This window comes from Geotrypetes seraphini, chromosome 8, assembly GCF_902459505.1.
Source record: "Geotrypetes seraphini chromosome 8, aGeoSer1.1, whole genome shotgun sequence".
NCBI classification, from domain to species: Eukaryota; Metazoa; Chordata; class Amphibia; order Gymnophiona; family Dermophiidae; genus Geotrypetes; species Geotrypetes seraphini.
Window position 1 is genome coordinate 58,778,609 of NC_047091.1, and position 72,089 is coordinate 58,850,697.

The window sequence follows — 72,089 nt, forward strand, 5'->3', positions numbered from 1 at the left end:
ACTTTCCTAATTACACGATAACTTTTTTTTTGTTTTTTTCATATACAGCGACCAGAATTGTGCATAATTAATATTCTTGGTCTTATTTACCATACCTTTCCTAATAATTCCTAGCATCCTGTTTACATTTTTTTTTTGCCACACACTGGGCAGAAGATTTCAGCATAGTGTCTACAATGATACCCAGATCTTTTTCTTGGGTGCTAACTCCTAAGGTGAAGCTAGCATTACAGGTACTTTGCATTTATGCATATTAAATTTCATCTGCTATTTAGATGCCCAGTCTTCCAATTTCCTAAGGTCTTTCTGCATTTCCCCCCCCCCCCCCCCAGTCCTCATATGTTTTGACACTTTGAATAATTTTGTGTCATCTGTAAATTTAATCACATCACTTGTTGGTCCAATTTCCTGCTCATTTATATATATGTAGGTTAAGTAACACTGATCCCAATCCAGAACCCTCCTCCTCCATTTAACCCTACCCTCTGCTTTCTGTCCAGTAAAATCCACATATATGTCCCCAGGTACCTGACTTCCAAATGACAGAGACAGAGAAAGTATGGGGCAGGAATTGGGACCTAAATCCTTTTCAATGACTTTTAATTTTTTCAAGAGTCTCTCACACACACCTCTTCTCTCCCTCTCCTAGTTCATTTTTTTCAGGTACACCCCTATACACAATTTCTCTCTTCCTTTCCTTTACACACACATCCCTTCTATCTCTCTCTCCTCCTCCTCTTGTCCCCTCTCTCTCATTGTCACATACCTCCTATACACCGCTTATCTCCCCCTTCTCTTGTCCCACTTTCACACATAAACACTTCATGCACAACTCTCTCTCTCTCACACACACACACACACACCTATACACGCTTATCTGCCCTCCCCCTCTTCTTGTCCCTCTTTCACACATATAAACTGCACAGAAAATCTCACACACACACACCTATACACGCTTATCTCCCCTCCCCCTCCTCTTGTCCCTCTTTCACACATATACACTGCACACAAAATCTCACACACACACACATACATGCTTATCTCCCCCCCTCCTCTTGTCCCTCTTTCACACATATACACTGCACACAAAACTCTCTCTCACACACACACACACACACACCTATACACGCTTATCTCCCCTCCCCCTCCTCTTGTCCCTCTTTCACACATATACACTGCACACAAAACTCTCTCTCACACACACACACACCTATACACACTTATCTCCCCTCCCCCTCCTCTTGTCCCTCTTTCACACATATACACTGCACACAAAACTCTCTCACACACACACACACACACACACACCTATACACGCTTATCTCCCCTCCCCCTCCTCTTGTCCCTCTTTCACACATATACACTGCACACAAAACTCTCTCTCACACACACATACACACTTATCTCCCCTCCCCCTCCTCTTGTCCCTCTTTCACACATATACACTGCACACAAAACTCTCTCTCACACACACACACCTATACACGCTTATCTCCCCTCCCCTCCTCTTGTCCCTCTTTCACACATATACACTGCACACAAAATCTCTCACACACACACAAACTATACACGCTTATCTCCCCTCCCCCTCCTCTTGTCCCTCTTTCACACATATACACTGTACACAAAATCTCTCACACACACACAAACTATACACGCTTATCTCCCCCCCTCCTCTTGTCCCTCTTTCACACATATACACTGCACACAAAATCTCTCACACACACAAACTATACACGCTTATCTCCCCTTCCCCTCCTCTTGTCCCTCTTTCACACATATACACTGCACACAAAATCTCACACACACACCTATATACGCTTATCTCCCCTCTCCCTCCTCTTGTCCCTCTTTCACACATATACACTGCACACAAAACTCTCTCTCTCACACACACAAACTATACACTCTTATCTCTCCTCCCCCTCCTCTTGTCCTTCTTTCACACATATACACTGCACACAAAATCTCTCTCACACACACACCTATACACGCTTATCTCCCCTCTCCCTCCTCTTGTCCCTCTTTCACACATGTACACTGCACACAAAACTCTCTCTCACACACACACAAACTATACACGCTTATCTCCCCTCTCCCTCCTCTTGTCCCTCTTTCACACATGTACACTGCACACAAAACTCTCTCTCACACACACACAAACTATACACGCTTATCTCCCCTCTCCCTCCTCTTGTCCCTCTTTCACACATATACACTGCACACAAAACTCTCTCTCTCACACACACAAACTATACACTCTTATCTCTCCTCCCCCTCCTCTTGTCCCTCTTTCACACATATACACTGCACACAAAATCTCTCTCACACACACACCTATACACGCTTATCTCCCCTCTCCCTCCTCTTGTCCCTCTTTCACACATGTACACTGCACACAAAACTCTCTCTCACACACACACAAACTATACACGCTTATCTCCCCTCCCCCTCCTCTCGTCCCTCTTTCACACATATACACTGCACACAAAATCTCTCACACACACACAAACTATACACGCTTATCTCCCCCCTCCTCTTGTCCCTCTTTCACACATATACACTGCACACAAAACTCTCTCTCTCACACACACAAACTATACACTCTTATCTCTCCTCCCCCTCCTCTTGTCCCTCTTTCACACATATACACTGCACACAAAATCTCTCACACACACACACCTATACACGCTTATCTCCCCTCCCCTCCTCTTGTCCCTCTTTCACACATGTACACTGCACACAAAACTCTCTCTCACACACACAAACTATACACGCTTATCTCCCCTCCCCCTCCTCTTGTCCCGCTTTCACACATATACACTGCACACAAAACTCTCTCTCACACACACAAACTATACACGCTTATCTCCCCTCCCTCTCCTCTTGTCCCGCTTTCACACATATACACTGCACACAAAATCTCTCTCACACACACAAACTATACACACTTATCTCCCCTCCCCCTCCTCTTGTCCCTCTTTCACACATATACACTGCACACAAAATCTCACACACACACCTATATACGCTTATCTCCCCTCCCCCTCCTCTTGTCCCTCTTTCACACATATACACTGCACACAAAACTCTCTCTCTCACACACACAAACTATACACACTTATCTCCCCTCCCCCTCCTCTTGTCCCTCTTTCACACATATACACTGCACACAAAATCTCTCACACACACACCTATACACGCTTATCTCCCCTCTCCCTCCTCTTGTCCCTCTTTCACATATGTACACTGCACACAAAACTCTCTCTCACACACACACAAACTATACACGCTTATCTCCCCTCCCCCTCCTCTTGTCCCTCTTTCACACATATACACTGCACACAAAATCTCTCACACACACACAAACTATACATGCTTATCTCCCCTCCCCCTCCTCTTGTCCCTCTTTCACACATATACACTGCACACAAAATCTCTCACACACACACAAACTATACACGCTTATCTCCCCCCTCCTCTTGTCCCTCTTTCACACATATACACTGCACACAAAACTCTCTCTCTCACACACACAAACTATACACGCTTATCTCCCCTCCCCCTCCTCTTGTCCCTCTTTCACACATATACACTGCACACAAAATCTCTCACACACACACACCTATACACGCTTATCTCCCCTCCCCCTCCTCTTGTCCCTCTTTCACACATATACACTGCACACAAAATCTCTCACACACACACCTATACACGCTTATCTCCCCTCTCCCTCCTCTTGTCCCTCTTTCACATATGTACACTGCACACAAAACTCTCTCTCACACACACACAAACTATACACGCTTATCTCCCCTCCCCCTCCTCTTGTCCCTCTTTCACACATATACACTGCACACAAAATCTCTCACACACACACAAACTATACATGCTTATCTCCCCTCCCCCTCCTCTTGTCCCTCTTTCACACATATACACTGCACACAAAATCTCTCACACACACACAAACTATACACGCTTATCTCCCCCCTCCTCTTGTCCCTCTTTCACACATATACACTGCACACAAAATCTCTCACACACACACACCTATACACGCTTATCTCCCCTCCCCCTCCTCTTGTCCCTCTTTCACACATATACACTGCACACAAAACTCTCACTCACACACACACACATACACACTTATCTCCCCTCCCCCTCCTCTTGTCCCTCTTTCACACATTTGCACTGCACACACAACTTCTCTCTCACTCACACTCACACTCACTCTGTCTCTCTCAAAGCCAGCCACCTTTTCTTTTAAAGTGACACTTAAAGAGAGGGTCTGCGTGTATGTAGTTTCTCTTCAAAACACTCAAAGGCTGTCTAAATCACATTCAGCCTCTCTTTGTCACACACCCACTTTCTCTCTCCGCCTCCCCGATGCACACACTTTGTGTCACTCCGGAGTCAGTGCATCACTGTGGGCACCGCTCCGCAAGAGGAAGGCTGCGGGCAAAAGGCTGGCACGGCACCCCAGCCCGGATCCCGGGCACCAGCCAGTCCCGGGCGAGGAAAGTGTGGTCAGCACTTGCCGGAGAGCAAGAGCCGCCTCACTCCCTCACTTCGGTCTGGGTTAGGAGGGACTGCGCTTCCGCCCTCCCAAGCCAAACTTTCTGCACAGCGCCTGTCTCTTTTCTGCGGGGTGGGGGAGGGGGGGGGGATCGTGGAAGCTGCAAGATTTCCAAGGTCTCCCAAGAGGGACAGAGGACAAGAGGTGAGCAGTCTTCAATTTGGGTTGGAGGCGGGAGGGGGAAGGCAAATGCATTTGGTCTTCTACCTCCCTACCAACCTGACACATTCTTTGTCTCTCCGCTTTCTCCCCTCGCTCTCTAGTCCTTTCTGACTGTCTCTAGTAAGAGGTTAATGTCATTTGTCCTGGCTCGTCATCCTTTCATTTCAGTCTTTTCTCTGCTCTCAGAAGACTTTTCTTCCTCTCCCTCGCCCCTAGTTAGGATTCTGGAGGAGAGAAGTCCTTGGGGGGGGGGGGGGGGGTATATAAAGGACCGCTGCGAAAACAGGACAGGCTCATGCAATCAGAGTGAGACTGTAGGGTAGGAGAGCTGAGAGCAGTAAAAGGCAGAAGGCAAGGAGATCGTCCAAGCAGTAGCTATTCATTTCCAGAACCTAAGGCAGCAAACACCAAACAGTCCAGTGCTTTAGGTGAGCGAGGTCCCTTCCCAGGGGAGCTGATGATCCTACTCCGTTAGCTGAAAAGCGGAAGAGATGTCCCTCAATAAAAAAAAGTATGCGTGTTTTTCGAGAGGAACCTGGGCAGAGATTAAACTGGGAAGGGATGGTTGTCATTGATATGTCTAGGAGGGCACCCTTACGAGGGACACTAGCCCTTGGATTCTGAGGCTATGAGCTTGGTATCTCCTTAGAGCTGCCCTTCTTTGCACGTAAAAGGCAGGGTGCAGGAGTCTCTGGCTGTCGGGAACACGAATGAGGTCTACAAAACACAGGAGCCAGCTCTGTGGATAGCACCCCTAATCATTTTGGTGTCTATGCTACAGTATAACCTCTTCATGTCAGATTACATTTGAATAGGGAAAAGAAAATCTCATCCCCAGCTGTCTCACTCTCTCTCTTCCATTCACTCACACCTCCTTTCTTTTCCTCTCGCTTCCTGACAGCCTTTCCCCCCATATTCCTCTTTTTCTCTGCTTCTCTCTCTGCCATTTGTCATCTCTTCCTCACTAGAGACCTTTTCTGCATTTCTCACCCTCCCTCCCCTTGTCTTTCTTCCCCCTCCCCTTGCTTCATTATTCTTTACTATTCTCTTCCCTGTGTTTTTTATGGGAGGGGGGGTCCTGAGTTAACACTGAGCAGGGGGTCTCGTTTATATTTGGGGAGGGAGATATCCAGAGACAAAACTTGAAAGGTATCCCAAGACTTGGTGTCTAGTAAACATCTCTGAATGTGCAGTGTTGGTAGGTGTAGGGATGAAGTAGGATGGGGGGGGGGGTGGATAAGAGAAAGTCAGTATTAAATGAAGAGCTCTTGTTGTAGGCATAGGTGAGAACAGTATAGGCAAGCCTAAAGGAAATATTATCCAAACAACCCGGGAGGTAAAATAAGCTTTGCAGCTGATAAGGGGCATTTAAACTGAGTTCCTGGATCTGTCACTGCCCTTTCTCCTGGCCTAGAATGCTCTATTGTCTACCTTTGGCCAGAGATCATTTTTCTACAGATCGCAGGGAAACAAGGGCACAATGAGGTTTGTCAGATGCTATGTCAATGTTATGCGGAGAATGCTGTTATTGCTTAGAAAGGGTCTCAACACAAGTCACTGACAGAGAGATTGCCTGTACATCTTATTTGTAAGGCAATAATTCCTTCAGCGCTGTTAGCCAATTTCTGTGATTTTCAGCTTCTTTCCTCCAAGGTACATAAATTGTTCAAGGTGTCCCCAGCACTCACTTAGCATTAGAAGAGTTGTCACTCCCTTGGGTTTTGCTTTAAAGAGCAACCAGTCCCCTTCTCAGGGTGTTTCTCACTAGGAAGCCTTATCGGCAAAAGAGTGTCTGAAGTTAGGTTAATTTGTTAAAGTGTAGTTACTTACCTGTAACCTACGTTACAGGTAAGTAACTACATTTTCTTCTAGGACAGGGGTGTCCAATGTCGGTCCTCGAGGGCCGCAATCCAGTCGGGTTTTCAGGATTTCCCCAATGAATATGTATGAGATCTATGTGCATGCACTGCTTTCAATGCATATTCATTGGGGAAATCCTGAAAACCCGACTGGATTGCGGCCCTCGAGGACCGACATTGGACACCCCTGTTCTAGGACAAGCAGGATAAGTCAGCCACATCTGGATGACTCCCTAGCTGAGGGATGCGCAGATTAGCCTTGCTACGCTTTTGCACCCTGTGTGTTCCTCGCCTGGCTGTGGAAGCCGAGCCGGGCAAGATTAAATGAAGACCAGAATGAGTTGTGGGAATATGGCTTCAATGAAGCACAATAAACTGGGCAACTACTAGCAGGCACCATTAACTCCTCCTCTAAAAAAGAGGGAGAGAGTGCCTGGTGACCCACTAAAATAACATCCAATAGGAACTGAGGGAATATGGGTAGTGCTCGGGCATGCCCGGGGGAGGCCCTGGGCACCACATATGCTCAGAGAGGGGAAAAAAAAAATCTCTCTGAGCTATTGGAGAGCTTATCTGGCAAATGGGAGCTGTTGGAGCATCACCCATATGTGGCTGACTCATCCTGCTTGTCCTAGGAGAAAGTGTAGTTACTTACCTGTAATGTAGGTTCTCCGTGGACAGCAGGATAAATCAGCCACAGAGCCCTCCCACCTCCCCTCAGAGCCGATCCGGCCATAGCTAGGAACTTCCTGAAGGAATATGGGAGAGCAGGGGGGAATGGGTAGTGCTCGGGCATGCCCGGTGGGGCCCTGGGCACAACACATGCTCAAAGAACAAAAAAAAAAAAATCTCTCTGAGCTATTGGAGAGCTTATCCAGCAAATGGGAGCTGTTGGAACATCACCCATATGTGACTGACTAATCCTGCTTGTCCTAGGAGAACAGGTTTTAACACAGATATCCATTTTTTTTTTTCTTATCTGGGGTGGGGGACAATTTCTTGGGATTTCCTCACTATAAGAGTCCCCCTCCTCTCCCCCTTGTGGTAACCGAGTAATGCCAGTGACACAGAACTTCTGGGCAGCTGGCACTAGATTCTGTACCGGACCCTAGTATGTCAAGTGCCAGCCAGATGGAAAGTTTCATTCCAGACTGGTACGGAGCAAGAAAGGGATGATATTGCTTTTCTTGATTCATACGAAACCTTTAGAGAAAAACACAATGTCTGTAGGCATGCTTTGTAAAAGGGAAGAAAGTGTAGTTACTTACCTGTAACGTAGGTTCTCCGTGGACAGCAGGATAGTCAGCCACATATGGGTGTTGTCCCAACACCTCCCAATTTGCGGATAAGCTCTCCAATAGCTCAGAGAGATTTTTTTTTTTTTTTTTCTCTGAGCACGTGCAGTGCCCGGGACCCACTGGGCATGCCCGAGCCCTACCCATTTCCCCCTGCTTCCCCCTAATCCCCAGGATGTTCCTAGCTGTGGCCGGGTCGGCCGTATGGGGAGGCGGGTGGGTTGTGTGGCTGACTATCCTGCTGTCCACGGAGAACCTACGTTACAGGTAAGTAACTACACTTTCTCCTAGGACAAGCAGGATGAGTCAGCCACATATGGGTGACTCCCTAGCCGAGGGATGTACCGACTGGACCTGCGCCTTAGCGCTTTGTGCATCCCTCGCCTGGCTGTGGAGGCCGAGCCGGGCAGGGTAATCAGGCAAAGCAGGTAAAGTTGTGGAAACAAGGTTTTAGATAAAGTGATGTGTTAACTGAGCAATAATACTCACAGAACAGTGAACTGGTCAATGACAATCAATGAACAGTGAGAAACCAACTGGTCAACAGTGACCATTCGTACTTGCATGTGAGAATTCATACTTGCCTATTCCACATTCAGTCTAGACAGGAGTGCTGGAAGACCTACTTAACTCACAGAACAGCGAAACTGGTCAATGACAATCAATGAACAGTGAGAAAACCAACTGGTCAACAGTGACAATTCTTAACTGGTCAACAGTGACAATTCGTACTTGCATATGAGAATTCATACTTGCCTATTCCACATTCAGACTAGACAGGAGTGCTGGAAGACCTGCTTAACTCACAGAACGGCGAAAACTGGTCAATGACAATCAATGAACAGTGAGAAAACCAACTGGTCAACGGTGACAATTCATAACTGGTCAATAGTGACAATTCGTACTTGCATATTAGAATTCATACTTGCCTATTCCACATTCAGACTAGACAGGATTGCTGGAAGACCTACTTAACTCACAGAACAGTGAAATTGGTCAATGACAATCAATGAACAGTGAGAAACCAACTGGTCAACAGTGACAAATCGTACTTGCATGTGAGAATTCATACTTGCCTATTCCACATTCAGTCTAGAAGGAGTGCTGGAAGACCTACTTAATCAATATCTATAACACCCTTCTTGAACAGTGTTTGTCGATATTTATAACACCCTACTTGATCAGTGTTTGTCAAGGCTGTGCTAGTGGTTGCTGTCCCTCCCGGGAGGGAAACTGTGCTTGGTGAAGGTGTGCATGGAGGACCAAGTGGCTGCATCGCAGATGTCCCCTATTGGTGTGTGGTGCAGATGTGCCGTTGTGTTGGCTATGGTTCTGCGCTGGTGGGCGTTGGCTCCCACCTGCGGTTGATGCTGCGCTTTTCTATAGGTGAAGGGGATGCACTCTTATATCCAGCGCGCGCGCCTGCGTTTGGGGCCGGAAGTCCTGGTCTGTTTTGGTCGTAGGAGACGAACAATTGAGGCTTGTCTAATCTGCTGCATAGTCAGGGCCCGCACACAGTCCAGGTGTTGCTGAGGTGGCAGTGTGCCTCCCTGTGGGGAGATGTAGAGTGCCGGGAGGCACGCTGAAGCCGCCTTCGGCAAGAATCGGGGGTGGGTTCTGGGTACCACCCTGTTCTCATGAGGGAGTGTGTCGGTAGACACGATGGTCAGGGTTTTCCCAGCCAGGAATACGGGATCTGCCTCCCCCAAAGGTTTGAAGGGGTCGAGGTGAGATGATACGGCACCAAGTTGAGGTCCCATCCGGGCGGTGGTGGTCTGACCGGTGGGTGCAGATTGGACAGTCCCTTCATGAAATTTTGTGATTACTGGATGCCTCGACACTGGTTTGCTGTCTAGGCCAGCGTGGTATGCCGTGATTGCACTTAGGTGGACCTTGATGGAAGTGGGTTTTAGGTCCCCCTGAGATAAGCTCAGTATGTACTGCAGGGTGTCCGGTATGGGGCAGTTGTAGGGGTCTCGCTGCGTGTCTGTGCACTGGTAGCGGAACCTTCTCCCTTTCAACCCATAGCGTTTTCTGGTTGAAGGTCTTCTGGCTGCCATAAGAGTGTGCTCCACGTCTTGTGATAGGTTCATCCTCTCATCATCCATGCGGTCAGGGCTAAGGAGCGCAGGTCATGGTGGAGGGGGTAATGAGAACTGCACTGATCTGGAGCGGGGAGAGGTGGGTGAACCGCTATCCCTTGCCGGAACGGGAACCCTGGTTGCAGGAGCCCGATCAGGGCAATCATGATCACCATTGCTCTGTCCTGAAGAATCTTCTGCAGGACTTAGGGTGTTCCAACTCACAGACAGACCGTCGGGGCTGAGATGGCGATGGGTTGATCTCTTTGCGCAGAAGGTCGAGTATTTTGAGTTCGTTTGGGTTGCAAACAGGTCGATGCTCGGTGTGCCCCAGGTGCTGAAGATCTTCTTCATCGCCGCTGGGTTGAGACACCACTCATCGGGATCCAGCTGGTGGCTGAGTCTTTCTGCCAGGTCGTTCTGCTCCCACAGGAGGTAAGTTGCCTGGATGGTGCATTGAATGGAGTTGGAGAACTCCCACATGTGGCAAGCTTCCTTGCATAGCGAGGTTGACCCTGTCCCTCCCTGTTTGCTGATATAGTGCGAGGCCACCTGGTTTTCTGTTTGGGTGAGGACTGCCCTGCCTGTTTGAAGGTTTCGAGGGCATTCTCTAAGGCCCTGAGCTCCAGTGGGTGGGTGGTCAGAGGTTGGGTACACTGGTCCCAGTGACGTCTGAGGTGCCCTTTCAGGGATCACCTGAGTAGTCTGGTGTGCTGCACAACAAAGACCGGAGCGTGCTGACGATGAGCTGCTGGCAGGGATGCACTGGGCCAGGGATGTCATGGCGTCGATCTGGTAGTCCCGTAGGACGGCCTTGGTCTGCGTGGAGTTAATGACTGCCCAGATGAACGATATCCCCTGGGTGGGTTTCAGGTGGGGTTTCATGTAGTTGATGAGGAACCCCAGTTCTTGGAGGAGGGTTATGGTGGTTGACGGGGCTGCCAGCTGTCGAGATAAGATAGGACGCGCACCCCTTGAAGGCGAGGATGTGCCACTGCCACGCACTTTGTGAACGCTCTTGGAGCCGTTGAGAGTCCAAGGGGCAGGACCTTGTACTGGAGGCGTCTGTCTTGGCTTTAGAAGCGACGATGCCTCCTGTGGGCTGGGTGCATGGGATACTAGCCAATACTTGGGCTGTAACAGGGCCAAGACTGTACCCAGAGAGTGCATCTGGACCTTGTGTATGCATCTGTTGAGCTTACAGAGATCCAGGGACGAGCGTTGTCCTTGTCCATGGTGACGCGGGGGTTCCTGTAGTAGAAACCCCTAGGTGATCTCCTCTGTTTGTCACCGCCTCTATTGATTCTGCCGAAGCAGGTCCTCTCCTTGCTGCAGGAAAGTTGGGTCGTCAGATGGAGGGTGCCCCGCCCACTCGGGGGGGGGGGGGCGGGAGTGGAGACGAATTCGGAATCCCTGCTTGATGATGCTGAGGGCCCACTGGTCGATGGTGATCCTGGGCCAAGCCTTCGCAGACAATCTGATCCTGCTGGGCCGGAGGGTGGTCAAGGTTCTGTTTTTGTCTTGGGGAGAGGGCTGCCCTTGGATGCCCCTGCCCCTCGGGCGGTGCTTGTTTGCGTAGCAGTTATGTTACTGTTGCGAGCACTGGGGCACAGACTGCTGCCAGTGTGGACTGGCTCAGTTGTGAGCTGGAGTCTCTATTTTATTTTATTTATTTATTTCCTCTCACTGGCCTCCTGATAAAGCCGCATCTGGAACTGGAGCGCAGCAATTCGTGCGCTCAACATTGCGCCCTCGAAGGTCTTTTTCCCCGTGGAAACCAGGGTTTTTCAGGTCCTTCCCTGACGGGGGTTGGAGGGGGGGGTCGTGCTGCCCTGTTTCTCTTAAGCTACCGCAATGTCCATGTATGGCCGCTGTGGGTTGTCGAATCCCTGGGCTGGAAAGATCTGGTACTTCAATCCCAGTCTCCTTGATGTTGGTTGCCCTGAGGAGGGAGTCAGCCAAATCTCGTCTCTGCAGTCCAGGAGGTTCTTGTGGACTGGAATCGCCACTGCCTGCATGAAGTACTGGTACTGGTAGTTCAGGCCTTGTAGTACTCTGTCTTGGGTACTTGTTGTCCACCCACGTGGATCTTGAGAAAGGCTGTGAGTTTCTGGAGGGACTTGGGGTGAGTCCTCGTTTGTGGGGGGGTTTTTTTGTTTTTTGTTTTTTTAGTAAATATTTATTTATTTTTGTGGGTGGTGACTCGGGGCGTGGCTAGAGGCTGGTGTGTAGCTTGTTTCTCCGTTGCTTGGGTGCATGGCATGCCGCTGAACCGTGCCATGTTGTTGTGCGTGGCTCCGTCTAAAGGGGGGTATTGTGGGGAGTGTAGCCCGCTGAGAGAGGAGTGGGTCAGCAGGAGGATTAACTGTGGCTGCTGGTCCCACCCCTGGTGGTTCGCAGGTTCATGTGCTGCTCCACTTGACTGGTTGGGTGGCTCCATGTACCCCACCGCCCTTCTCTGTCCTTCTTGAGAGGGGGGGAGAGCCTGCAGAGAGGGGGCAGGATGCACCCCTTCATCTGTGCCAGTGCTCCTGGCTGCGTTTCCCACTGTGCCTGGAGGCAGAGAAAGAGGAGTGATAATGCCTCTTGAGTGGGCTTCTCCTGCTGTACTGCCTATTGTATATTAAACTGTACAGCGCTGCATATGCCTTTCAGTGCTATAGAAATCATGAATAGCACAGAGTCCCTCATGCTAGCTGGAAAAGCACTCTGCCTAGGTTTTATGAAGAGCAAACAGCTTTTTAGACTGAGGAGTTTCAAACCCCCACCCTTGGAGAGGCATGGTCTGGCATGCCGCATCTCTGAAGATATCAGCACCCTGCTGAGAAAGGCAGACTCCTCGTTCCCAACCTGAGAGGGGGAGGGGGGCGGGGTAGGAAAGGTGTGAATTGTAGACTCTGCAGGACCCCAAGAGGGAAAGAAACATTGAGTTGGGTTTTTTGGGGGGGTTTTTTTTTTTTAGCATGTCCTTTATAAGCTGAACTCTGGGGCAGCATGTCTCCTACTGGGGGGAGAGGTCTGCAGGTCCCCTCAAAGGGAAAGAAGCATGGGAGATTCTTTCTCCTTAAATTCAGATTAGGAGGAGGGTGGGGCAGAGCCCTCGGGGCTGCAACAGATTATCAGAGGTTTTCCCAAAAACAAGCAGATAGGACTTACCTTTGAACCCCAATCGGCTCCCTTCAGAGGCTGGCTTTAAGAGGCAGCATGCCGTCTGGAGAGTGAAAGCCCCGATCTGTTGCTTGCAGAGGCTGTGGATTTACGCAGCAGCATGCAAGACTCCTATCGGCTGCCCTGCAGAGGATGGCTGTGCGTGGCAACATGCAGGGATTCCTGGAGAGATCTCTCGGTCTGGCGAGACTCCTATCGGCTTCCCTGCAGAGGCTGGTTCTAAGCGGCAACATGCAGGGACTCCGGGAGATATTTCTCTACCGGGCCAAGTGCAGGCGGGGGGATTAGTGAGCCAGGGCATCCTGGAGGCTCCTTGCCACTGTAGCTTGTGGATCCCCCGCTGCTGCATTCTGATGAGGATGGCTGCTGGAGGAAGATTCTCGGGCCTCACTTCTCTTCATGCCCTGCGGAGGCTGGCTGTAAGCAGCAACATGCAGGAACTCCTGGAGAGATCTCTCGGTCTGGTGAGACTCCTATCGGCTTCCTGCAGGGGCCGACGCCTAGCGACAGCATGCAGGACCTCCGGGAGAGATTTCTCGATCGGGCAAGTTGCAGTCGGGGGGGTTGACTGAGCCAGGATGTCCTGGAGGCTCCTCACTGGATTCTTCTGTGGATCCCCCGCTGCTGCGCTCCGATGAGGATTGCTGCTGAAGGAAGATTCTCGGGCCTCACTTCTCTTCATGAAGTCTCTCAGTGCCCTCTTCCTTAGCTTGCGTGCACGTGGTGACATGTGCGCACAATGCAAGCCACACGGAAACCTCGAGCGCCAGATCCAATCAGTGGGCGCACAATTCATGAGGATCCAGTGTGTTCATCCTCCTCCTGCATCCCAGTTGTTTCTTTACATGATTCAGGCATCTTCAAGTTGATGAGTAGAAAAGTTGTAATGGAGAGCTGTAGAAAAATCCGACCGATGGGAACGGGCGGAAACTAAAGACTGGGGATTAGGGGGAAGCAGGGGGAAATGGGTAGGGCTCGGGCATGCCCAGTGGGGCCCGGGCACTGCACATGCTCAGAGAAAAAAAAAAAATCTCTCTGAGCTATTGGAGAGCTTATCCGCAAATTGGGAGGTGTTGGGACAACACCCATATGTGGCTGACTCATCCTGCTTGTCCTAGGAGAATGTAAGATATCAGAGATGCACATTTTCCTAAGCTGACACATTACAAGTAATAAATTTAAAAAAAAATACTTTTTTATACCTTTATTTTCTGAACATTACTTTGGTCTCAGTATCTCTTTTCTGCTTTTTTGGGGGAGGGAGGGGGAAGATTCTTAAATATTTTCAGGGTCTCATGTTCTTTTGACATCTTTCTCTATGTCCACTATCCATCTTCTCTCTGTGTCTCTTATCTGTCCTGTCCAGCATCTCATCCCTCTGATGTATATAGCATATGCCTTCTCGGTGTCCCTAATCTTCTCAACATATTCAGCTTCACTCCTCTCATCATACTTTGTCCTGGATCTCTTCTCTGTGTCCCTGTCATGTTCCATGTCCAGCGTCTTCACCCCAGGGCTAGCATCTCTACCTCTCTCACCCTGACCATATTGTTTCTTATACTCTGCAAATGTCAACTGGGAATCATTGCGGCTTACATAAGATTAATCAGGTTAGCAACATAAACATTATAGTCCAGATAGGGTTGCCATATGGCTCCAGAAAAAGGAGAACGGATTGAGACATCCGGGTTTTACTTTCATTGGTTTCATCAGAAGTAAAGCCCAGATGTCTCTATCTGTCCTCCTTACTTCCCATTGCTTTCAGCAGAATTAAAACCCGAATGTCTCAATCCATCTTCCTTTTTTTGGAGTCATATGGTAACCCATTCTATTCATGACATATGGGACAGGAAGAAAGGAGGGAGAAGTGGTATTTATATCTAAAATATAATATTAAAGCAACAAACTATAGGGCTTATAAGATAAGGAGGAGGTACTGTGGGCTAATCTGGAAAGAGGGAATAGAACATCTATTAATACTGGTGTGATACACAGACCTCCCTCGCAGGCAGAAGAAATAGATAGGGATTTAATTGGCGATATTCACAAAAGTGCTATAGCTAAGTGATTTCTGTGTGCTAGCAGTTAATTAGGACATTCTGGCTGCAGTGTCATCTAGGTATGAATCTCCTGGATTTTCTGTAGTGTTGCTCTAACTGGTAATAGAACCTACATGAGGAAAGGGATTCTGGGCCTGGTACTTGCAAATGGGTTAAAGTGTTTCTGATGTCGTGCTGTGACTCTAGCTCACATTTTTTTTTTTTTTTTCAGTTAGAGCTCAAGGCAAGTTATATTTAGGCACTGTCGTTATTTTCCTGTATTTGGAAGACTTATAATCCACGTTTGTACAGACTTGCTTCTGCCCGTGCTGGTTCCAATCTTAACATGGCTGCCAGGACCTCCCGCGGCAGTCTCGTGAGGCTGCCATGGAAAGTCTCAGCAGCTATTTCTACAAAGCAATGGCACCCGATAGGAATGAATGGGGTCTGATCCTGCCTCAAAGAGGTGGACCTGGGGAGGGCCTGCAGGTGGGAGGGGGAGGGGGTGCCGAGTGATCGCAAGAGTAGAAGGAGAGTTGCAGTTTCGGCAGAATTTCAGGCCAGTTTAGGTGCCAAATCCAAAACCCAAACTGAAATTTGGTCAGCCTCCAAATCCTTGTATGCTGTCCTCGACCTGCCGAAAAAATTTTCACCATAACCATGATGCATCTAAAGCCCCAGTTTATCTCTCTGCATTGCCACAGAATACTCGACGGCCATATTGGCATTTATTTTAATGCAACGTGCAGCCATATACTCTGTGAAAATTAACATATGTGTTCAGTTCCCCTCTGCAGCTTAGTATTATTATTTATATTCTGCATATCCTACAATTCTATGCGGATTACAAATTATTCAGGTACTCAAGCATTTTCCCTATCTGTGCTGGCAGGCTCACACTCTTTCTAATGTACCTGGGGCACTGGGGGACTAAGTGACTTGCACAGGGTCACAAAGAGCAGTGCAGGATTTGAACCAACAACCCCAGGGTGCTGGGACTGTAGCTCTAACCACACACTCCCCACACAACCTGCTGTAACTACGTGGATAGGCTCAAAGTAGCTTTTAGCATCAGCCCCCAAATAGCCCAGAATCTAGATATCTATCCACTATACTTGAATATTCAGAGTTAATATCCATACATCAGCTGTCACTGAATATTTGGGTATATTTTCAAAAGCTGCAACCCACATTTAAATATTAACCCTGTATAAGAAAAAAGCATTCATAAACTACAAGAGATCACAAAAAGAGGAAAACAAACAATAATATCTGGAAAGACGATGAGAAGCTGAGAATGGATGGAGGAGAGCAAGGATGCGAATGAAAGAAACAAAGGGTAAAGGGGGAGATCTTTCTTTCTTTATGTTAGTCATGGGAAGATATGCAAAAGTGATAGAAATCTGAAGAGGCTGGTGAAGAAAATGTGGAAATGCTTAACAAATATTTCTGTTCAATGTTCACAGAGGAAAGGCCAAAACCCCTCAGACAAATAGCATTAGAAGTACAGTACTCCCCTGAAATTCATGGGGATTCCGTTCCAGGAACACCCACAAATTTTGAAAAACCGTAAATACGGTTTTTCAGCTGATCAAAGGCAGAAGAAGGCAGCTGGCCCATCATGCCCAGAAGTCCGCTCACGTGGCGGCCCTCCGGTCAAAGACCAGCGCCCTAACTGAGACCAGCCCTACCTACGCACGTTCTTGTTCAGCAGGAACTTGTCTAACTTTGTCTCGAATCCCTGGAGGGTGTTTTCCCCTATGAGAGATTCTGGAAGAGCGTGTCCATGGTTACACCAATCAGGAGCTGCTTTGACACGCTTTCTGGCATATCAAAGCAGCTCCTGATTGGTGTAACCATGACTTTAGTACTAGGAAGAGGTGATTGGAAAATACTGCGAATTACTGAGTCCGCGATTTGCGAACCGCAAATTTGCGGGAGTTGACTGTAAAGTAAACTTTGAACAGTTTTCAGAAGACTGTGTTGTGAGTTGCAAGCCAAACTACTACTACTGTCCATTCAGTTGTATTCGACCCTTGGATGCTCTTTAGGCCTGTCCTCGCCATGCTTTCCTATTTGCTACGGCTTCTTTCAATTGCTTGATGTTCATTCCCGTGTCATTCTTAATGGTAGGGTTACAAGATGTCGGGATTTACCAGGACATGTCCGGGCATCCGGACAGCTTTTCAAAATCCGGGAGGGCATTTGCGCATGCATGGATGCAACGCGGTGACATCACGCGAATGCACTTCCCTCCAGGCATCCACCATCCTCACCGTGAAAAAGAATTTCCTAACATTACTCCTACGTCTTCCTCCCTGCAACCTCAAGTTATGCCCTCTAGTTTTACCATTTTCCCTTCTCTGGAAAAGATTTGGTTCTCTATTTAAAACTCCTTCCAGAAGGTTAACATTTTCAGGTATATCAGACCATAAAAATCCAGGTCTTCAACATTCTCCAGCCTGATTTCCTCAGGAAGACAATTTCACAACATAGATACCATCACCAAGAACATTTTTCATCTGAACCTCTCACCCGTAACTTCATTTATTAGATGGGATTTCTAACAGCAAGTCCTGACTCATTTGATCCTTTGCTTCTTTTTAATGTATTTTTAATTGTTTTTTATTCACTATATTTAATTCTTTACAGCCTCCTCCCCAAGTCCCAGCCAATGGCAGTCCCAGGTATCGCATATCTTCTTCTGCCCTCTCCACCACGTTTCTGTTCCTGTGCCAGCCCACCGATCAGCTGTTCCTGTCATTAGCAATTAAAAACAGTAAGACCTTGCATGAAAAGCTGAGAGTAAGACTGGCAGACGGAGGCAGCGAGAAGGCAGGAAGAGGCATATGGCATTGGAAATGCTGTGGGTCAGGGCACAAAAGGCTTTTGAGGACTTGAGAGCTGTAGTTTGCCCAATCCTTTTCTAGAGTTTTAATAGCTAAGACCTACAGTCCTCCATGTTATTTACCTTGCGATATAGTTTGGTGTTATCCACAAATTTAATAACCTCACATTTTGTTCCTGCCTCCACTTCACTCGTTATAGGATTCTCAGAACGCCCCCCCCCCCCCAAAGCAACAGCTGAGGTGTGGCCGCACTCCTCATTGATCCATTTTTAACATGTGATCCAAACTCTATTTATTTTTTTATCTTATTTTAATTTTAGTTTTTATGAATGCTTCATACTAGACATATTTATTTATTTATTTAAAAAATTTATATACAGTTTAAAACTAAGCGGTCTACATAATTTACCTACATAATGTAAAAATAAACACATGATAAAATAGACATGTGATAAAATAAACATGCAAACAATCCTCAGAAAGATATCATCATTTGGATACTAAAGATCGTGAATAGTTCATAAATATTTACTACAGATAGCTAGAAAAAGGCATCTACAAATAACTACGTCTTAAGTAGTTTTCTGAACCTGCCCTTTTCACAGCAATTTTGTATCTAACCCACCAAAGAGTTCCATAACTTAACTCCTGCACAACAGAAAGTCATTTTACCAGCCTTGACAAGTCTTGGATTAACATAAGAACAAAAGCAGTGCCTCTGCTTGGTCAGACCTGAGGTCCATCATGCCCAGCAGTCCACTCACGCGGCAGCCCATCAGGTCCAGGACCTGTGTAGTAGCCCTCTATCTATATCCTTCTATCCCCTTTTCATTCAGAAAATTGTCCAATCCCTTCTTGAACTCCAATACTGTACCTTGTCCTATCACTCCCTCTGGAAGCGCGTTCCAGGTGTCCACCACCCATTGGGTGAAGAACTTCCTAGCATTGGTTCTGAAACTGTCCCCTTTCAATTTTTCCGAATGCCCTCTCGTTCTTGTAGTTGTCAAAAGTTTGAAGAATCTGTCCCTCTCCACTTTCTCTATGCCCTTCGTGATCTTGTAAGTCTCTATCATATCCCCTCTAAGTCTCCGTTTCCCCAGCCTCTCCAATCTTTCAGCGTATGAAAGATATTCCATACCTTTTATCAAACGTGTCGCTCTCTTCTGAACCCTCTCGAGTATCGCCATATCCTTCTTTAGGTACGACGACCAATATTGGACGCAGTACTCCAGATGCGGGCGCACCATCGCCCGATACAACGGCAAGATAACTTCTTTCGTTCTGCTTGAAATACCTTTCTTGATTATTCCTAGCATTCTATTCGCTTTCTTAGCAGCCGCTGCGCATTGTACCGACGGCTTCATTGTCATGTCCACTATTACCCCCAAGTCCCTTTCTTGGGAACTCTCACTCAATAACAGCCCTCTCATCGTGTAGCTGTACCTCGGGTTTCTGTTTCCTGTATGTATGACTTTACATTTCTCTACATTGAACATCATCTGCCATCTCGTCGTCCACTCCCCTAGTTTGTTCATATCCCTTTGTAAATCTTCGCAGTCCTCTTTAGTCCTAGCCCCATTAAATAGCTTGGTGTCATCTGCAAATTTTATTACTTCGCTCTTTGTCTCCGTTTCTAGATCATTTATAAATACATTGAAGAGCATCGGTCCAAGCACCGACCCCTGCGGAACACCACTTGTGACCTTCCTCCAGTCCAAGTAATGGCCCTTCACTCCTACCCTCTGCTTCCTGCCTGCCAACCAATTCCTGATCCATCTGTGTACGTCTCCTTCCACCCCACGGTTCTTTAGTTTCCGAAGTAGGCATTCATGGGGTACCTTGTTGAAGGCTTTTTAAGAAGTCTAAGTATACAGTGTCTATGGGATCCCCTTTGTCCATCCGTTTGTTAATTCCTTCGAACAAGTGCAATAAGTTTGTCAGGCACGATCTTCCCTTGCAGAAGCCATGTTGGCTTGTTTTCATAAGTTTATGCCTCTCTAGATGCTCCTCAATGCTATCTTTTTATCAGCGCTTCCGCCATTTTCCCCAGAACCGAGGTCAGACTTACCGGTCTGTAGTTCCCTGGGTCACCTCTCGATCCCTTTTTAAAGATGGGCGTAACATTGGCTATCTTCCAAACCTCCTGTTTTCAGAGATAGATTACAAACCTGCTATAGTAGTTCCGCTATTTCCTCCTTTAGGGCCCGGTGATTTGTCAGTTTTAAATTTTTCTATCTGCCTGTGTACGTCCTCAAGGTTTACTTCAATGGATGTTAATTTTTCTGCTTGGTCTCCTTTGAAGATTTGTTCAGGTTCCAGTATGTTGGATGTGTCTTCTTTTGTAAATACTGACGAAAAGAACATGTTTAGTCTTTCCGCACTTCTTTCTCCTCCTTCACCACCCCCTTCCTATCACTGTCATCCAGCAGTTCCACCTCCTCCCTAGTCGGCTGCTTCCCTTTAACATATTTGAAGAACGGTTTGAAATTTCGTGCTTCTCTGGCTAGCCTCTCTTCATATTCTCTTTTTTGCATTTCTAACCACGAGGTGACATTCTTTTTGATACTTCCTGTGTTCTTTCCAGTTCTCCTCGGTTTTGCCCTTTTTCCATTTATTGAATGAATTCTTCTTACTCCTTATAACTTTCTTCACTTCTTTAGTTATCCACGCCGGGTCTTTTGTTCGGCTCTTTTTACACCCTTTTCTGAATCTGGGGATATACCAATTTTGCGCCTCGCTTATTGTGTTCTTGAATAGAGACCAGGCTTGCTCTACAGTCTGCCATTTCTTTGTGTCGTTCCTGAGTTTCTTCTTTACCATTACCCTCATTGTGTCATAGTTCCCTTTCTTGAAGTTAAAAGTTGTCGCTGTGGTTCTCTTTCCCTTCGGTATTCCTACTTCAACTTTGAACTTGATCATGTTATGATCGCTGTTTCCCAACGGTCCCACTACTTCCACATCCTTTGCAGATCCCCTGTGCCAATTAAGGATTAGATCCAGAGTAGCATTTCCTCTCGTCGGTTCTCTGACAAGCTGATCCATGAAGCAGTCCTGAATAACCTCCAGGAATCCGGTCTCCCTAGTGCATTTTGAGTTTCCAAGACTCCAGTCTATCCAGGGATAGTTGAAGTCTCCCATAATGATCGTGTTACCATTTTTGCATTCCCGTTTCATCTCGTCTTCCATTTCTTCATCGGTAGTTTTGTTTTGCCTAGGTGGACGATAGTACAAGCCCATCTTTATCTCGGACCCTTTCCTTCCCAGTGTTTTAACCCATAGCGATTCCAATTTGTTGGTTGTCGCTGCTGTGTCCACTCTGGTCGAGTGTATGCTTTCTTTTATGTATAGAACTATTCCTCCTCCTTTCTGCCCTGACCTGTCCTCGCGATAGAGTTTGTACCCCGGCAGTGCTATGTCCCATTTGTTTTCTTCATTCCACCATGTTTCGGAGACCCAATGATGTCTAGGTTCTCAGTTTTGGCCATGACTTCTAGTTCCCCCATTTTGTTCCTTAGGCTCCTTGCATTGGTAATTTTTTGTCTTCGTTTCCTTTCCCTGTGCTTCGATCTTTATTTTTTTCTCCTGTGCTACAATCCTCTTATCCTCCTCCTCTGACTCAATACGCTCCTGTGTTTTGCCCGTTGTTTCTTCCCAGCATTTTTCCCTCGTAGCATTTTCATGGGATACCTTTTCCCTGAATCGTCGTCACTTGGTCGACTGTCGGCTTTCCCCTCAGTAAAGCTAAATTCTCAGAACGCAAAGATCTTTTTGGTATGCATTAAAGTCAACATAGCTTTTTCATGGCTGCATGGGGGGACTGGTGTAATCATGCCGCCATGAAAAAGCTACGTTGACTTTAATGCACATATAAGTCTAGTATGAAGCATTGATAAAAACTAAAACTAAAATAAGATTAAAAGAATAAATAGAGTTTGAATCACACGTTAAAAATGGATCAATGAGGAGTGCTGCCACACATAGTAACATAGTAGATGACGGCAGATAAAGACCTGAATGGTCCATCCAGTCTGCCCAACCTGATTCAATTTAAATTTTTTCTTCTTAGCTATTTCTGGGCAAGAATCCAAAGCTCTAACCGGTACTGTGCTTGGGTTCCAACTGCCGAAATCTCTTTCAAAACCTACTCCAGCCCATCTACACCCTCCCAGCCATTGAAGCCCTCTCCAGCCCATCCTCCCCCAAATGGCCATATACAGATAGACCGTGCAAGTCTGCCCAGTACTGGCCTTAATTCAGTATTATTTCTGACTCTAGATCCTTTGTTTTTATCCCACGCTTCTTTGAACTCAGTCACCGTTTTCCTCTCCACCACCTCTCTCGGGAGCACATTCCAGGCATCCACCACCCTCTCCGTAAAGTAGAATTTCCTAACATTGCTCTTGAATCTACCACCCCTTAACCTCAAATTATGTCCTCTGGTTTTACCATTTTCCTTTCTCTGGAAAAGATTTTGTTCTACGTTAATACCCTTCAAGTATTTGAACGTCTGAATCATATCTTCCCTGTCCCTCCTTTCCAGTCTCTCCTCATACGTCTTCTGGCGCAAGCCTCCTATCATTTTCGTCGCCCTCCTTTGAACCGCTTCAAGTCTTCTTACATCCTTTGCCAGATACGGTCTCCAAAACTGAACACAATACTCCAAGTGGGACCTCACCAATGACCTGTACAGGGGCATCAACACCTTCTTCCTTCTACTGGCTATTCCTCTCTTTATACAGCCCAGCATCCTTCTGGCAGCAGCCACCACCTTGTCTTTGGGGGGCATTCTGAGAATCCTATAACAAGTGAAGTGGGATTTAGTGCTATTGTATGTGTTTGTCACTATTTGGACTGTGGGCAAACAGTGGAGGGAGAGATACCGAACTAGAGGAGGGGAGCAGCTTAAAACCCCTAACGGTAGTACCATGAGACTATTGTTAGGGGTCATCAACACCATTTCTGAAGAAGGTAGCCACCAGGGTAGGAGTGAATAGGGATTGCACTTGGGGTGAGTCCGGATACGCAGCACCTTTGGAGTGGAGTTGGATGGATGAATGGATGGAAAGCAGGGAATGTGGGCTGTGGATAGAGGAGACAAGGCGAGTCTCTGAATTCAAGAAAGCACGGGCTTGCTCGTGTAGAAATTTGCTACTCATTGAAACTAGCTGGGAAGCAGACAATTTGTATGGAAATTTGGGAATCCAGAAAATAAAGATGATTACAACTTACTGTGCTGTAGTTATCCATCTGTCGAGTTATCCATCCACCTGTGTGTGAAGACACATTTCTGAGTGGTGGTTATTACAAAATTAATGAACTGCTTTGCATAATTTTGCATTGTAACAGCTTGCTGGCTGTGAATTTAAATAAACGTCCATGTATAGTGGACCACACTTGAAAGTTTACTATATGAAAGAGGCACAATTTCTGAATTTTATTTTGCAAATGGAGCCTCCATGCAAAAGAAACAAACACAAAACCCACGCAATGCAGCCCCCGGAAATGTGGGTATTTTTGCATATTTGAGGGTATTATTTTTCACATTTGCCATACCTGCAAAATTAATCCATCTGGATTAAAGTTTTCAGCCAAGACTGGAACACCAAACAAGGAGACCTGATATGTTTCTTTGGTAATGAAAATCAATATGACCTTTAGAGTTTTTGATATATGCACAGTTTATTGCTGAAATATCTTCCTTGCTGTACACTTTTGGTCCCTGCAGAGAGACAATAGAACAGAAAGCTCAGCATGCGCTCTTTCTACAGCTGAAGTCACCAGACAGGGAGACAGATGTTGCTTGAGGACGTCCTCTAAGTCTCTGAATAACAGCAAGCATGGAAATTGCGCATCCCAGGTGTCTAGCCTGTTTTCCCTGTTCAGTGACGCAGTGTACAAAAATACCAGAAGGCCCTAGGAATAACTGGACCACATTCTTTATATGCTAAAGCAGTGTATCTCAAACTGTGAGCCTCCTGAGATTTTAGGTGTGCCGCGGTACACTGGGGAGGAGGAGAAGCGCCGGCGAGGTGTGGCGAGAGGTACGTCCTGTTGGCAATCAGTGGGCGCCAGCACCTATCCTTCTCTCTGGCCCTCTTCCCGTCTGGCACCCCACCACTGGCGTCTCAGGGCCCGCCTGGAGGGCCTTTGCACACGTGGACATCGACATGATGATATCACGCATGCGCGTGATGTCATCACGGCGATATCCGCGCACGTCCAGGTGCCTCGAGCCGCGGCTCGAGAAAGTTTGCGGGACACCGTGCTAAAGATATGTTTCAGAGTTCTGGCATAAGATCTGCATTCATAATACTCTTTAAAAATAATACTCCTCTGAAATAGATAACATCATCCTTCCCTCATTCTGCGGCATCACCTTCTTAAAATTCTCCTTGTTGCATTCAGAACAGAGATTCAGGTGACGGCAGTGCCGCATTCTGATTAATGCAACATACTACTTTTGGGTTATCTATCATATTAACTACAGTCAACACAAGTGACAGAATGCAACAGCACATGGAGCTGTAAAACGCTTTGATTGCACCACAGAAGAGAGGTATATTAAATGATAATCGTAATAATTTGTTAACTGGATCGACTGAGTTTAGTCATATTTCACCAGCTTTTTGAAGGGACTCCATCGTCTCAAGTTCAATTTATTTAATATACCGCAAATATAAAACCAGAAGGCGAATTCAATTTAAAACATTATTATTGGCTTTTAAAATTTGGAATGCTCCAGCCCTCAGGGTCACTTGCTTCCACATTGAGAATTTATCAACCTGCTCGCGCATTGCGATCTACAGACATATTAATACTGGCTAAACCCTCTTTCAGGCAAATAAGGTTGGCTGTCCTAATGCGTTTTTAATGTTGCAGATCCGATACTGTGGAACTCCCTCCCTCTGACTCTCAGGAAAATAAATCTGTTACATTTTTGTAAACATCTTTAAGGTTCTTTTTATTTTATTTTTTTTTGGGGGGAATAGCTTTTTGATTTTTGGTATATTGTATAGTCTATTGTCATATACAGGACTTTGCACCAGATGATTCCAATTTGGTTTTACTTTATGTCGTTATTGGGTTTGTTTGCTTTTCTTATTTAATTGTATATGCTTGTAATCTGCCAAGAACTGTAGATTGTGCGGACTACATACTGTATGTTTAAGTTCACCCTGTTCTCAGATTACAAAGATCTCACTCCGAGCTTGTTCACGCGTAGGCAATTCCGGGCCTCGAGAGCCACAGGCTGGTCAGGTTTCTCAGGATCTCTGTAATAAATATGCACGAGAGAGAGTTGCATCTCAAGGAGGCAGTGCGTGCAAATCCGTCTCATACATATTCATTGTGGATATCCTGAAAACCTGACCTGCCTGTGGCTCTCGAGGACCGGAATCGCTTGTTAAAATAAGAGAGGGCTGTGACTCTGAGCAAGTCACTTAACCCTCTATTGCCCCAGGTACAAAATAAATACGACTCGTATATAATATGTGAACCGCTTTGATTGTAACCATGGAAAAGTGGTATATCATGCCCCATCCCCTTTTCCTTATTCATTGAGATCAGAGAGAGATTATACATGGTTTCCAATATTCATTCAGATGCCTTTCTTATCCTCTCCCCTATGTTGACCAGATTATGAGAGAATCAGCTATAGCTTACTCAGAGCCACCTGCCAGGGAGGTTTCTGGCTGGCCACTGGGTTTTACTGAAGCCAGTTGTATCTCCTCTGGACTGTTCCCAAGTGGAGAGAGTGACATTTAGAGCAGGTGGCTCGTGTCCTTATTACCGTCACCCCGGTGAGACAGAATTGCCAGAGCAAAACTGTCCACTGCTCCAAACGTTGTGCATCATTTTGTGCTAGCCTGTGCATTTCTTGATTAATGGGACGGGGGTTGGGATATGTATGAGGGGCAGAGAGTGGAAAGGGGATTGTGTGCCGCACGGCTCCTGTAGCGTTCTTTGTCTGCTAATGGAAGGCTGCCGCTGGGGAAGAAAGGAATGAACCCATTTCATTAGTGCTGGGCTTTTACCATTAGTTTCCAGGCATTGTTAAGTTTGAAAGCCTTTCAGGCAAGGATGACCTGAGAGCATCACCTTGGTGACTGAAGCTTTCATGTCCTTCTGTAAAACACATTCCCCAGTGCAGCTGTATAAAAGTAGGTCTCGGTGGTTAAAGCAGAACCCCCCCCCCCCCCAGTACACTGGGTCACCAGCTCCAGTCCCAGCCCCCATGTTGCAGTGAATCATGGATCCAAGCCCAGCACTGCTCAGCCGACTCATTTTTCAGTAAACACAAAGAGATTTGGCGTTCATAGAAAGATGCCACTTTCCAGTTTATTGAAAAGGTTTTGAACAAAAGTGGTTTGAAAAGACTCCAGCTGGCAAGAATGTGGCATTTGGACTGAATAAAATCAATAAAAGGTGAGAGGAGAGCGAGGCTCTCCGCTCCGGTCTTAGAGATCCTGTTCCAACTGGCAGGCTTCTCGAAGTATTCATGATGAATACTCAAGAGATGTTTCTGAAAACGATTGGCCCAAGAATTTGGACCCAGTCTCCCTCCACCCTCCAAAAACAAGACCCGCTTGAAGATCAGGAGGACCAGATTTGAACATTAGAATATTATGACATCATTGCCAGTCATTCCCAGCGATGGTCGATCAATCAACCATAGCCATTGCATTGTCCAGCCACGGTCTGCCAACCTCAGTCACTATGGGGCCCTTTTACTAAACCGCGTTAGGGACTAACACACACCTAACACAGCAAAAAAAAAAAAATAAAAAATGGACTGCCGCACTACAGCATTCCATGGTAGTTTTGGAATGTGCCTCCCCTAATTGCACAAAACATTTTCTTAATTTTTTGAAGGGGCACGTCAGGGGCAGAGTTAGCACATCTACGTTACCACACACTAACTGGTTAGTATAAGAGTACGCAGGACCATCACCACCTACAAATAGGCGGTAAGTGCTCCTGTGGTGATTTTTATAAATGGCAGTCCAACAAAAGGCGAGGGAGACGTCTTTTCAACCAATGGCAGGAGTCTTTATTCAATCAACGGCTGAGTCTTTGCTCAAAATGGATGTCCCAACAAGGACCCTAGTGTTGACGTAAACAAGTCGCTTTCCTCAGGGGACACTATTAGGAGCATTCAAAAACATAGATATAACCATATTAAAATCATAACACATGTAAAATGTTAACACAGCATATACCGTGTTTCCCCGAAAATAAGACTTACCCCGTAAATAAGCCCTAGCATGATTTTCGGAGTAGATCTTAATATAAGCCATACCCCAAAAATAAGCCCTAGTTAGATCGCCCCCGAAGCCCCTCCTGAATATGCCCGATACTCCTCGACCCCATCCCTGGAATCGCCGGCAGCAGCGCTCCCCTCCTTCTCCCGCGCAGTCGAACTCCGATGACCCTCCCACCCATCCCCCTGCGCAGCATCTTTCCATCTCTCCCTCCCATCTGAACCCTGCCGACCCTCCCACTGTGAGACCGACATACCTCCCTCCAAACAGCAGCGTCGGCAGCACTTTTAAGCAGGTTGTTTCACGGTCTTCTCCCGCATCACTGATAATGTCATCAGCAATGTGGCACAAGTAAGGCTCTGGCGAGAGAAGGCTGCAAAGTAGCCTGTTTAGAGTGCTGCCGACACTGCTGTTTGGAGGGAGGTATGTCGGTGTCACAGTGTGAGGGTCGGTGTGGTTCTGCTGATCGAGGGGGGATGGGAGGGTTGGATAGAAAGATGCTGCTCAAGGGTTCTGCTGCACAGGGGATGGGATAGAAAGATGCTTCAGAGGGAAGGCACAAGGGGATGGGTGAGAGGGGAGGAAAGATGTTGCACATGTGGGGGAGAGAAAGGAAAGAGGAAGAATTGGAGTGGAGGAGAGGAAGGGAGAGATGATTATTCTACATGAAAAAATAAGACATTCCCCGAAAATAAGCCCTAATGCCTTGGACCCAAAATTAATATAAGACACTGTCTTATTTTCAGGGAAACACGGTATAAGATCTACAAAATGTATGAAATGTAAAATATGAATTGTAAAAGCCTAAAAGATGTGTAAGCTCATATTTAAAGAAAAGACATGCATGTATCAAATGAGACATGTTGCACATTTAAATATAAGGTAACCCATCCAAAGGGAAGAATTCTCTAGAAACTTGCTGCCTGGACATAAAAAGACTATATCATCAGATAACTAGAGATAACCAGAGAACTAGAAATGAACTAAGGAGAACTAGAAATGAATTTGCATGTAAAAAAAAATGCTGGTTCATACATTGCCGGCATGACTTGCAAGAACAAGGTGTCAGAAAAGGTATAGAGTAAACATCAACATGGACAGAGAACAAGAGACCACCCGTAGGGGGCACCCAGGTAGAGTAAAAGTACGGGATATAAAACCAGAACAGCATTACCTCTACGCAAAACTGTAAGAAACGCTGAGGAATAGTAGCTCTGTAATCGACAACGTGAATTGATACAACGATATGGCAGTTTAATGAATGCAAAAGGCTACTACTATAAGAGGAATGTAAAAAAGAAACGTACTTTAAAAAATATATATAAAAGTATGAGGCAGTAACTCTTACCGTATTGTAGCAGAGAGGAAACTCCGAGCTGCAGCAGTGGAAGTAAAAAATGGCCACATGCTAATTGCAATTTTAGCACACAGCTATTAATTGCAAAAAAACACAAATTCAGGGTTTTTACAGCCACTGTAAAAATGGCCTTGGCACATGGGAGATACCCATGTAAGGGTGTACTAAGGCCTTTTTTTATTGCAGCTTATAAAGGGCCCCCTCCCCCCTATATTTACCATAATCAGCCATTCCTTGTTATAGTTGGTGATTACAGTATGACAGTTAGGGCTGGATTTAGGCACAGACAAGTTAGGCAACTGCCTAGAATATCATGTTTTGAAGGGATCCTGCTTCTGCTTACTTTAGGGCTGTGTGCATGCTTCAAAGGGGCATAATTATGACTATGACTTTCCTCTGACATCCCCCACCCTCAGAATCTGCTGTCTGATCTCGCCGAAATCTTAACTTCAATCCTTATCACAATTCACCCATGGCCTGTCACTGCCAGCCATGAATGACATGTCATGACCAGTCCTGGATGAACATTCTACTAGGCACACAAATTTAGATTAGGGATATTTTTATTTAAGTATTTACATACCACTTAGGGTTACCAGAGAGGGGGGTGCAGCCGGTACATTGTTCCAGGGCATATGAAGCCCAAGAAACTTCACGAAAACCGAAACGTGTCGTTGTCTTGAGAAGGAGACGTCCTTACAAACTAAGACAAAGAACGACGAGAGAACTTTCATGTACAGGATCGCAAAGCGTTGAATGAAAGCAAAGCAATAGAAGGCCATGACACTGATAAAATACTTTTGAGTGACATAATATGATTCATTCAAGATTCAACGAACAAAAATTTGTGAAAGTGACTTATCAACGAGTGTTCTCATGTGTTCATTCCTAGCTTCAAACTTTTTGCTTGGATCACTTGCTTTCCCATCGAATCCCGGGAGGAAGAAGAAAATGGGACATGAGCCACACTGATTCATCGTGGACTGCAAAGAAGACTTTACAGGACAGCGAAGGAAGAAATAATTCCACAGGTAAAGTTCCCTGGAAATGCTGTAATTGTAGCATAAAGGACTCACTGACATTGCGTGCCTTTTTGTCTACGTTATCGAGAGATTCGAGACTATAAATGGCTTGATGGTTAGCAGAAAGACAATAGCAATAGCAATTCTAACGATTGTTAGAAATAAATAATAATATACACACATACATGTGTGTAGAATTTTGTATAAGGTCCCACACACGTTCTTTGAACCGGGGCCCGGATTTTCTCTGAGCGGGCTTGGAGCAAAGGGAGGGGAAAGAGAGGAGGCAGATGCTAGACTGGAGGAGAGCAGAGAAAAGAGATGGAGAGAGACTGGACCAGTTGAGAGAAGGGACAGATGATGGACCAACAGAGGGAAGGAGGAGTCAGGGATAGGGAGCAGAAGGAAAAGAAGCTGGATATTGGGGAGGGAGGGACACAGAAGCTGGCTGTAGATAGAACAGGGACAGGGACGCAGAGGGGCAAAACTGGACACAAATGGAGGGAAAGGGATATAGATGAGAGATGCTAAACATGGGGGGAAGTTAGGAACAGAGGCACAGAGGGCAGACGTGGGACAGGATAAATATGGACACCCAGAAAAGATGAATGCTGGCCATAGAAAGAGAAGAAATGGCAAAAGGACAGGAGATGTTGAAAGAGTTAAACCCCCCCACCCCCACCCCCCGAAAAGAAAAGAGTGACACAGGCACCCAAGCAATGCTCAGACAGCAAACATAGGAAAAAATGGTTTTTTCCACAGAATTTCTGAATTGTAATATGTTAGCTTTAGGAAATGTGGATCTTCATGCCCCCCCTCCTCAGACCCCACTATCTTGGGAGCAATGGTGTTATAGGGAGCCCATTTATTTTAGCAATTTATACACGGCCTAAAAACCTAGGTAGTTCACAAAACAGCATATATATATATATATATTTTTTTTAAATCTTTATTGATTTTCAAACTACAAATGCGCAATAAATGATTTACATATTTGTACATTATATAATAAGCGCAACAAAACTTACAAATATTACTACACAAAGAAATTTCCCCCACCCTCCCAGCTAATAAACAAATAAATCAAAACCTTCATGAAATTATTTGTAAAATCCCTGGATCAATTCCAATTCCATTCCATTCCCTTCCCCCCACCCCCCTCCCCAGGATGTGTATGTTTACTAGTCTGTAAAATAAAAATCAATTATTCTTCTTTACAGTATTTAGCCAATGGCTCCCAAACATCCATAAAATTCTTAAAGCGTCCCTGTTGTATGGCAATGCAACGTTCCATTTTATAGGTATAACACAGGGATTCCCACCAAAATGAATTCAACCTATCCCAGTTTTTCCAATTTCTTAAAATAAGCTGCATGGCAACCCCTGTCATTACTAATAGAAGCTTGTTATTTCTCATTGATAATTGACTTTTAGCAAAACAGCCTATATAATAAAAACAAATATGTAAAAACAAACAATCAAACATGTCACTGCACTAGTAACATAGTAACATAGTAGATGACGGCAGATAAAGACCCGAATAGTCCATCCAGTCTGCCCAACCTGATTCAATTTAAATTTTTTTTTTTTTCTTCTTAGCTATTTCTGGGCAAGAATCCAAAGCTTTACCTGGTACTGTGCTTGGGTTCCAACTGCCGAAATCTCTGTTAAGACTTACTCCAGCCCATCTACACCCTCCCAGCCATTGAAGCCCTCCCCTGCCCATCCTCCACCAAACAGCCATACACAGACACAGACCGTGCAAGTCTGCCCAGTACTGGCCTAGTTCAATATTTAATATTATTTTCTGATTCTAAATCACTGCCCTCCATTTCTCTGTCTGGGACCCATTTGTCCCTGCTACACCTGTGCTCTGTTTAGATGACATTTGACAGGAGAGGAGAAGATGCTTCATCACTGTGACAATAGGTTTAAATCCACTTAGGGCTCTATTACTAAGCACCTCCCCTCCCCCAATAGACACTGACTAGATTCAAAGCCTTAGCAAATGAGACACTCAATATTATAATCTAGAAGCTTCTGTACGTTCAAACCCCTGCTTTTATTCACAGTCTGCAGAGCTGCTTGTTGACTGACAGATTTGTATCAGATGTTATCTATGATTTCCCTCTGGACAGCCCACCATTATTTATTTATATATTAAGAAATGTATATACCGCATACAAGTATGCGGTTTCCATATCACATACATATAATCTTGTTTCCCTACGATTATCACATATGACATAGACATGTCTAAACAACATCATTAATCGTCCCTGTTATAAACAGGGATAGAGCACAAATTCAATCAATTCAGAACTACAAGCAAGCTTTAAATCATACATTGCTGTCAAAAGAAATTCTAAAAGGCATTGGCAAATAACTGAGTTTTCAGCATTTTCTTAAAAATGTTCCTCCCTATACAAAACCGTAGGATACCAGGCAAGGTATTCCATAGTTCTATGCCAGCCACAGATATCATTTTGATTCTCCGATCTTAGCATGCATAGTCGACATTCTACCCTCCAAACTTAATTTCTACTCACATTCTTCTCACTCTGAGACACAGCTTTCTGCCTTAAGTCTTCTAATGGCAGCTATTCTGGGCTAGATTTTGTTTCTTTATCTGTTGGTCCTGGGATCATTTACTTGATCAAAAAGATCAGTTGGCGAGGCCAGACAGCCAATTTTGCCAGGCCTGCCTGAGCCCAAAGTAGGCAGGCTTCTTTCTTTTCCTCCTTTGCCATACTCCACTCCATTCAGCCTCTCTCTTTCCCTCTCTTACCAGCTCTCCCAGAAAGTGCCGGATTTACCTATAAGCTAAATAAGCTACAGCTTAGGGCCTCAGAATTAGAGAATGACACAGGGACAAATTTTTCCCTGTCCCTGCAGGAGCTAATTTTCCCGTCCCTGCCACATCCCTGCAAGCTCCGCCCTCCTCTGCACAAGCCTCAAACACTTTACAATCATAAGTATTTGAGGCTTGCGTGGTTAAGGCAGAGCGTACAGGAATGGGGCAGGGGACAGGGACAGCAACAAAACTCATGGGGACAGGATGGAGAAATTGAGTTCCTGCAGGGACAGGGAAAAATTTGTCCCCGTGTCATTCTCTACTCACAATCTGCAGGGACCTCACAAAAGTTCAGAAATGTGGTGGCTCTGAAAATTTTATGTGGCTTTTTATTAAACTTATTTAAATGTTCAAGAGATGGAATTACTTTCATCTGTACTTTTAAAATGGCTTCATACATTTATGAATTTAGATAATATTTTAAGCATAAATTTTCTGTTTTCAGGCTTATCAGTTTTCTGATTTTGCAAACAAGTTCATTATTACTTATATTAATACAAGTGATCTAAATCAGTATTCTTCAACCTTTTTACACCCGTGGACCGGCAGAAATAAAAGAATTATTTTGTGGACTGGCAAACTACTAGGACTAAAATTTTAAAACCACGTTTATGCCCCATCTCCGTGAGCTCGGTCCCCGCAAACCATCTGATCCCATCTGCACAAGCCACAATTATGATTTTATATTGAACGTATTTTATTAAAGTATAAAAAGAAACAATATTCCGAACAATTGTGATTTTATAAATACAAATATACAGAGCACAGACCAACAAAACCCCTGTCTCCCTTCCCCTTCACATATATCCCCTCTACTATCAAGAAAACTGAACAAGCCAAGTTATTATAGAATGCTACATAGAAATATCATGCTAACAGAATACTGCAGTCCTCAGTTATGTCTCTAGCAGGATATATAATTCAAACCTGATATATTCTAATGACAAAATAGAAATAAAATTATTTTTTTCTACCTTTTGTTGTCTCTGGTTTCTGCTTTCATCTTCTTTTCACTCTTTTCCTTCCAGCATCTGCTCGTTCCATCCAATGTCTGCCCTCTCCCCCTTCCATATGTATCTGACTTCTTTCTATGCCCCTCTTCCTTGTCCATCCTCCTCTCTCCTTTTTACATCATTCATTCCAGCTTCACTGCCTTCTTCATTTTTATCTTTCCTACACCAGATCTAGCATCTTTATCCCTCTCTCATTTCTCTGCTGACCCCCTTTCTCATTCCTCTCTCTCCCCTTTCTCTGATCTGATCTCTCCATTCCACCCTGACCCCCTTCCCCTCCTGTAATCTCCCTGCCAGCTGTTTCCTTCCTTTTTTCTTTCTCCCTACCCTCCTTCCTTTTTTTTCTTCTACCTTCCCTCCTCCCTCTATCCAACATTAACTCTCTTCTCATCCCTTTCCCTCCTCCCTCCCAGCAGCATCTCTCCTTCTTCTCTCTTCCCTCCTCCCTCTATCCAACATTAACTCTCTTCCCATCCCTTTCCCTCCTCCCCTCCCAGCAGCATCTCTCCTTCTTCTCCCTTCCCTCCTCCCTCTATCCAACAGTAACTCTCTTCCCATCCCTTTCCCTCCTCCCCTCCCAGCAGTATCTCTCCTTCTTCTCCCTTCCCTCCTCCCTCTATCCAATATTAACTCTCTTCCCATACCTTTCCCTCCTCCCCTTCCATCAGCATCTCTCCTTCTTCTCCCTTCCCTCCTCCCTCTATCCAACATTAACTCTCTTCCCATCCCTTTCCCTCCTCCCCTCCCAGCAGCATCTCTCCTTCTAACTCCCTTCAAGTCCAGTAACATCTCTCCCTTTTCCAGACCTTCCCAGCCTCCTACAGTGGCTTCCTTCCCTTCCAGAAGCTCTCGGTACTTGCCTGCAGGAAGTTGCCGGTAAATCACTGCCCTGGCAAATTGGAGAGCTGGTGGGAGGGGAGACAGCCACTGTGAAGGCTCCACAGGATCTTGTTCGTACATGCTGACCATCTCCCTCCACCTGCACCTGAATCTGCAGCTCTCTCCGGTCTAATCGCAACTTCCCCGCGGCCCTCTTCAGCAACTCTGCAGAGGTGGCGATCAAGACACGCTGCCGACGTCGGGACCTTCACTCTCTGAGTCCCGCCTATTTTGTTTCAACTTCCTGTTTCCGAACAGGCGAGACTCAGAGAGGGAAGGCCCAGACGTTGGCAGCCTATCTTGATCACCTGAGGCTGGGAGGAACATTAATCAGCAGGAACCGCAGTCGGCAGGAAATTTAACTGCCGACTTGATCTCGCCGGCCCTGCGTGGACCGGCAGAAATTTTCTGCGGACCGACACCGGTCCGCGGACCGGCGGTTGAAGAACTGTGATCTAAATTACTAATTTTGTCAGCATGATAGATAGATAGATATACTGTACATATTTAACCTAATCTAATCTTCAATTTCTGGGTCGCTCTGTGCCTATGTTCAAGACAACTTACAAATCGAGACGTTTACATTACGTTTAGGAGTTACAACATATAATGACATATAAAGTAAGCAGTATACTAAGAGATAGGAGAGGTAGTAATCATTTAGTAGAGAGAAACACTGAGCTTTCATTAGAATTCCAGTACAGCAGTTTGAAGTGCAATGCAGTTGAGTTGGATACAAGTAGATTGCTGCAATTATATTAATGTAGAGTTTGGAGAGGGAGCTCTTGTGGTTTCTGGAAGGACGAAATGCTGTATAGGTTGCTGTGGAAGAGCAAACGTGTTAAGTATCGATGGGGTATATGTTCTCAAAAGGGAAAGTATTCAGTTTCTTTAGAAAATCTGGGGTAGTTCGGTTCTGTCTTGATAATTATTGGAAGATCATTCTAGATCTTGGTGCCAAGGTGAGTAGTGAGTTAAAATATATGGCGTAGGAACAGTTAAGTTCTTAAATCATTTAAATCACACTTGAAAGCCTATTATTTCAAACTGGCGCTTGACCCTAGTTCTTAACACTTCAGTTTAGCTCCTCCTTTGCATTCTTCTTCTCGCATTTTATTTTCCTTCCCTATCCTCCTGTTCTTACCTCTTGATACTGTAAACCTTTCCTGCCCTTGATTGTCACTTCGGGCTAGATTCACTAAGGGCACAGATCGGATCCAATCCGTGAGCGATCCGATCTGTGTCTGGGGGGCTGATTCACGAATCACCCTCATGCAAATGAGGGCGATCGGAATCACGCCCCCAACCGAGCGCCCGGATCGCTCTGTAGCGATCCCGACGCATGCGCAGACCATCTGGCCCTCCATGCCCGGCAGAGCAGGAAACTTTTTTTTTGGCTTATTTTTACTTGGCAAGTCCATGGTTTTAACCCGCTTTAAGCCCATGGGTTAAAACCACGGGCTTGCACTGTGGGGAAGGGCAGGAGAGTCGGGGTGGCAGGAGAGATTTGGGGTGAGAGCAGGGCGGCGAGTCAGGGCAGCAGGAGAGATTTGAGGCTAAGAGCAGGCGATCGTGGTAGGCAGGAGATCGGGGCTGAGAGCATGAGATTGGGGTAGGCAGATCGGGGCTGAGAGCAGGAGATCAGGGCAGAGAGCAGGGCGGCAGAAGGCAGGGCAGTCAGAAAGGACCTGAACGACTGGTCCTCAGCAGTCGCTTATTTTTGGATCGGTCAGCCCAGTCGGTGTCCCTCATTTCTTTTTTTTAGTGAATCGCTGCCTGCCTGCATTTGAATGCCATTCCCCCTCATTTGCATGCGCGGATCGGAGGATGATCGGGACAGAGGTTAGTGAATTGGGTCGGAGGGAAATCGGATCGCAAAGGGATCGCTAAGTGGTTGGAAGTTGATCGGTGGGCTTAGTGAATCTAGCCCTTTGTGTCTAGTATTGTTATTTGTACAGCGTACATTTCCCTGTTGTGTTTATTTTATTGTTGTTGGTTTTTTAAAATTATTTCCCTTTGATTTTTATCTAAATTGTTAACCGCTTTGATTCGACTTGATTGTTAATAATGGCAGTAAATCAAATAAAGTAAATATAACTAACTGTAAGTATGTCTATTTTTATTATAATACAAATATGAATGCGTTATTTAAATATAAAATGGGCTGAGACAGTATTTCCTAATTCCTCTCCTACCATTGTGGTTTTGGGGGATTCCATAGATACAGGCGTATCTATGGAGATGACTAATATGTTTCTATCCTTTTCATTTTCTGAAGGAAGAAAATACTAACCTACGCTGGATGGAGAGGGCAGAATGGCACAGAAGAGAAGGGAACTCTGGCTCTCCACAGGTGGCCACATCTGGGTCACCCTCCCTCCCACTGCTCCGGACTTGCTTATGAACGCGGCTGCACAGCTGAGCCCCTCAGCCCCAGATGCCATCAGTGTGAAACATGGATAAACCTCATCAAATGCAAAATTAACGACTACGAATATGGGAAATAGCCCTCAGTATCAAGTGAGATGGGAAGCCTTGATATTGTAACTACACTTAGTAGCAGTCATGGGTCGAAGCAGAGCCTTAAGAAATATTTTATACTTACACTGACTTAAGCCAGGGATCTTATAGCAAGGTGACACTGGATAATGCGACTGTTCATCTATAGGGACTTCATAAGCTGGGGACGTTATAACGAGACTTCACTGGACATACCTTCTTGAGGGGCTTCCATCCCCCATCTGTTTTGTTGTAGTTGAGATGGAGAGCCTGCAGGAACTCAGACAACCACTGCTGCAGAAGGAATGGAGTGGTGCCCCAGGGGTCTGGGCTGGGGGACAGGAGAAAGATGGCTTCTTCCCCTGGAATTCTTTTTCCCAGAGCCCCTTCCCCCAGCCTGAGTTGACCCAGCAGTTGCTGGACGTGGGCACCCTGCAGAGGATTGTGGAGCCCTACTGCACCCTGGAGCCAGCCCTGTACCCAGACCTAGCGTTGTGGAGATCTGGGGAGCCCCCAACCTGGAAGAAGAGGGATAGCACTGAGACAGCTTTCGTGGACACAGACAACGAACAGATGGAGGGCAGCGATAGGGGGGATGCCAGCAAGAAGCTGATGGCAGAGAAGGATATCCATACAGTGTCTTATGATGTGGGAGAGGCGGGCATGCCGGAACTCGAGGTAGGAATTCATTTAAGGGGTGCAGGTTACAATAGTCAAAGGACAAATGAGTCTGAGTATGGGATTATGTATAACCAAAGTGGTTTATATATTATACACAGAAGTTTAAACTGAGCAGAACAGTTTAATTTTTCTAAACTATTCAGATTGCCTGATCTTTTTAATTTCTAAACTGACCCCCTTATGAAAAGAGAGTCCCCACCTGCCCCAGCACCCCTTCCCTACCCCGTACCTCCTTTAACTTCCCCGGTGTGAGGCGTATCACTAGCTCGCTGCCCGCGTCTACATCGGCTCTCCCCTATGACATCACTTCCTAGGTGCAGGCCCAGGAAGTGATGTCAGAGGGAGAGCCGACAACTGGCACAAGCAGCAGGTTGGAATTGCTGCTTATGCCAGCGAAGAGATGGAGATACGGTGGGAAGGAAGTGAAAGTGGGGTAGGAGTAAGGGGGGCAGAGAGGAGGAGAGGTGCCGGCGCCCTCACCAAGACAACGCCTGGGGCGGACCGCCCCACCCCACCCCCTCCTTGTTACGCCATTGCATAGGAGGCTTCATTAAGAGTCCTGCTCGCATTAATCCTGGATTCTGTGTGTAAACTAATTAGACAATTAGACATTAACAATCAAAAATTAGTGTTAACAAGCACTTAATTGGTAGTCATTAGGAGTTACACGTGGATCTACCCAACGCCGAATTCTATAAGTGCTCATAAATTTCATAGCATGCAACTCCAAAGGAGACGTGGCCATGGGAGGGGCTCGGGCAGGTCAGGGCCAGTTCCAGAGATTAGGCACAATGATCTAGAACAGGGATAGGCGATTCCGGTCCTCGAGAGCCAGGGACAGGTCAGGTTTTCCGGATATACACACTGAATGTGCATGAGATGGATTTGCATGCACTGCCTCCTCGAGACGCCAGAGGGTGGTGGTTAATGGAAGTCGCTCTAAGGAAGGAAAGGTGACTAGTGGAGTCCCTCAGGGTTCGGTGCTGGGGCCGATCCTGTTCAATATGTTTGTGAGTGACATTGCTGAAGTGTTAGAAGGAAAAGTGTGCCTTTTTGCAGATGATACCAAGATTTGTAACAGAGTAGACACCGAAGAGGGAGTGGAAAATATGAAAAAGGATCTGCAAAAGTTAGAGGAATGGTCTAATGCCTGGCAACTAAAATTCAATGCAAAGAAATGCAGAGTAATGCATTTGGGGATTAATAATCGGAAGGAACCGTATATGCTGGGAGGAGAGAAGCTGATAAGCATGGACGGGGAGAGGGACCTTGGGGTGATAGTGTCCGAAGATCTAAAGGCGAAAAAACAGTGTGACAAGGCAGTGGCTACTGCCAGAAGGGTGCTGGGCTGTATAAAGAGAGGCGTAGTCAGTAGAAGGAAGAAGGTGTTGATGCCTCTGTACAGGTCATTGATAAGGCCCCACTTGAAGTATTGTGTTCAGTTTTGGAGACCATATCTGGTGAAGGACGTAAGAAGACTTGAGGAGGGTGACGAAAATGATAGGAGACTTGCGCCAGAAGACGTATGAGGAGAGACTGGAAGCCCTGAATATGTATACCCTAGAGGAAAGGAGAGACAGGGGAGATATGATTCAGACGTTCAAATACTTGAAGGGTATTAACGTAGAACAAAATCTTTTCCAGAGAAAGGAAAATGGTAAAACCAGAGGACATAATTTGAGGTTGAGGGGTGGTAGATTCAAGAGCAATGTTAGGAAATTCTACTTTACGGAGAGGGTGGTGGATGCCTGGAATGCGCTCCCGAGAGAGGTGGTGGAGAGGAAAATGGTGACTGAGTTCAAAGAAGTGTGGGATGAACACAGAGGATCTAGAATCAGAAAATAATATTAAATATTGAACTAAGACCAGTACTGAGCAGACTTGCACGGTCTGTGTCTGTATATGGCCGTTTGGAGGAGGATGGGCTGGAGAGGGCTTTAATGGCTGGGAGAGTGAAGAAGGGCTGGAGTAGGATTTGACGGAGATTTCGGCAAGTGGAACCCAAGCACGGTACCGGGTAGAGCTTTGGATTCTTGCCCAGAAATAGGTAAGAAGAAAAAATTAAAAAAATTTAAATTGAAACAGATTGGGCAGACTGGATGGACCATTCGGGTCTTTATCTGCTGTCATCTACTATGTTACTATGATGCAAATCTATCTCGTGCATATTTATTCTGGCTAGCCTGAAAACCTGACCTGCATGTGGCTCTCGAGGACCGGAATCGCCTACCCCTGTTCTAGAATAGCTGCATCTGCATGCCGAGCTGCTATCTGTTGGGCGCCATTTACACCAGCCTTTGGCAGGCATGAATGCTCGTGTACAAAGCTAGGCGTGAAATGCACACTAAGGCCCTCTTTGACTAAGGTGCGCTAACCGATTAGCGCACGCTAATCGAATTAGCGTGCGCTAAACGCTAACGCGTCCATAGACTAACATGCATGCATTAGCGTTTAGCGCGCACTATTCGGTTAGCGGGGGTAAGCTAATATTCTGTAAAAGATGCTGCATGCAGAGTGCACTTTATAGCAGTGGTCCCCAGCCTTTTTGCACCAGGAACCGGTTTCATACAAGACAATTTCTTTATGAACCAGGGGTGGGGGGAGGGATTCAAGCACAAAATCTAATTATATATATAATTTAAATGTCATTATTACATCTTATATTATGCACTTTATTTCTTTTATTACCATGTGCAGCATCTTTTACCCCTGCCCACCAGCCCCATATCCACCATTTCTCCTTGTATCACTTCTCTTCAACACCATGCCAATCACTCCCTCCATTGCCTCCACCACCATATCCAACATTCCTCCCTCCCACCAGAAGCCTTCCCTCTAAGCAACCTTTTTTTCCCTCCCAAAGTCTGATCCTAGTATTCTTCCCACCTTCTCCAGCTCCTTGGGCCCCTCTTGTATCCCTTTCCATCATTCCACTGTTCCCTCTCCACCACCACATTCAACATTTCTCCCTCATCTCTCTCTCTTCTCCATACCTCACGCCTCTCCCACCACCATGTCCAATATTTCCCTCTCCCTCTCTATGCCCAACAATTCTCCTCGTTCTTCATTTCCCCATGTGCACCATCTCTCTTTCTCTCTCACTCAGACACCCATGCCCAACAATTCTCCCTTTCTATTCCCTCCCCCAACTCAGCATCTCTTTCCCTCACTCCCTCCAGTCTTCCATCCTATGTCCCAAATTCATGCTCCCCTCCTTCCATTCTTTGTCTCAAGTTCATGCCCCCTCCCTCCTTCTTTCCATCCTTTGTTCGAAGTTTGTGTTCCCTCCCTTCCTTCTGTGTCTCAGCGCACCTCCTTTCTCTCATGTTCCAACGCGCCCCTCTTCGTCCTTCCCTCCCTCTATTTTGTATCCCAAGTTTGTAGCTACCTCCCTCCCTTTTCTGGCCAGCTCCCTCCTCCCAGCTGCACTTCTCTTCACAAAGCCGTGGCCACAGCTGACCCGGTATCCTAGAGGGAAGGCTTCCAGGTCAGCTGTGGCCAGCATGTAGGAGCTGCTGCTTGCAGCTTTGTGAAGAGAAGTGCGGCTGGGTGGAGGGAGCTGGCCACAACTCGGGGACTGCCTGTAATGTAAATAAAATAAATTTTCTGTGTGGCCCGCTTCGGCACAGCCCAAGGTCCTGTGGTTGGAGACCCCTGCTTTACAGGATATTGCCTTAGCATGGATCATGTCAGCACTAGAGAATGACACGGGGACAAATTTTTCCCAATCCCCGTGGGAACTAATTTTCCCATCCTGTCCTGGCGAGTTCTTTTCCTGCCCCTGCCCCATTCCTGCAAGCTCTGTCCTCATCTGCACAAGCCTCAAACACTTTCAAATCATAAGTATTTGAGATTTGTGCAGTTAAGGCAGAGCTTACAGGAATGGGGCAGGGATGGGGACAGCGACAAAACTCACGGGGACGGGACGGAGAAATTTAGTTCCTGCGGAGACGGGGAAAAAGATGTCCCCTGTGCCATTCTCTACACTGCACCACTCTAGAAATCAAAATGCAGAAAAAGTGAGCCAAGTAAAGGACAATCAAGCCATTGTGACACCACTGATGAGGTTGGCTCTTAGGCATTGATGGAATGAGGCATTATGATGTCACAATTCCAGAGGCTGAAACTTTTCACATTATTTATTTATTCAGTTTTCTATACTGTTCTCACAAGTAGAGAATGACACGGAGACAAAAGTTTCCCCATCCCTGTGGGAACTCATTTTCCCATCCCGCCCCAGTGAGTTCTTTTCTTGCCCCTGCCCCATTCCTGCAAGCTCTGAGAAGTAAGCTCAAAAAGTGCTCCTCCTGGAACTCAAACTTGACAGCATTACTGCAAAGCTGCCATGGGAGCCAACCTGATCAGCGGTAGGGTTGCCAGATTTCCTCTATTAAAAAAGAGGAGACCTGACCCTGCCCTGTTTTGCCTCCAGCTCTGCCCCATATGAACCTCCCCGAGATTTGGAACGTGTCTGGAGGGCGTCTGCGCATGTGTGGTTATCAACGTATGTCTGCTCCACCTGGCCCTCCCATTGCTCCACCTCTGGCACAGCTGATTGGCCGCCAGAGACAAAAAGAGTGGCCTCCCTGTCCAACATCCACAGGAAATGCTTCATCACCTACTACCTCAGATTAGTGGCAGCAGGAGATGGCATGTCATGCTGCCACTGGACAGGAAGGCCACTCAGCAGAGGATCGCGGCTGACCCGTGAGTGTGCGGGACATGATCCAAGAGAACCTCCTGCTGAAAGTGGGAGACTTGTCAGGTCTGTTACTGGGCCCCCTCATTAGCAATCCACTTTGCAGTAGCCTAAAGCTCCTCTTATCGTACCACAATGATTCCTGTCATAGGAGCCCTTTTGCTAAGCCATGGCAAAATATGGGCTTAGCGCATGCTAACACTGGACCTTCCCATGTGCTAAGCCCATATTTACAGTGGCAACATATTAAGGATGTTTCCAATGTTTTCCATGAGTCATATGTTGATATTTCCATTAGTGTGTGGGACTTGCAAAAATATTCATGCAGGGACACCACTGGATAATGCTTCCGTGTCCATTCACCTCCATGATCCATGACACACCTTCTCCCAAAATGCAATAATCTCCCCCCCCAAAAAAACCACAAAAAACCACAACCCAAAAAACTAATGCTTAATTAGTGCGTGCTGACAGAGAAATTACCACACAATACTTTGGCATGTGTTTTTTGGTACGCCTTTTCCCCAAGTTAGCACTTAGCGCAGTTCAGTAAAAGGGCCACAGTGATTTTAGAGCAAGGGGCTATTCTGGTTATAGCTCAATGTTGGAAAAGGCAAGCTTAGGTAGTAGAGACTTTCCTCTCCCCTCCCTCTTGGTTGCCTAGATACGGTTTTAGTTATAGATGTTTAGTCTTAGGGAAATCAGAACTACATCTCCCTGCATGCAGTGGGGGTAAAGCCAGGACTTGTTTTTAGCTCCTCCCTTTAGTTATTCAAAATTTTCTGCCTTTTAGAAGGATTCCTCCAGTGACAGTGACAGTGAAGAAGGTGCATTTTCCCTGGTCCTCCCGCAGGATTACCTGGGGCTGTCTGTCTTCACCATGCTCTGTTGCTTTTGGCCCATGGGTATTGCTGCCTTTTACATGTCTCAGAAGGTAAGGCACAATTGGGGGGGGGGGAGGGATTTGCATGAATACTGCAACAAAGACTGTTCATGGATCTGCTACACAAATGAAGCATCCCTGATCCCCTCCTGCTTCCAATCCCTAGTCTGCAAATCTTCTAACCTTTTGCCTCAAGTAGTGAAAATGCAACCTCCTTTCTCTGCAGTTAGCACTGCAGGGTAGAACTGTGTGCTGACTTTCCAGCTGTGTTCTTCCTGTTCTCATAACTGTAAGAAACAGTAGTGATGGGGACTGTCCGTCTTCAGATTCATCAGGCAGTAACTTGAGGTATGGAACTGAAATTTCAGAGCTCAAGCCAGCTGTGTGGAGGTGAGATCCAAAAGATTGTGGTTTTGCAAAGCAGTGCGCCTTGAGAACTGTGGTATGTGTAAACCTTGGCCGAGCGTGCAAGAAGTCTTCCATGCGTTACGCTGCTTAGCTGCTTGTTCTCTTGCAAGAACTGCAACTGACAGAACCTGCTTGACTCATACTACAGGTTAACTTAGAACTATAGCTCCATGCATGCAATGAGATAAAACCATCCTGGATCATCCTGGTCAAGCTGACCTGGGTTAGGTATATGTGATGCAGTGGTTCTCAACCCAGTCCTTGGGGCACTCCCAGCCATTTAAGGTTTTGGGATAGTCACAATGAATATGCATTTACATACCAATGCAGTAGTGCATACAGATTAGAGAATGGCACGGGGACAAATTTGTCCCCGTAGGAACTCAATCTCCCCATCTTCACGAATTTTGTCACTGTCACTGTCCCTATCCCATTCCTGCAAGTTCTGCCTTAACCGCACAAGCCTCGAACACTTATGATTTTAAAGTGTTTGAGGCTTGCACAGATGAGGACGGAACGAGGCATTATGACATCACAATCAGCTCTAGAATTTTGCTACTTATGATCTGAAAGTGTTTGAGGCTTGTGCAGATGAGGACAGAGCTTGCAGGGATGGGGCAAGGACAGGACAAGAACTCGCGGGGGACGGAAAAATGAATTCCTGTGGGGACGGGAAAAAATTTGTCTCCGTGTCATTCTCTAATGCAGATCTCATGCATATTCATTGTACTGTAGATATCCTGAAAGCCTAGCCAAGGACTGGGTTGAGAACCACCCGAGGCCCAGGTTCCTCCAGTGCCGGCTGTGGCATTGTGCTTGCTGAGAACTACAGCTCCCTGCATGCAATGAGGATAAAACTAGCACTGGAGCAGCCTGTGTAGCGTTAGGTGCAGTAAATTTTACCCAGACAATCTCAGTACAAAAATTATCTTGGACTTGTACCTAGGGAAACAGCATTTACAATTCCCTGTAACTCTACCTACTGCTGTCTTATTGGAAATAAATAATGCTAGAGAATGAATGAATCTTTTTAGTAGAAGAATAAACAAATTTTAGCAAACAGCAAGCAGTAGAAAAATATACTAAAGATTATAAATATACCGTAGGTATAAATGTATATCAGCACATATGTAAATATAGTCAAACCTCGGTTTACGAGTGCACTGGTTTGCGAGTGTTTTGCAAGACGAGCAAAACGTTCGCAAAATCGGCGCCTCGGAAACCGAGTTTGACTTGATTTAAGAGCGCCATCCCCCGCGATCTGGCATCCCCACCCAGCGATCCGGTATCCCCCCCCCCGCTCGCGTCGTCCCCCCTCCCCGCGATTCTACATCCCCCCCCCTGAGCACCGAAACGAAATCCCTTACCCCGATTGGGCACCGGCACCAGCACCAATGCATAGGACATGCCGGTGCCCAAAGATCCTCCCTCTTCTGGGCTGGGCGGTGCATCAAAGGAGATCCTCCCTGTTGCCTGTGCTGGGCTGGACTGGGCTTTGAGCATTTGCGCATGCTCAAAGCCTTCTGATCTCGCTCTCTTTGAGATTCTGAACCTGAGAATCTCGGAGAGAACGAGATCAGAAGGCTTTGAGCATGCGCAAATACTCAAAGCCCAGTCCAGTCCAGCCCAGCACAGGCAACAGGGAGGATCTCCTTTGATGCACCGCCAAGCCCAGAAGAGGGAGGATCTTTGGGCACCGGCATGTCCTATGCGTTGGTGCTGGTGCCAGTGCCCAATCGGGGTAAGGGATTTCATTTCGGAGCTCGGGGGGGGATGTAGAATCGCGGGGGAGGGGGGGAAATGTGAGCAGGGGGGAGGATGCTGGTTCACAGAGGGGGATGCCGGATCGCGGGAGGGGAGTTATGGAGCAGCATCGGTGGCCTCAAGGGGGTGGGACGAGGTGAAACGGATCAAAGCGAGTTTCCTTTACTTCTTATGGGGAAACTCGCTTTGATATACGAGCAATTTGGTTTAAGAGCATACTTCTGGAACGAATTATGCTCGTAAACCAAGGTTCCACTGTACAGGTACTTGTAATCAGAAAATATGACTAATTACACCACACAATCCCCCTCTTTTACTAAGATGCCGATTAGTGCGTGCTAACCCCAGCGCTACATGTAAAAACTAATGCCAGCTCAATGGTGGCGTTAGCGTCTACCGTGCATGCTAAAAACACTAGCGCAGCTTAGTAAAAGGAGCCCAATATGTCATCATTATAAAGCAACGATTATCTGAGAAGATAATAAAGCAGCAAATGTATAACTAGACTAATTACCACAGTCCATAAATAACCTTTCCTTTGTAAGCTAGTTACTATCTAAGCCCAAGAACTGTAGGGAAATCTCTCTCTCACCCTTCTTCTGATGTCGGCAATGCACAGTGGAAAGGATTTCTCTTCAGGGCTACAAGATCCAGCGAGCCCCCACACGTTCAGGGAGGTAAAATCCAGAATCCCAGCACTGCCTCCGTGGAAGGTATTTCAAACAAATAAAGCCCAGAGCACTCAGTTGCCAATTCTTCATGGACAAGGTTGTAGTCCAGGGTAGAGGTCTGCACGGGAACAGGGATCGTGTGAATACCGCGGGTTCCGCGGGATTCCCGCGGGAATCCCCCCTTACCCATGGGACTTCCATGGGACCCCCCTCTGGCCCACGGGACTCCAACAGGGATGGAAGGCTTTGGAAGCAGGGTTCGTCCATATAATATAATGGACACGTCAGCCTTAGTAAAAGAGGGGGTTTATAAGTTAATTACCTGAACAGAAAACAAAAAAAGGGTTCCACCAAAGAGATTCCACAAGGAAAACAGCAGCGCAAACACAAAAGAAACTGGAACTGATGATCCTGTCAGAAGTAATTGCTGCTTTTTATGGGGACGGGCAGGGATGGAGGTATTTCCTTGTGGGGATGGGTAGGGACAGAGAGAATCCTGACAGGGACGGGTGGGGACGGGGAGGATCCTGGCGGGGACGGGTAGGAATGGGTGGGATTTCTGTCCCCAAGCAACTCTAGTCCAGAGAGAAAGTTCATTAGTGTCCAGATACAGAACAGTCTTTGTCCATCAGCTGATGGGATGCAGGAGAGTCAGGAAGACTTCTTCTCGTTTGTTTTGTTTCTCCTCCAGTTTAAGAACATAAGCATAAGAACATAAGCATTGCCCCTGCCGGGTCAGACCAGGGGTCCATCGTGCCCGGCAATCCGCTCCCGCGGCGGCCCCCCAGGTCCATGACCTGTAAGTGCTCCTAACCTAAAACGTTCATACCCTATTCATTTAATATCCTGTACAGTAACCCTCTATCTGTACCCTGCAATCCCCTTCTCTTCCAGGAAGTCATCCAGTCCCTTTTTGAACCCCAGTATTGTACTGTCCTATCACCTCTCCTGGAAGCGTGTTCCAGGTGTCCACCACCCTAAGTGAAGAAGAACTTCCTTGCATTCGTTTTGAATCTGTCTCCTCTCAGTTTTTCTAAATGACCTCTTGTTTTTGTTGTCCCCGCTAGTCTGAAGAATCTGTCCCTCTCCACCTTCTCTATGCCTTTCATGATTTTTAAGTCTCTATCATGTCCCCTCTAAGTCTCCCCTTTTCCAGGGTAAAGAGCCCCAGCTTGTCCAACCTTTCAGCATATGAAAGGTTCTCCATGTCCTTTATCATCCTTGTTGCTCTCCTCTGAACCCTCTCGAGTATCTCCATATCCTTCTTAAGGTACGGCGACCAGTATTGGACGCAGTATTCCAGATGTGGGCGCACCATTGCTCGATACAGTGGCAGGATAACTTCCTTCATTCTGGTAGTGATACCTTTTTTGATAATGCCCAACATTCTGTTCACTTTCTTTGAGGCCGCTGCACATTGTGCCGCCGGCTTCATTGTTTTATCCACCAATACCTCCAGGTCTTTTTCAAGGTTGCCTTCCCCCAGTACCCTCCCTCCCATCGTATAGCTGTATAGTTTGCACGGGTTCTCTCTCTCACCGTGCACAGGTGGCACACAGGAACAATCAGGACCTGGGTAAAAGGGTACTGTCGGACACATAGAAGAAAGTGAATAGGCTTCTTGTAGATGGATCCACTGGTCAGATAGCATGTCTTGCCAAGATGATAAGAACACAAGACACAATTCATAACATAGCCTGTAAAGCTCTCTCCTATACATCTTCACACAGCACGAGGAGCCCAGTGCTGGTAGATTACTTTGGCTGTGAATACACACATCTTGTATATAAGTCCATAATGCTCCAGGAGAGAAAAGATGGTTCATGGCTTGACTTAGGCCTAAAGGTAAAGCAGGGATACCCCTACAAGTTGACCTTAGTGAGATGATTCCCAGTTGTGAGACAGTGCTCCCCTCGTAGGGTTACCATATGACCCCAGAAAAAGGAGGACAGATTGAGACAACTGGGTTTTATTTCCATTGAAAGCAATGGAAGTAAAACCCAGATGTCTCAAACCGTTTTCCTCTTTCTGGAGCCACATGGTAACCCTATTCCCTTGTCCCCATTAGAGAAGATGCTCTGTTTTCTTCCAAAGGCAAAAAGGCTTTGTTTGTTTGTTTGGTTTTCTCTGGATGCACACATCCTTTCTAAATGTCACCACTCTCTGCCTCCAGGCTTCCTCCAACTCCATTGTTTACTATGGCTTCTTAGGAGAATGATGCCAGCACTGAGCTAACCCTTTCCTGATCACTGGGCTCATATTGTGCTATGTGGGAGGGAAGCAATGTTGCCAACTGGCTCTAGATTTGCCCAACATGGTAGTTTCAATCCTGGCTTTACCCCATGGCATGCAGGGATGTGGAGTCTTGCTTTTCTTAGGGAATGCAATGGGGAAATCAAAACTAGAAGACCCTGCATGCCATGGGATAATCCAGGACTGGATCAACTCTATCAGGTAAATCTGAATCCATTTGGCAATCCTAATGAAGAGAGTTTTCCAAGTCCTTTTCTGGCCTTTCTGGACTATATAGCAGCAGACTGTGCCCTAGAAGGTGCATCTGTAGCTTAGGAACCTTAGAACTACAAGTCTTGCCATGCAATAGGTGTAAAACAGCACAGATTCAGTCTGCCCCTAAATTTACAATGGCCTGGAGCTGTGGTGAGATGCCATATGCTAGTGTTCTCCTGGAGGCACATCATGCCAGTCAGGTTTTCAGGATCACCAAAATGAATATGGGTGAAAATGATTTACCTACAATGTGTCTGCAATACATGCAAATGTATCTGCCTTCGCTGTATGCAAATAGATCTCATGCATATTCATTGAGGAAATTCTGAAAACTCAACTGGGTTGCAGCCCTCAAGGACTGAGGTTGCTCATCCTAATTTAGGGTATCGCATTTTCCAATGTCCTAGGATCATTTGTAAAGTAATCAAAGTTAGATTTTTGTGAGGAGATCTTAATATTATGATGACAATTGACATTTGCATCCTAAAATCAAAGATGTCTTGAATATAATTCCATAAAGGATAGCCATGAAATCGCCATCTCTGCAGTCTTTAAAGACTGGTGGGGAATACCACTACCCTACTCAAAAAAGTACAAATCAGAAAACACATTCTGCAAATTTCTGAAAATGTCAGAGTCTAAAATAGGGTGAGGACAACATAAGCACCTATGATCATGTGATCAGACTGAGCGGTCAACACCCGTCACACATCTATGCCCAGGCACTTCTGGTCTTCTACTGGGCTCTGCTAAAACACAAACAACAAAACACTTAATTCATACAGACTGTTAAAACATTTCTAAATTTCATGATCAACTTCCTCCAGGTCTTCTTGGTCACTACCAGGTCCTCCCTGACCCTCATTGGCCCTCTGGGTCTTATGGCAGCTTCTGGTACCATTACTAGTCTTTTTGCTAGATGCCACTGGTCCTGCTGGTCATTTGTCAGTCACCTTAGGCCAATGATCTCTGGGTCTTACAGGCTGCTTCCTATGGGGTCCTCTGACAGCTCCCGGTACCACTGCTGGTCCCTCCACCAGTTACCTGCCAGTCCACATCAGCCTAGGACTTCCACTCTTCTACTCTTCTTGTGGGGCCACTGCTGGTCTCATGGGTCTTGGATACTTCACTGATCCCACTGCTGGTTGTCAAGCCTGAACCCCCCTGGACTCCAGCCTATACTGGGTCCTCTGGCTACTTGTTCTTCCAGACCCACTTCCACTTGCTCAGGTATCTTTTCCTGGACTCATGCCCTGACAACGCTCCTGGTCTCTCAGCTGCTCTCTGTGAGGACTCTTCTAGATACTCACTCTCCTGGTCACACATATAACTCTACCAAGCCCTCTGCCAGTTGTCAAGCTTAAGCCCCCTTGGACTCTAAGCTCTACTGGACAGGCTGATCTATAAGGCTCACCAAGGTTTAGACTAAAGCCAGCATTCCTCCCCATGAAGGTTGCCTGGCTCCCAAAGGAGCTCCTGCTTTTCCTCAGCTTTATGCTATGGACCTGTCCTTTTACCTCAGGGTGAATAGACAGCTCCCAGGTGCCTTTGCAGGGTGTTATGCAAATTAGCTCTTTCTTTCTGCTGCTCAGACTCTCTCTTCGGGCCAGTGACAGGAGCTTCACCCTGTCACAGCACCCTATCGAGAAAAGAGGATATCCTCTTTCCACTCAGTGTGCACCATTTCCAAAGACTTCGAATTATTGGTTACCGGTAACATATCGGATTCATCACAAGGTTTTGTCTATTATTCATCAAACATTGTATGCTCCTGCAACATTGTATTTTAAAGAACTGATGAAGGTCTATTGTCTTAGTGGAACATTACGTTGTTATCTCAGGAGAAAATGATAAAAACACATTAGGCAAGTATAAGGGCATCTACAATTGCTGTAGTTGGAGTATGGAATCATTTACCTGGTTTAGTTTGACAATGCAGTGCCAGAGCAAAGTTTAAGAGAATGTTGAAAACTTAGCTCTTTGCAAGGGCATTTATTTTGCCCGCTTGTATGAGATCGGGGGGCAGGACCAAGATGATAAAGGGGATAGAATTCCTCTCGTACGAGGAAAGACTAAAAAGGTTAGGGTTCTTCAGCTTGGAAAAGAGACGGGTGAAGGGAGATACGATTGAAGTCTACAAAATCCTGAGTAGAGTAGAACGGGTACAAGTGGATCGATTTTTCACTCCGTCCAAAATTACAAAGACTAGGGGACACTCGATGAAGTTACAGGGAAACACTTTTAAAACCAATAGGAGGAAATATTTTGTCACCCAGAGAATAGTTAAGCTCTGGAACGCATTGCCAAGGTTGTGGTAAGAGCGGATAGCGTAGCTGGTTTTAAGAAAGGTTTGGACAAGTTCCTGGAGGAAATGTCCATAGTCTTTTATTGAGAAAGACACGGGGGAAGACACTACTTGCCCTGGATCAGTAGCATGGAATGTTGCAACTCTTTGGGGTTCCGGAACCTTGCTATTCTTTAGGATTCTGAATGGAATGTTGCTACTCCTTGGGTTTTGACTAGGTACTAGGGACCTGGATTGGCCACCGTGAGAATGGGCTACTGGGCTTGATGGACCATTGGCCTGACCCAGTAAGACTGTTCTTATGTTCTTACTTCTTATGAATTGAGGGTATTGCACTGACAGGTATTTTGATTGTTGTGTTTGGTTAGGGTGATTATTTTATTATGCATGCTGCTTGTGACCTGCCTAGGTATTTAGGCCAGGTATAAATTTTTTAAATAAATAAATAATCAACAACAGACAAAATGGGAAAATGGCCAATCAAAAACAAACAAAAAGAAAAATTCCCAAGAGCAACCCAAAACAAAACTTTTCTGGATGCCTACCCTAATGTGAGAAGTCCAGGACAGGATTGGCCTCTCAACAGCTTTCATGCATGTGAGTGACATTAATGCATGATATTTACCACAGCTCCATTTCATGCAAAGTGCCTAGTTACTAGCAGCACTGGTGCATGGTAATGCAGCAGCTCCTGCTAGTAACTCTGGTTATAAGGGAGCTAACCCTTTGCAAGTAACAACAGTGGCCTAATTTGTATAGCTTAAGAACACAAGAACATAAGAATTGCCACTGCTGGGTCAGGCCAGTGGTCCATCGTGCCCAGCAGTACGCTCCTTCGGCGGCCCCTAGGTCAAAGACCAGTGCCCTGAGACTAGCCCTACCTGCGTACGTCCTTGTTCAGCAGGAACTTGTCTAACTTTGTCTTGAATCCCTGGGTGTATTCCCCTATAACACCCTCCGGAAGAGCGTTCCAGATTTCTACCACTCTCTTGGTGAAGAAGAACTTCCTTACATTTGTACGGAATCTATCCTCTTTTAACTTTAGAGAGTGCCCTCTCGTTCTCCCTTCCTTGGAGAGGGTGAACAACCTGTCCTTGTCTACTAAGTCTATCCCCTTCAGTACCTTGAATGTTTCGATCATGTCCCCTCTCAATCTCCTCTGTTCGAGGGAGAAGAGGCCCAGTTTCTCGAATTTTTGCTGTATGGCAGTTCCTCCAATCCCTTAATCATCTTAGTCGCTCTTCTCTGGACCCTTTCGAGTAGTACCGTGTCCTTTTTCATGTACGGCAGGGGTGTCAAAGTCCCTCCTCAAGGGCCACAATCCAGTTGGGTTTTCAGGATTTCCCCAATGAATATGCATGCGATCTATTAGCATACAATGAAAGCAGTGCATGCAAATAAATCTCATAAATTTTCATTGGGGAAATCCTGAAAACCTGACTGGATTGCGGCCCTCGAGGAGGGACTTTGACACCCTTGATGTACGGCGACCAGTGCTGGACGCAGTACTCCAGGTGAGGGCGCACCCTGGCCCGGTACATCAGCATAACCTTCTCCAATCTGTTTGTGATCCCCTTCTTTATCATTCCTAGTATTCTGTTCGCCCTTTTCGCCGCCGCCGCCGCCTCATATTTTAAATAGACTGTAGTACGAATTAACAGAGACATGCGGGGCAGACGGCAGCTAAGTGTGAGGTCAATGACAGAGTGGATAAGGAATTTTTTTATGAGTAGTGTGTTTTGAAAGGGAGACCAAGCACAAAGGAGAAGCTGCGGAAGAGATGTACATGATACAGGCGTTTATTCAGGCAATAAAATGATGTTCAATTATGTTGCAACAGCAGAATCTATATATGCTTTAAGAGATGGGAACCCAACACATTCTGCGTTTCGATTAGAACATCTTCCTCGGGGATCCAGTGGAATCTCAATTCTAAAGGAAAGCCAATGTGGCCAGATGGACCATTGGTCTGACGCAGTATGGCTATTCATGGTGATTTGGTTTAGGATGTGCTTTGATAGAAGCTCGTGACAGGATAGTTAGGATAGGCTGGAGTGGGCTTCAATGGCAACTCCAACAATGGGAACCTAAAGATAGTACCAGACGGACTTCTATGGTTTATTGCCCAGAAATATTAAAGAAAAGGCAATTTAACCATGAATATACTGTAGAATGAATGTGACTATTGTGCAGACTGGATGGACCGTTCAGGTCTTCATCTGCTGTCACTTACTATGTTACTGCCCTCAATAGTAGAGTTACCAGACATCCAGGGAAATCCAGACACGTCCTCTTTTTAGAGGACTGTCTGGGCTCCCAGACGGACTTTCCAAAACTCTGCATTTGTCCGGGTTTTGGAAAGCCCCGACTAGCTCTGGCTGCGTCTGGAGGGCTTCTGAGCATGTGCGTCCGGAAGGAAAGAGGAGGCTTTGTGGGGGCGGGGCTGAGGGCAGAACAGGGCAGGGCTGGAGGCGGAATTGGGTGGGGCTGGAGGTGGAACGGGGCAGGGCCATGTGTCTGGGAGAAAAATATGGTAACCCTACTCACTACCTGATCATTTGGGGGCCTTTTTACTAAGCTGCAGCAAAAAGTGACCTTAGCATGCTTTTACACGGACATTTCTCCTTCGCTAAAGCCATTTTTACCACAGGGGGAAGATGGCAGATTTTCAAATTTTTCCATTAATGGCCACATGCTAATTTTCCCATTTTTTTTTTTTCTAAGCAACAGAGACTGACACACTAAACCTGCACTAATTGGTTAGCACACAGCAATGCCGATGTTCTGATTTGCACAGATGCACCCACTCTCTACCCCGACACGTCCCCTGCGCCAAAAAGTACATTTTATTTAATAGCATGCGGGCAACGTGCTTTGACACGCAGCTCCTGATTGGATAAGGCCCGACTTAGTGCAGGAAGAGGCGGTCGGAGCGTACCGCGAGTGATTTCCTGCACTCGCAGCGCTATGGATGCTCTCCTGCTGCCCTCTTCAGGCTCCCCCATGAAAAACTGTATTCGCGGTTTTTTCGAGATTCGCGGGGGTTTCTGGAATGGAACCCCCGCGAATATCGGAGGAATACTGTAGTTTTGTTAATGGCCTAGAATTGTAGATAAGCCATAACATTTCTCTTCTCAGGGATATTTTATTTCTTTTTTTTTTTTTAGTCTGTACATTATTTAAAGAGATAGATATAGTACTCCCCTGAAATTCGTGGGGGTTCCGTTCTAGGAACACCCACAAATTTTGAAAAATCGCAAATACAGTTTTTCAGCTGATCGACGGCAGGAGAGGGCAGCTGGCGCGCCGGCGGGTGCTTAAATTGTACTTACGAAACCGGGCACATTTTCCGACCACCTCTTCCTGGTATTAAAGTCATGGTTACACCAATCAGGAGCTGCTCCCGATTGGTGTAACCAAGACTTTAGTACCAGGAAGAGGCGGTTGAAAAATACTGCGAATTACTGAGTCCGCGATTTGCGAACCGCGAATTCACGGTGGTTTACTGTAATTCTTTTAATTTTGCTTTTTTTTTTTCTCCCCCAGACAAATAAGGCACTGGCCAAAGGAGATTACCAGGGAGCCGGTTCAGCCTCCCGTCATACCTTCTTCCTAGCTGTGCTCTCCATCATCCTGGGTATTTGCACCTACGTCGGAGCCATTGTGGTCCTCGTCACTTACCTCTCTAATAAGGTGCCCACTTAGCTATGCCTCCTGAGGGATGCACCTTCTCCCACCACTGCTGCCCGCGCCACGAAAGTGCTTGGGGATTGCCTACTGTCCCTCTGTTACCTTTCTTCAGTTGATTAGATCGGAGGATTTCTTAATGACCAGAGGATGGAACCCAAACATAGGGGTAACAGCCCAAAACAGTAGTGAAAAGATTACAATGCGTTTCGAAAGGTCAGTGGAGGTGTATGGAGCAGCAGGCACCACCCTAAACAGAAGGCACGAGAGTAGCCTGCAAGGAGTGGAGGTGTCAAATCTAAATGCCTTGCTTGGCAGATTGAATGGGGCATTTTGATGTTCTGCTTCCTTTGCTCTTTCAGAAGATTTGGCACGATTTCTTGGGAAATTCATCCAGCCCTGCCTGCTAGGGTCAACTCTTTCAATATGCTGCATTGTGCTTGCCCTTTGTTCGCAGAGAAAATGAGAGGGTGGGGCGGCTCATTTTTTCTGGAGGATGACAATTCTCTCACAGACGGGAGACTCAGACTGCAGAAGCGACACTGCCGTGGGCCCGAACGTTCCCCTACAGCTCTGGATCACTGACATCAGCCCTCAGAGCATGCCCGACATGCAAATGTCTTCTTTATTAATAGAAACATTTCAAAGGACTTCCATTAGTTCTAGGGCATGTTTGATTAATGATACAGACCAGAATCATCAGGTCTTTCTGCTTATGAAATCCCATCCGAGCCCATGAAACATCCTATGGACACGACCTTGTTACATTTCATCTCAGCTACTGCTGAATGTGAATGGCTGGGGAAATTCAGGCTGTGTTCTCTCTGGATACTCTCCTCATTGTCTTTCACCGCGCTTTATCTATGCCTGACACAATGTACAGCAGAAGATCCTGGTGTTATGTGGAGAGAACTGATCTTGTAATAAAATTTCAAATGTGCCCACAGACTGGCAGAAATTTGTGTTAAAAACAAACCAACTCCAAAACAAAACTGACAAGGCTTTAATGAGAATGAGTCAGCCTGGGTTTAGCAAAGACAAGCCTTCCCTCACAAATTTATTAAATGTTTTTGAAGGTGCAAACAAACAAATGGATAAGGGTGAGCTGGGTGATGTTTTAGAAGCGCTCTTCATGTTTTCGATGTCTGAAAATCGGCACTTTAGACATCCATATTCCATGGATGTTCAAATGCCAATTTTAGAACGTCAGAATGTGGATCTCTGAAACTGCTGTATGTCCTCCTGCTGTATGGTAAGGGGTTGTGGTCTGGGCATGTCTGAGGTGGGTACAGTAGAGAAGAACAACACCTTGCCTTGAGATACAGACAGTCCAAAGAAAGGCAAGGGAAATGTCAATGCAACCAATGAGAAGATCTTTATTCATAAATGTAGTCCCAACAAGAATCCTAGTTTCGGCGTAATCAAGATGCCTTCCTCAGGGGACACTGGTGAGGAAACTTGCTGAACGCGCTGAAAAGCGGAGCCACGTGTAGTGGTAGGCAAACACTCCAAGCAGTAAAGTGAGGTGGGACATGGGTGGACTCAAAACACAGATGCTCATCCCCTATTGCAGAAGGGGAAGGAACATCCGTGAATGTCTAAAATTAGACATGCCACCTGGAACATCCAGGGAACTCTTGTTATTTGTAAAACAGAACAAAGAGTAAGCACAAGGCCCATTTTTGTACATGCAGGGAGTGTGCCCAGCATCTGAGCCCCCATTACCATCCACAGTGATGTAGTGTACCTGTACACCCTTAAAACTCATGTCCTGTCTACCCCCCCCCCCCCCCCGCCTTCTGCCTTGCCCCCCTGGCAGGTCTAAAGTCTTATCCTACTTCCCACTGTTCCAGCCCTCTCCCAACCATCAACCCCTTGGTTCTTATCCCCCACCAGCATTGGAATCCCAGTCCCTGAACACCAAAACCAGCCCCTCCCCAAATCTTACCCTCACCCATTCGAGATCTACTTCTGATGTGGATTGGGTATCTCGGTGTTCCTGGGCCACACTAGTCCTATGCTGCTGGCTGGGATGGTGCCCATATCAAAGATGGTTCCCCTGCCATCCAGCATCGCTAGAAGGCAAACATGCCAGGATCAAAGATGGCATCAGAGGTGGTTTCTCAGGATAAAGGCTGACTGAAATTTGGGTTCAGTTTTGGCTACAGCACCTAAACTGATCTGAAATTCGTGTTTAGTCTTGTTTCAGTTTTGATCAAAAATGTGGGTGCATTTTCAGTTCAAACCAAAACTTTATGCTGGCTCTTCTTCCCTGCATCAGAATCAACACCCCCCCCCCCTCCCACACACACACACAATTACCACCCATCCCCATCATAAGACTGTCACTAAAGATTGCAACAGCCATTTTGGCAGTGGACAGGATATGGGCAGAAGTGACTGGGAATCGCCTCTACCTCACTTACCCACTAGAGCACCAGGGGATAGATGGTAGGCATAGGAAGGGTTGGGGAAGGGGGGACAGAGATTGGCATCTCATTCTGTACAGGGGACAGGGCAGATCTAGCAGAAACTTTCAATTTCAGCTTCAGCTGAAACTGAGCAGCATATTTCAGCCAGATTTGGTTTTGGTCACCCTCTATCTCAGGACAGTTTTGAGAACCATTGTTATAGACATTTATATATGGGACAGTTAAATAAGAGAAAAGTTGTTTAACCTCTCAAACACCACTACAACAACAACCCAGTCCATGAAACTAATGGCCAGCAGATTGAAAATAAAACATAGAAAGTATTTTTTATGTTTAAATGATTTTTATTATTCCAGCAGTAAGAAGCAAATACAAACAGTAGTACCATTCAGGAAATAACATTTTCAACAATATAATCAGTTCCCCTCCCATCCCCCCTCCCCTCCCCAAGAATCCATGGCCAGTCCAACAGCTGAGAGTGGGAATAAAATCTTAAAGATTAAAAAGTCTACTGCGAGCACGCGGTGTGAGGTCCTGCCAGAAGTGCTCCCACACCTGACATAATTTGCGACCCGGGCCAAGAGTCAAGTCTCCCACCATGCGTCTCTCCAGTGTTGCGTGCACTATCATTAGGGATCTCCATTGTGCATATGACGGGGGATCACGGGAGAGCCAGTTGGTGAGGATGGCTTTTTTCCCCATCAAAAGGGCTCTGGAGATAAGAAAGTATTTTTTATACAGCATGTAATCTTTTGCCAGAGGATGTGGCCAAAGTGACTAACACAAAGCAGGATATTTATAAGAGGTTTGGACAATGGCCTGGAGGAAAAGTCTGGAAAAATTATTTACCAGGTAGACCTTGGCAAGCCGTTGCTCATCTCTAGAAATTAATTATAATAAATATGTCTACTTTTTGGGAGCTGCCGGGTACATGGGATCTGGATTGGCTGCTATCAGAGACAGGATGCTGGGCTCAAGTGGATCTTGGTCTGAGCCAGCATGGCTTACCTTAGGTAGCAGGTTCAGGTCTTTGGCCTACATGTACAGGGCAGAAGCTGGTATGTACTGTATTTCATATACCAAACAGATTTCTACCATCTGTGTCCCTCAAATGGAAAGTAAAGCTTTGGCAGCTCCACTGCGCAGCTCAGGAGGGAAGGGAGAAGACATCTTGACTGATAAGTTGAATACTGTCAGCAAAACATGGGAATGATTATGTGGTTATAACCAAGACTCCATCATGTTTGGCGGCTTTTATGTGGTTAAACAAAGAAGCAGATATGAAGAGAATCCTACTTTTTAAAGAATTTTATTCACTACTAGTGTTTAAGCCCATTACATTAACGGGTGCTAGAATAGATGTGTAGAATTTCTTTCTTTCTGTCTCTCTCCCTGCCCCCGTCTGTCTTTCTTTCTTTCTCTCTCCCTGCTCCCATCTTTCTTTATTTCTGTCTCTCTCCTTCTTTCTGTCTTTCTTTCTTTTATTGGCTCCTGGCGCTATCCATCACCTTTCCTTAGTCCTCTGTACCCTTTTGGCCCTCATCGATCATCCACTGCATTTATCACCCTTTCCGCCCCAGCTCCATTCCTTTCTATCCTTCCATTGCCTCCAAGCCATTCTTCCTGTCCCTATATTCCACCCCCACCCAGTTTCTCTTCCTTTTTAACCCTTTCTCTTGTACCTCACCCCAGGACCAATTTCTCTCTTGTCTGTCCCCTGCCCTTCCCCACGGTACTGCAACTCTCCCCCTCCCCCTTACTTTAACCCTCTTCACCCAACCGCACCCCAACACCAGAGCTTGCACCAATTCAAACCCCACCCCCTCCCTGGCCACTGCAATGAATCTTTGGGCAGGTTGCCCTTCCCCAGCCCTTCACCCTGATGGACCTTCCATATACACACACACACAATTGGTCCACCGCCCCCACAGGTCTGCCCACTCTAACTCCCTCCGCATAGGTCTGGCTTCCTGGACCCTCATTACTTACCCGAGTAGGTAGCAGCAGTCTTGAACTACCAACCCCTCCTCCCTCCCTCTGTGCCCTAAAGCAGTAGCAGCGGCAGCAGTCCTGACCCGCCAACCCCCCATTCCTTACCCAAAGCAGCAGTGGCAACGCTGTAAACAGGCTGCTCGCGACCAGCCCTGACAGGGCCTTTCCTCTACTGCATCCGAAGTGCTGCTTTGGGTAAGGAATGGGGGATGGCAGTTCAGGACTGCTGCCAATGCACTGAAACGCTTCTCTGCTCGGCGGTTCCTACCTGAGATGCTTCCCTGCTCGACAGTTCCTCTCGCTTGGCAGTTCCTCCCTGCTCGGCGGTTCTTCTACTGCGCATGCAGAGGCACAGTGTTTAAAGTGTGCATGTGCGGCTAGGGTTTTATTATTATAGATAAAAGAACCAGATGCTTGACACAGGCAATGTTTTGCCCTTTGCAGAACTGCATCAGGGGCAACCCCCCCCCCCCCAACAATAGGTATAAAACATAGGTACCACCTATTTGCTAAAATAGTAGCTCTCTTTCCAGTATAGCTTGCAGATGTAGCTAAGTTGGAAAGTTAGCTGATAGAATGAACTACTCTTTTTTAAATATTACATTACACAAGTACTTAGGGATCACGAATATGCCCCAGATGGAATTCAATACGGTTTATAATTTAGAAGATTTTCCTCAGATCTGCTTATTTGTTTTATCACATTGGATCATGCAGGTTGTCTGCCTTATTGTTTTTTTCTGCCTATATGTGGTTGGCATGGTGGAGTCTTTCCAACCAGTGTTTAAGCATGATTGACTGGTCACCTTGTGGGCCGCCCACATGGACCATGTGGGTCATTATCTGCTGTTATTTAAAGGGTTACATACCTGCCCTGTGCACCTGTCATGCACACAGAACTTGCACGTATGTATTTAGGAAATATATGCATGCATGTAGGTGAGGTATAGATATATTCACAGTGGATATGCAAAAGTGTTTGTGTGCACAGTAAGTATGTACACACCACATGTGACTGTCTGTAAAAGGTATATGACGATGTAGGTAGGGTTACCAGACGTCTGGATTTCTCCAGACATGTTCTCCTTTTGAGGACATGTTCGGGGGTCCGTCCGGGTTTTGAAAAGCCTCCCTCATAATTGCCATCAGGCAGGAGAGCAACATGATGACATCACACGCAAGTACGTAACATCATCGCACTGCATGCGCGGATGCTCTCCTACCCGACCAGAGCAGGCAGCAGGGGGCGTGGCTAGGGCAGGTTTGGGGGCAGGACTGGTTGGTGATGGGTGGAACTGGGAGGGCTTGGGGGACGGGTCCAAGGGGTCCGGATTTTCCGAACGGAAAATCTGGTAACCCTAGATGTAGGTCAAGAAAAGTAGATCCAGCCCTAAATCTGCCTCTTTCTCAATGCAGTTGACTAGGCACGTTTTTAGGCATCCCCTACCAGAGGACGACCTGCAATCAAATGGCTGGACACGTTGCAAACAACTATGGGGATGACACTGGAGGATCTCTCCAGACTAGCACAAACACCGATTTCTTTTTAGATCTGCAATTCATCAAGCCACTGGGACCCGAACACGAGTTAATGGCACTTAACAACAACAACCAGAGAGAACCATTTAAAGAGAGGAAGGCTATCCCTCCTCCTCTTCCACGACCCAGGAACATCTAATGAGTTAAGACAGGCTGCCAGGAGAGCTCAGCTCACCTACCTTCAGAGGCAGAGAATTAATGAGCACCACAATTAACTGAAAGACTGTGCACACTGGATCGAGTATGCAATATGAAACCTAGGGGAGAAAGGGAAATGATGAAACACACAGATCAGCACAGTGAGATGGATTTATTTCTGTAGCCCGTTTTAGCACTGAACCTCCCCCCAGTAAAGTAGGTTGGAAGCCGAGGGACTGACGATGCCCGGTCACTTAGATCTAACGACCAATATCTGCTGGTCGTTCCATTAACACTCTCAGGCAATATATTTTTTCCGCCGTCGCTCCACAACTGTGGAATTCCCTCCCAATATACATAAGGGAGGAACGTCCTTATTGATAAGTTTAAAAGCAAGTTAAAATGCTTTCTTTTGAAAGATTGCTAGTTGTTTGTTTTTGGTTTTTTTTAAGTCATATCACGCTTTTAATTCCGCCTAGATTTTTTGCTGTTGTTTCCTTCCCTATTGTGTTATCCATAATCGTCTCATTTACTATCATATATTGTAGTTCTTCCACTTCCCTTTCGGGTCTGTTTATGTTTAGTAAGTGATCTATGTCAGTGTTCTTCAACCACCGGTCCATGGACCAGTGCCGGTCCACAGAAATTTCCTGCCGGTCCACAGGGCCAGCACGTGCATCAGGCCCAAAACAGTGTTCTTCAACTGCCGGTCCACGGTGCGATCAATGCGGCGTTTTCGAGCCAGCTCCCTCTTCCAAACTGATTCAGTGCACAAAGCCACGGGCAGTGGCTTCTACGGGCATCCTGCGCCTGAACCGGAAGCCTTCTCTCTGATGTTGCAACGTCAGAGGGAAGGCTTCCAGATGAGGCACGGGACGTGCAAGGTGCAATTAGTACATTATGGGGGCGATGTCTGGGGTGGAGATTGGGTAGAGATGGGTGGGGTCTGGCCCACAACTTAGCCCAGTGTTCTTCAACCGCTGGTTCACGGACTGATGCCGGTCCACAGAATAATTCTTTTATTTCTGCCGGTCCATAGGTGTAAAAAGGTTGAAAAACACTGATCTATGTTATTGACACTGTCTCCTCGTATTTGGTAATGTATTACTTTTCTAGATTTGTTCGTCGCTTTGTATTAAGATTAAGCCATTCATCAAATTTTAATAAAACTTGACCCCCCCCCCCCAGAAACTGGGCATAGCAGCACTATTTTAAACAAGATGGATGAAGAATGTTCTATTTCCTTGTCTTTGTATACTTGTCTTTCTGTGGTTCAATCAGAGCTTTTTACATATTACATTCAGGTGCTTTCTCTATCTCCCGCTCATAATCTAAATTTTGTACCTGTCTCTCTGCTTCCTTTCCCACCATCCAGCATTTCCGTGCCTGCCTCCCACTTACCTTCTTACAGCTGTCCTTGGCTGGTGTGGGACCATGTTCCTACGCATGGCGCTGCTAAGTTTGCTTATCCCACCCCCCCTTGATGTAGGTTTCTTCCCGAGTCAGACGGATGTCAGGGCACCGAGGACAGGCTAGTCTCATCACTTACAAGCAGCTGTGCTGTGCCACTGTGAAAAACAAACAGAAAAAAAAAGCTTTTCAATTGCCAGTTTGAAAGGTCTGCCGGAAGTCAGCCTGGCCTTTCAAACATTGGCCAAGGCAGCTGAAAACCAGCCACTTGGCAACCCTAGCCCAGTGCCATAATCTTGAGAAAAGGTAAGAAGAGATTTGTTCATTGCGAGGGGGGTGGGTGGAGAAAAATGGTTATGGTTACTGTGAATTTTGAGGGCGGTGATTAATGGGGGGGATGAAAATTTGGATGTACAACTTAAATTAAGAGGCTTTCCAGCCCTGAATTGATGTGGGGAGACTTATTAGAGACAATACTGTATCTGTATAATTTGGCCACAACCCTTTATCTCAACCATAAAGCTGGAGTCACTACTCAAGCCTAGATTCCTAACAAGCGTGGGGGTATTGTAACATTCTAGAATGTACGAGGGTTCTTCAAAAAGTTTCCGCGGGAAACGGTTGGGACAGGAGAAGCGGTAAGAGGGCGTGTCGTAGAATGTCATGTGACTACTTGGTCAGGCAAAACAGGGTGTTTATGTGGAAAAGTGACGTAATTTGCTTTTGAGATATTTAATTAAAATGAAAGTGCAGAAACATTTTGACGGTCCCTCATACATGCATTGCTGTGCTCTGCCCAGACTCCACCCACCTTCAAACTATAAACCATCACATTAAGGCACCATTTCATAGAACAGTGGGTCGCTGGAATATCAGCATTTGCACATGTTCTGTCAATATTTTTACACAAAAAAACAGTGGGAACGGACAATGAACACTCCACCGAGGATCACTGATGTAAAAAAGGTCTTCTTTATTCCAATAAAGGACATACACAAACTGTGGACCAAGCGCTGAATAACTGGAACTGCTTCAACAGTTATCCAGCGCTCGGCCCTTTTTTGTGTGTATGATTGACTCAGCCTTGTGTTAATAAAGGACTTGTTACCTGTGGATTACAACAGTACAGTGACCCCTGAAGCAGGTGGTTTTAGTCGCCGAAACACAGTGCTGTATCGGGTCCACAGTCTGTGTATGTCCTTTATTGGAAGAAACAAGACCTTTTTTACACCAGTGATCTTCCGTGGAGTGTTCATTGTCCGTTCCCACTGTTTTTTGTGTGATTTTGAACCTGTGGGTTTTTTGTCCTGTTGGACTTTTGCTGTTTGTCAATATTTTTGTCATTTAAGCATGTTTTTGGCACTTGCCAGTGACCTCTTTATAGAATTACCCCATTCTCCCTCATTCCATAAACTTGCACGTCCAATTTAGAGAATAAGGGCAGTTATGTGCATAACTTAATTGCAAAATTAGCCTCTAACAACCAATTATTGGCTATAAGTGGAGCTAGTTCGCACTAATTAGAAGTAATGCATGTAACTGCCTTTTGTCTCTATCCAAATATGCTAAACAAATACTTCTGCTCTGTGTTCACAGAAGAAAATCCTGGAGAAGGACCACGATTGGCTTGCAAAGTTACATGTGACCGTGCTGGATACAGAAGTGTTTATGAGCAACTTGAAAAACAGAGGCCAGACAAAACCATGGAACCAGACGGGATCCATCCCAGGATACTGAGGGAGCTCAGAGAGGTTCTGGCGGGTCCACTTAAAGATTTGCTCAATAAACCCCTGGAGACGGGAGAGGTTCTGTGAAATTGGATGTGGATGTGGACCCTCTTCACAAAAGTGGTCACAAAGATGAAGTGAGAAACTACAGGCCAGTAAGCCTCACTTCGATTATTGGAAAAACAATGGGAGGATTGCTGAAGGAAAGGGTAGTGAATTTCCTAGAATCTAATGGGTTACAAGATCCTTGACAACATGGTTTTACCAAAAGTAAATCATGTCAAACAAATCTGATTGAATTCTTTGACTGGGCGACCAGAAAACTGGATTGAGGACGTGCGCTAGATGTAATTTACTTAGATTTCAGCAAAGTCTTTGACACGGTTCCTCATAGAAGGTTCTTGAACAAATTTGACAGGCTGTAGTTAGGACCCAAAGTGGTGAACTGGATTAGAAACTGGTTGACGAACAGACATCAGAGGCTGGTGGTTAATGAAATTCGCTTGGAGGAAGGAAAGGTGAGTAGTGCAGTGTCTCAGGGAAAGGTGCTGGGGATGATTATGTTCAATATGTTTGTGAGTGACATTGCCAAAGGGTTAGAAGATAAGGTTTGCCTTTTTGCAAATGATACCAAGAATTGTAAGAATGGACACCCCGGAGGTAGTGGAAAACATGAAAAAGGATCTACAAAAGTTGGAAGAATGGTCTAATGTCTATCAACTAAAATTCAATGGAAAGAATGCAGAGTGATGCATTTGGGGAGTAGAAATCCAAGGGAGATGTATGTGCTGGGAGGCGAAAGGCTGATATGATGGATGAGAAAAGGAGCCTTGGAGTGGTAGCATTTGAGGATTTGAAGGCAACAAGGTGGTGGCTGTAGCCAGAAGGATGCTAGGCTGTATAGAAAGGCGTAACCAGCAGAAGAAAGGAGGCCCCACTTGGAATACAAGGGGCTGCTGAAAAGTTCTCAGCCCAACCAAGACGAGAATGATGTGGAGCCATAAAACTTACAAGTTGTGTCAAGAAAAGCGTGGAAGAACGTGCAAGTTTCATGGCTCCACATCATTCTCTTCTTGGTTGGGCTGAGAACTTTTCAGGGGCCCCACGTATCATGTTCAGTTTTGGAGGCCATATCTGGCTAAGGATGTAAGAAAACTTGAAGTGTTCCAGAGGAAGGCAACTAAAATGGTTGGAGGTTTGTGTCATAAAACATACGAGACGAGACTGGAAGACCTTAACATGTGTACTCTAGAGGAGAGAAGGGACAGGAGTGATAAGATACAGGCATTTAAATACTTGAAAGGTAAGATGGCGTCGGGCTGGACGCGCTGAGATGCCGCTCTGAGGATTTTCCTTCAACAATTTTCAAACAATTTGTAAGCGGTTCAATTACTTACCCGATGCCTAAACGGAGGGGCCGTAGCACCGCTGGTGCCTCGCGGCCCACGGCCACCCCCGCGGCTGGAGACATCGGGGAACTCATCAGGCGGATGCAGGGTATTTTTTCGGCGTCGGAGGGAGGCCCGCAGAGGAGTAGCGGCGTCAGTGAGGACGTGGAGATTCCTCCGGGATTGGAGACATCGTTGAGCCCCGACGTTAGGGCGCCGCCCCCGCAACCTCAGCTAAGCAGCTCTCCAAGGGGTAAGGTAACCCCGGAGGTCGGGGTCTTGTCTTCCCCTGAGGCAAGTAGTCCATCACAGAGCCTGCTGACAGGAGCTCCTATGGATATGAGCTCCTTTGAAGAAGCTGAGGGGGAATCATCTGAGAGGCGAGTTAACCTTCAGGGACAGCGTAATATTCAACTGGACGGTGAGCACTATGACATTTCTTTACCTGTATTTTCTTTGGAAAAACCCTCAGAAGTAACTCTGGACTCACTATGGGATCTTATGGCCGGACTAGTGAAGACCATAAGTCCCAAACTTCAGTTAATTGAGGGGAAATTATCTCAACATTCTACTGAACTTAAAGATTTGAAAAAGGATATGACTGCCTCTAATTTCTCGGTTCAAAAGCTTGAACAGGACATTAAATCATCCAAACAATTACAGGAATCTTTAATGAAAGATAATATCAATCTTAGAAGAAAAATGGAGAACTTAGAAAATAACTCGAGATACAATAACTTAAGAATCATTAATTTTCCTAAGCTGCCACTGACACCTCCTAGAGAAATGTTTAAAAGATATTTTCTTGAAGCTTTGGGGGCCTCAGAAGATTCATTACCTCCTTTATCACGAGTCTATTACTTACCTAATAAGACTAAATTACCAAAAAAGCCGTCGGATCAAGGACTATTGGATGTATCAGAGTTATTGGAAAAATCAGATAAAGAGGTTGTAGAACCGAGTACTTTGATTATAACAGTAGCTCTCTCTATTGATAAAGTATGGTTGTTAAAACTGTTCTTTAAAAATAGACAGAAAGAATTTATGGGTTGTAAAGTCCAGGTATTTCCTGATTTATCACGAGAGACGCAAAGGCGTCGTCGTGAATTTCTTTTGTTGAAGCCAGGTGTTATATCTTTGGGTGCTACTTTTTATTTGCGACACCCTTGTAAATGTATAGTCCATCACCGATCAGTTAAATATGTTTTCTTTGAGCCTAATCAGTTGACTTCTTTTTTAGCGCTCTCCCGATTGGAGGTAGAAAAATCATAAGCTCTATGACTATAGGTTAATCCCAGCAATCAGCCTTCCAGCTAACTTTATGAAAGAGTGTACATTAAGTTCAATTCTTTAATTTAGGCTTTATTTTATAAGAAATCTTGGATCCAATTTAGAGGACTTGAGCATTTTAGTTAATATATGATTTAATGTTATTGGAATGTTTCTTGCTTTATCTAGAATTGCTAATTTGCTTTCTGTACAAGGTATTCTTGATTATATGATTTGAAAATCAATAAATATATTTAAACATAAATACTTGAAAGGTATTAATATAGAACCAACTATAACGGCTGCTGTAAAAAAGGCGATCAGTGACAAGAAAGCATCGTTCAAAAAGTGGAAACAGGATCAAACGCAGGCCAACCAAAAGGATCACAAGGAAAAACAGAAGGAGTGCCACCAAGTGGTTAGGAGAGCAAAGAGGGAATATGAAGAGAGACTAGCGGGAGAGGCAAAAAATTTCAAATCATTCTTCAGGTACGTAAAGGGAAAGCAACCAGCGAGGGAGGAAGTGGGGCCCTTGGATGATGGGGATAGAAAGGGAGTAGTGAGGGAGGAAAAAGAAATAGCTGACAAGTTAAACGACTTCTTTACGTCGGTCTTCACAAGGGAAGACACATCCAACATTCCGGAACCAGAGGAAATAGAAAATGGAGATCAAGATAGCAAGCTGGTCCAACTAGAGGTGAGCCAGGAGGATGTCCTCAGGCAGATAGACAAGCTAAAGAGCGACAAGTTGCCAGGTCCAGACAGCATTCACCCAAGGGTGCTCAAGGAATTAAGAAATGAAATAGCAGAGACACTTCAGCAAATATGCAATCTATCCCTAAAAACTGGAGAGATCTCGGAGGACTGGAAAATGGCTAATGTCACGCCCATCTTCAAGAAGGGTTCAAGGGGCGACCCGGGAAACTATAGGCCGGTGAGCCTCACATCGGTCCCGGGAAAAATGATGGAGGCGCTGATTAAGGACGGCATCTGTGATCATATCGAAAAAAATGGACAGCTAAGGTCGAGCCAGCATGGGTTCTGCAAGGGTAGGTCGTGCCTCACAAACTTGTTGTACTTCTTTGAGGGGGTAAATAGCCAGGTGGACAAAGGTGAACCCATAGACATAATTTACCTAGACTTCCAGAAAGCCTTCGATAAGGTACCACATGAGCGGTTGCTCAGGAAACTATGGAATCACGGGGTGCGAGGGGAGGTCCACCGATGGATCAAAAACTGGCTGTCAGACAGGAAGCAGAGGGTTGGTGTAAAGGGCCACTACTCAGACTGGCAAGGGGTCACGAGCGGGGTTCCTCAAGGGTCAGTGCTGGGACCGCTCCTGTTTAACATATTCATCGACGACCTGGAGGCGGGAACAAAATGTGAGGTCTTCAAATTCGCAGATGACACCAAACTATTCAGCAAGGTTGAAACCACGGTAGATTGCGAGGATCTCCAAAGGGATCTTACGACACTGGAAGAATGGGCGAAAAAGTGGCAAATGAGCTTCAACGTGGGGAAATGCAAGGTCATGCATATAGGGAGAAGGAACCCGATGTTCACTTACAAAATGGGGGGATCAATGCTAGGGGTCAGTAAGCTGGAAAGAGACCTGGGAGTGATGGTAGACACGACATTGAAGGCGTCGGCACAGTGCGCCACAGCCTCGAGGAAAGCAAACCAAATTTTAGGTATCATTAAGAAGGGTATCTCGACCAGAACGAAGGAAGTCATCCTGCCACTGTACCGGGCTATGGTGCGCCCGCATCTGGAATACTGTGTACAGTACTGGTCACCGTACCTCAAAAAGGACATGGCAATGCTTGAGGGAGTCCAGAGAAGAGCAACTAAACTGATTAAGGGTATGGAAAACCTTACATACACTGACAGACTGAAGAGGCTGGGGCTGTTCTCCCTGGAGAAGCGGAGACTCAGAGGAGATATGATAGAGACCTTCAAGATCCTGAGGGGCATCGAAAAGGTTGACATGGACAGATTTTTCAATTTGAAAGAAACCACAAGAACAAGGGGTCACTCGATGAAATTGAAGGGGGACAGGTTTAGAACAAACGCAAGGAAATTCTTTTTCACACAGAGGGTGGTGGACACATGGAACACCCTTCCTGAAGCCGTGATAGGAAATAGCACAGTACAGGGTTTCAAGGAAGACCTGGATAGGTTCCTGGAGGACAAAGGGATTGAGGGGTACAGATAAGAGCAGTGGAAGGTTTAGAGATAAGTGTAGAGGTAGGCATAAAATTAGTCAGGGACTGCTGCTCAGGCAATATGCCTGATGGGCCGCCGCGTGAGCGGACCGCTGGGCAGGATGGACCTCTGGTCTGCCCCGGCGGAGGCGACTACTTATGTACTTATGTACTTAACCAAATCTTTTCCAGAGAAGGGAAATTAGTAAAACTAGAAGGCGTAATTTGAGGTTGTGGACTCAGGAGTAATGTTAGGAAATTATTTTTCACAGAGAGGATAGTGAATGCCTGGAATGCCCTCCCGAGGGAGGCGGTGGGGAGAAAATTGGTGACAGAATTCAAGAAAGCGTTGGATGAACAGAGGATTTCTAATTAGAATATGATTAGTATAAATTGAAGTACTAAGGTCGGTACTGGGCAAACTTGCCACATATGGAAATTCTGTGTAGGATGGGCTTGGGAGGGCTTCAGGAGCTCCAGCAATTTGGAATATGAGGATGGTTGCTGGGCAGACTTTCAGTCTGAATCCTGCAGAAGTTTGAAATGGTTTGGATAGGCTGGAGCGAGCTTCGGCGGCAACTCCAGTAATTGAAACCCAAGGACAGTAGCGAGCGGACGTCTAAGATGTATTTTTTTTAATGAATAAAGGTCTGATACTTTTTGAACAGCCCTCGTGTTATCCCTCGTCAGACTGTTTCTGCCCCATTTATTTTGCTGATCCATCTATTTCTCTCAGCATTAGACTGAAATTTTCCTGCTTATCTTTTTGTGGGAAGTCCGATTTTAAACTGTCATTTTTTTCCCATTTCTCTGGTGTTGCACTGCATAAGCATGTAGGCCCACTTTTCCTAAGTCGCCCAGAGCGCTAAATGCTCCGATGCTCATAGGAATAATATGAGCATCAGAGAATTTAGCACTCTGGGCCACGGTAGAACCCTCTACTGTGGCTTAGTAAAAGGGGTGGGGGAGGGGACATTCTGCCATCCGGGTGAGGTTGCAGTTCTATTTCTCCCTTTACAGGACTCTATTGTGATCATTTATTCTGCATTTCTCTGAGTTCTCCATATTCTAATTAGAGATCCTCTGTGTTCATCCCACGCTTTCTCAAATTCTGTCACCGTTTTCCTTTCCGCCGCCTCCCTCGGGAGGGCATTCCAGGCATCCACCATCCTCTCTGTGAAAAAGAATTTGCTAACATTACTCCTAAGTCTACCACCCCTCAACCTCAATGTATGTCCTCTAGTTTTACCAATTTCCCTTCTCTGGAAAAGATTTGGTTCTATATTAATACCTTTCAAGTATTTAAATGTCTGTATCTTATCACCCCTGCCCCTTCTCTTCTCTAGAGTACACATGTTCAGGTCTTCCAGTCTCGTCTCATACGTTTTATGACCCAAACCCCCTACCAGTTTTGTTGCCTTCCTCTGGAATGCTTCAAGACTTCTTACATCCTTAGCCAGATTTGGCCCCGAAAGGGCTGCTGAAAAGCTCTCGGCCCAACCAAGAAGAGAATGATGTGGAGCCGTGAAACTCGCAAGTTATTCCACACTTTTCACGACACATTTGATTTTTTTTTTTTGATTTTTTTTCTTATATACCGCTATACCGTGAGGTTCAAAGCGGTTTACAATGAAGATAGATTAAAGATACATTAAAATAAAATAAATAAAAATGGTCCTTTGGATTTCCCTAGCTGTCCCGAAGGCTCACAATCTAGCTAACACATCTTGTAAGCATCCTACAATATCCATAGCCAGGCATCACTAGCAGATTTAACCAATGCGGGGGGCTGCATTGCAACAAGTGTGAGAACTCTCTTTCCCCTGCCACTGAAAGGGAATAATAGGTATGCAGTGTAAAATTCTCCTCACAATCACTGCTGGCTCCTCACATCCCTAGATATTTGTACCAAGCTGGTTAAAATAGTAGGAAGAATGTTTGTACCATGCCTCACAACACTGCGGAGTGAGAATAAAGAAGACTGGCTGGGGAGGAAAGTGCATGGGGAACAGGGTACAAGGTAAAGGAGGCTGGCAGCTGGGAGAGCCGTGCATTCTCTTGTAAAGAGACCAGTTGCTGCATGTACTGGGTGCTCTCATGTAAAGGCGACCAACTGGGTGTAGGGGGGGCATAAGGGATGTTCTCAGGTGTAAAGGAAGCTGATTGGAGGTGGGGAGGGGAGGTACTTAGGGCTAGCTTCACTAAGCCCACCAATCAAGTTTCGACCACTTAGCGACCCGATTTTCCTCCGACCCGATTCACTAAACTTTGTCCCGATCATCCTCCGATCCGCGCATGCAAATGAGGGGGGAATGGCATTCAAATGTAGGAAGGCAGCGATTCACTATAAAAAAAAATGAGGGACACTGATTGGGCTGACCGATCAAAAATAAGTGACTGCTGAGGACCAGTTGCTCAGGTCCTTTCCAACTGCCCTGCTTCTCTGCCCCGATCTGCTCTCTGCCACCCTGATCTGCTCTCTGCCTCCCCGATTCTCTCTCTGCCACCCTGATCTGCTCTCTGCCTCCCCGATTCTCTCTCTGCCACCCTGATCTGCTCTCTGCCTCCCCGATTCTCTCTCTGCCACCCTGATCTGCTCTCTGCCTCCCTGATCTGCTCTCTGCCTCCCCGATTCTCTCTCTGCCACCCTGATCTGCTCTCTGCCTCCCCGATTCTCTCTCTGCCACCCTGATCTGCTCTCTGCCTCCCCGATTCTCTCTCTGCCACCCTGATCTGCTCTCTGCCTCCCCGACTTTCTCTTTCTGCCGTACTGATCTGCTCTCTGCCTCCCTGACTCTCTTGCCGTCTGCCTCCCCAACTCTGGAGTTACGAGTAAATGCCGCACAGCACTGCCCTGCTTCTGCCCTGGCCTTCCCCCGCAGTGTGAGCCCGTGGTTTTAACCCACAGGTTTAAAGCGTGTTAAAACCACAGGCTCGCTATAAAAAGTTTTTTTAAAAAAGGTCGCTGCTCTTTAAGCATGAACAGACCCATCTACAGATGATCTGCCTATGCGTCGGGATCGCTATTCAGCGATCCGAGCAGTCGGTTGGGGGTGTGATTCTGATCACCCTCGTTTGCATGAGGGCGATTTGTGAATCAGCCCTCCGGCACGGATCCGATCCGATCCTTGGCGTTAGTAAATCTAGCCCTTAGTGCCATAAATGCAGACAGTTGCGGACAAGCAAACGCATATGGATATACACACAGGTTTTGCATCCCAAAGCACTGATGAAATGTGGTATCAGGTAACCAGGTCTGTTTACAGAAAGACTGGAGGAGCCATAAAAAATGACCCAGGGCCACTCTAACTCCAATAAGACTTGGCCACATGGCTAACTAACTTTGATCCAGAATATTCCCCGAGATCTTTTACACGGGCATCACGAAATACCTGGCCTTTTTTGCAAAGCCAGAATACATAAAACCCGAGCCACTGCAGGGAGGATAATGAAAACCCAAACAGAACCAGA

The 72,089-nt window shown here is 46.2% G+C and overlaps 1 protein-coding gene across 3 annotated transcripts; it reads left to right on the forward strand.

Moving 5' to 3' along the window:
* Positions 1–4,556: 4,556 nt before the first annotated feature.
* Positions 4,557–55,493, forward strand: TMEM91 (transmembrane protein 91). 3 transcript variants are annotated; one of them, XM_033956469.1, is made up of 5 exons: positions 4,557–4,720; positions 29,539–29,677; positions 36,693–37,591; positions 43,090–43,227; positions 54,379–55,493. In XM_033956469.1, the coding sequence occupies exons 3-5, from the start codon at positions 37,175–37,177 to the stop codon at positions 54,535–54,537; spliced, it is 714 nt and encodes a 237-aa protein (XP_033812360.1). In that variant the 5' UTR covers positions 4,557–4,720; positions 29,539–29,677; positions 36,693–37,174; the 3' UTR covers positions 54,538–55,493. The 3 variants fall into 3 exon arrangements, with proteins under 3 accessions (XP_033812360.1, XP_033812361.1, XP_033812359.1); XM_033956468.1 differs by having other exon boundaries at positions 4,559–4,720; positions 43,087–43,227; XM_033956470.1 differs by lacking the exon at positions 43,090–43,227.
* The last annotated feature ends 16,596 nt before the right edge of the window (positions 55,494–72,089 follow it).

Coding starts and splice junctions, on each gene's coding strand:
- TMEM91 (XM_033956468.1), top strand. CDS start 37,175: ATGGAGAGCCTGCAGGAACTCAGACAACCACTGCTGCAGAAGGAATGG. Junction 37,592..43,086: donor CGGGCATGCCGGAACTCGAG/GTAGGAATTCAT, acceptor TCTGCCTTTTAG/AAGGATTCCTCCAGTGACAG. Junction 43,228..54,378: donor CCTTTTACATGTCTCAGAAG/GTAAGGCACAAT, acceptor TTTCTCCCCCAG/ACAAATAAGGCACTGGCCAA.